Source organism: Callorhinus ursinus, unplaced genomic scaffold (assembly GCF_003265705.2).
Source record: "Callorhinus ursinus isolate GAN/ISIS: 27379988/994484 unplaced genomic scaffold, GSC_fseal_2.0 scaffold87, whole genome shotgun sequence".
Classification (NCBI taxonomy): domain Eukaryota; kingdom Metazoa; phylum Chordata; class Mammalia; order Carnivora; family Otariidae; genus Callorhinus; species Callorhinus ursinus.
This window is the reverse complement of record NW_027397149.1, coordinates 1,640,958-1,711,265: the sequence shown is the minus strand read 5'-3', so window position 1 is coordinate 1,711,265 and position 70,308 is coordinate 1,640,958. Positions and strand designations below refer to the sequence as shown.

Sequence of the window (70,308 nt, the reverse complement as noted above, 5' to 3'; positions counted from 1 at the left end):
ATGGTACATATCTGTACTCTGTCACTCCTCTATTTCCAGATTTTGGTGACCTCAGGAAGGATGCAGAAGGGAGAGACTAGCAAAGGGACTTCTCCCCACATAAAGGGAGACCTCAGCCTGGCACCTCCTCTTGGAGCAGTCAGGAACCTGCCCAGCATATCATGACACATGCCATAGAAACCGTTAGTAGACAGGTCTGGATTTTCTTCATTCAGTGAATGGAAGCCTCTGCTGGACAAAAGGGAGCCAAAAAGATGTGGTAGGTCCCAAGGTTGACAATAGTTGGTGAGCTATCCCCATCCTCCAGCTGCTTGAAGGAGCAAGATGTTCTTCTGTTGAGTACCCCTGAGCAGCATTATCTTATCCACATGACTCCCTTTGACAAATAGAGCCTGGCATGGGAACCACTGGGGACAGAACTGGTGGCTGGGCTTGGGCTGAGCAAGCTGGAGCGTCATTAGGAACTGTCATGCATCCGTGTGGCCCAGAATTCAAGAGGCCGCCACTGTTTAGGCAACATGTGTGACAATAAACAAAAACCCACTTGTGCTAATTTAAATACAGTGATTTATACATATACATTAGGAATATGTATATACATTAGGAATGCTTCAGCAACAAATAACAAAGACTTAAAAATGAGGACTTTTTTTGCATACTAGTAAATAAGTGACATGACGCTGTGTAGACTCAGCTGCTCAATGGTGTTATGGCATCTCTGTGATTCTCTTAGCCTTGCCCTCATGGTGGCAAGATGGCTGCTGCAGCTCCAGACATTGTGTTCACATTCTAAGTAAGAAGCAGAGGGAAAGAGAATGTGCCAGCCACACCTGGCCCCCCCCCTTTTCTTGGATAAAGAAAAACCTTCCTGTAAACGTTGAGCAGCCTTCTGCTCCCATCTTATTGATCAGAACTGAGAAATACAGCTTCCTTAAGCTGCAAGAGCAGCTAGGAAAGGAGGCAGTCTAGTTTACTAGACTACAGTGACAGTAGAAGGAGTGAGAAATACCAAACAGCGTCAACCACAGGAAAGTTTATTATAAATATGGCAGTATAATATTTTGGGGACATCAATCTCTGTTCTTTTCAATTTCTTGATATTTTTTTTCTTCCCTGCCATCAAGCTAAAAGCTGTGCTTGTCACCTCAAGAGAGGAATGTGAAAAAGTGAGAAACAGAAAAAGCCATGGGTCTGGCTTTTGTGTCTCAATATTTTAAGTCCTTATCAGAGAAACATAAAAGCCAAAAATAGGGTTTGCCCCCTTTAGATCAGGAATATTTCCCTGGGGTATAGGGAAAAAGAGAAAGAGGAGACATAATGCAAAAAGAGAGAGTTTGGGAAGTCTCCGAAGGCCAGGCCCTGAACCCTACTTTTCGTGGGGGAAGCAGCAAGACTCCAAAGAAAGGTGTGAGAAGCCCAAGAGCAGATGGAAAAAATGCTTCCCAGAGTACCTTGGTTCCCAGCGGGCATGAGAGCAGCAGAATGATCCCTGAGCCTTGGCAATGGACCAGGAGAGGCCAAAGTAGCTGTGCAGACAGAAACTAAGTGGGCTGGGCAAGCTGATGGTCAGGGATAGATGGCTAAGAACGGATGTTTTAGGCACACCTGCATAGACTTCAGGACCAACACTGCCCGCCATAGCTAGGCACTTCAAAGGCCACCCAGGAATTAGACACATTCCACAGCAAGGTGCAGGTGCCATCTTGGCTTGCAACAGGAATGATGGTGAATCACAAAAAACGTAGAGGAAGTTATTCGTGCACCCTTGAGTATGTGGACTGAGGTGATAGTCCATGACAGAGATGGCTAGTTGCCTCCCCCAACATCCATTCTCCCCTTGTTCCCTAGGAATAAACCCTTACTTTTAGCTGAATACATTTCCCAGACTCCCTTGCAGTAAACTGTGATGGTGTAACTATGTGGTGGCCAGAAAGATGTTAAAAAATTGCTCTGTGGGACTTACAGGAAGTTGCCCTAACAGGGAGGGACCTGGGGAGCCTGGGTGGCTCAGTCAGTTAAGCATCCGACTCTTGATTTTGGCTCAGGTCATGTTCTCAGGGTCGTGAAATCAAACCTGAGTTGGGATACACCTGGAGCCTGCTTAAGATTCTCTCTCTCTCTCTCTCTCCCCCTCTGCTCTCCCAAATAAATAAATAAATAAATAAATAAATAAATAAATAAAGGGAGGCACCTGCTCTCTGTCCCTTCTTCCTGGTTGCTACCTGGCATAGGCAGCTCCAGCAGCCATCTTGGTCCAAGAGGTGACCTTGAAAACAGAAGGTGGGAGAGAAAGTGGAGCCCGAGTCCCTGTGATGTGGCCTGCCTGCCTCCGACATGTTTGACATGAATGAGAGACACACTATTATCAAACAAAGTGCCACAGGTTGCGTGGCTTAAAGAACAGAATCGTATTTTCTCGTGATTCTGGAGGCTAGAAACCCGAGAGTAAGGTGTCGGCAGGCCTCCAGCTTGGGCGTGTAGACTGCCATCTCCTCCCTGTCTTCGCGTGGTCCTCCCTCGGTGTGTCTCTGTGTCCCAAACTCCTCTTCTTCCAAGGACACCAGTCATATTAGGTCAGGGCCCACCCAAAAGACTTCTTTTTTACCTTCGTCACCTCTTTAAAGCCCCCATCTCCAAATATGCTCACGCTTGGGGCTGCGGGGGTTAGGACTTCTGCACACGCACTGGAGGAGGGCCACGCCGCTCAGCTCTACACACACCTGCCAGGAGACTGGGACTGGCTCAGGCCCTCCACTGACCACCGACCGTCTTCCCGCGATGCACCTGAAGGAGCTGAGGACAAGGCCTGTCCCCGCGGCCAGCCTGCCCTGGGCTTCAGAGAAGAGACGAGACTTATATCTGACGAAGGTCCATTCCAGATGCCTTTCATGGTTAGCTGGAGAACCCTCATTTTACAGATGGAGAAACGGAGGCAAATCCCTACCCTTATACCAGGACCTTGAATCCCACCTTCTCCCACCTTCTTGAAAATTTCTCTCTTCTATATTTTCAACCCCTTTCAACTGGACCCATCCCATTAACTTGTTAAAGATAATTCACCAGTTTAAAAAAAAAAAAACAAAAACCCTAAAAACAGAAATGAAGTTACATTTGTCATCCCTCTTCCCCACCCTCCCCATGCCTGAACCCCTTGTGGAACCACATTTTACTGTTTTCCCCAGTGTTTTTTATGCAAATATAAGCAAATACAGAAATATTTTCATATTTCCCATTTTCCCCATGACTTACGCAAAAGATGGCACACCAAATACACACTTCCTCCCATTGCCTTTTTTCTTTTCACTTAACGGTATATCCTAGCGATCTTTCCATTACAGTACACAGAAACTTTCTTCATTTTTTTATAGCAGCAAAATATTCCATTTATGCATGTACCATGGTTTATTTAATCTGTGCCCTATTGGGCTATTTCCAGGCTCGTGAGAAAAAAGTCAAAGCCACAATGACCAAGTACACACACACACACACACGCACACACACACACACACACACACACACAATTTTTATCCATGCCAAGTAGCTCCATAGCATAAATTCCCAGAAGCGAGTCTGCTGAGTCAAGGATAAATGCACCTGTAATTTTGATAGCGACAAATCGTCAATCACAAGAATTATTCAAATTTGCAAAACCCCTCAGAAATGTACACAAGTGCCCACTTCTCCTTCAGCTCCCTCAAGTCAGAAGAAAAATGACAAACTAGGGGAAAATATTTGTAACTCAAATCACAAATGAAGGACTCTCCTGCCTCATATGTGCAACTCTTAAAATCAATAATAAAAAGACCAATGAACCAATAGAAAAATGGATTAAAAATATAAAAAAGACAGTCTCTAAAGAATAATTTCCCCAGACCTATGAAAAGATGCCAAGTTCACTCGTAATAAGGGAAATGAAGTGCACATCAAAACCATACCAAGAGGCTGTTTTTCACCTGTTAAAGAGTGACCAAAAAATCCAAAAGGTTGAGATTTCATCATTATTTATACATTTCCTTTTTTTTAAGTTTTTATTTAAGTAATCTCTACACCCAACACGGGGCTCGAACCCACAACCCCAAGATCAAGTGTTGCATGTTCTTCCGACTGAGCCAGCCAGGCACCCCATTATTTATACATTTTCAAAGTGCTCTCCTTTGTCCTCTCCAGCCACTATGCTATTTCTCATCTCTGCTCCACAAGCAAACTTCTAGAAACATCTATCTAATGTCACTGCCTCCGTTTGCACGCCTACCCAAAACACTGCCAAGGCAGGAGTTCTCAACTGGGTGTGATTTTTGTCCTCCGGGGGACATCAGGCAATGTTGGAAACAATTTTTATTGTCACGGCTGGGGGTGGGATGCTTCCAGCATCTCACTAGATTTACTCACTAGTAAAGATCAGTGATGCTTCTAATCATCCTCCAAGGCCCAGGACAGGCCCCACAATGCAGAATCATCCAGCCCAAATGTCAACAGTGCCAGTGTTGAGATTCCTGACATTGAGATTATCTCTGGCATCCAATGCAGTGGACTTCTTCTAAGTTTTCATGTACCTTGACCCCTCATAGCATTCAACGTGTTGACTGACTCTCCCTTCCTCCTTTTCGAAATGTTAACTTCTGCGATGCTGGCTTCCCCTCCTCCATTCCCTTCATAGGCTCATGCCCCATATGTGGCAATCCAATATTGGGGTTCCTCAAGGCTGGGTTTCTCTCACCCCACACTGACCCTACTTGACATCACACACACGCTCTTGGCCTTAATCGCTGCCTGTCCAGACCTCACTTTAGAGCCTCAGTTTTGTAGCGCTAACTTCTGACCCCACAGTTCCACCCAGGTGTTTCCAAGGTCCCTGGCTCCCACCAGGCCAGACTTGCCTTCTTGGTCCCCCATACCACCCTCGGTAACTGGTAAAACCATCAATCTAGAAATGCGAGCTGGATGCTGGGGCATCATCCTCGATGCCTCCCTCTTCATCATGCCTTACCAGGTCCTGAGATGTACCCTCTAAATAAATATCTCTCTAATTCATTCACTTCTCCCCAGTCTCACTATACCACCAGTCCTCTCCAGATCACGGTCACCTTTACCATGGACCACTGTGTCATCTGTGTGGGTTCTCCACCACCGCCCTGCCCACCCTCCCAGCAGCCACAGGGAGCTTTTCGAACCCCACATTGATGTCCACTTGCTCTTAGGATCAAATCAAAACCCTTTACCTGCTGGCATGGCCTGGTACCTGCTAGCCTTACCTCAGAGCAGCAGAGAGGATCCCTGCCCCAGAAGACATTACAGGGGACTTTCCACCTGAGATATCCTGTAATTCAGGCCCCTGGTCACTTATAGCCCTTCGTGTCACTTGATACAGTGACACAGACCTGAAGGAATTGAGTGGCAAGCTGTGTTGCAACCTGGGGCAAGAGTGTTCCAGATAAAAGACCAGGAAATGCAAAGACCCTTGAGGAACAAGACAAGTTGAATATATTTCCCCACATACTTGTCGGCAGTTTGTTTTTCTTTATTTTGGAACTGCCATTTCATGGTCTTTGCTTGTTTGTCCTATGGGGTTCGGGGGCCATCTCTTTCTGATTTGTAAGAGCTAATTTTGTAGTAAGAATACTAACCTTATTCTGTCATTTGGATTGTATGCTTTAAAAATAGTTGGCCGGGCGCCTGGGTGGCTCAGTTGGTTAAGCAACTGCTTTCAGCTCAGGTCATGATCTCGGAGTCCTGGGATCGAGTCCCACGTCGGGCTCCCTGCTCAGCGGGGAGTCTGCTTCTCCCTCTGACCCTACCCCCTCTTGGGCTCTCTCTCTCTCACTCTCTCTCTCTCTCTCTCTCAAATAAATAAATAAAATCTTTAAAAAAAATAAATAAATAAAAATAGTTGGCCATTTGTTGGGGCACCTGGGTGGCTCAGTCGGTTAAGCGTCTGCCTTCGGTTCGGGTCATGATCCCATCCCTGCATTGGACTCCCTGCTCAGGGTCCTGGGATGGAGCCCTGAATCGAGCTCCCTGCTCAGCAGGGAGCCTGCTTCTCCCTCTAGCCCTTCCCCCTGCTCATGCTCTCTCTGTGTCACAAATAAATAAATAAAATCTTAAAAAAAAAAGCATCTGCCTTCAGCTCAGGTCATGATCCCACGGTCCTGGGATCGATCCCTGCCATTGGACTCCCTGCTCAGCAGGAAGTCTGCTTCTCCTTCCTGCTGCTCTTGTGCACTCTGTCTCTTTCACTGTCTCTCTCCCTCTCAAATAAATAAGTAAAATCTTTAAAAATAATAATAATAAAAATAAATAAAAACAGTTGGCCATTTGTGTTTATTTTGTTTGTGGTAGTTCTTATTGTGTAGAAATTTTAACATTTTTTATAGTCAAATTTATGATTTCTGAACTTGTTTTCTAGCCAGCAGGACACTTTCCCAGCGAGATTTTTTTCAATTCATTCATATTTTCTCCTAATTCTTTTATAGTTTTAGTTTGAAGTTTGAAACCCTTGATCTATCTGGTGTTTCCTATGCTTTGAAGAGTGAAGTATCCATGAGGCGGCCTGGGTGGCTCAGTCGTTAAGCGTCTGCCTTTGGCTTAGGTCATGATCCCAGGGCCCTGGGATCAAGCCCCACATCGGGCTCCCTGCTCAGCGGGAAGCCTGCTTCTCCCTCTCCCACTCCCCCTGCTTGTGTTCCCTCTCTTGCTGTCTCTCCCTCTGTCAAATAAATAAATAAAATCTTTAAAAATATAAAAATAAAGAGTGAAGTATCCTCTGAGTAAGGATCTGGATTTATCTTTTTTCAAAGAAAACAGAAAAAGAAAGAAAATAGACTAGCCCATCTTTTCCTCACTAATTTGAAATGCTCTCATGCCAGATATTAAGCTCAAACCTACCTCTGTACACTCGCTCTGCAATGCAGAGGGCAGGGTTCTACAAACCAGCTTTCTTCTGGGTCAGCGCCCTGTGTACACTCTGCCCATAGGGGGCGCTAGAGATAGACTTTGAGGCTAAAGGATGAGAAGGACCTTCCTGCCCCTGGGGCTAGGACCCAGGGGCTATGGTGATGCTAAGGGATGGCTTGCGGGGCTTTAGCCCTCCTACCACTTCATCAGATCCCCGCGGAGTCATCCCAAATAAGCATATTCTAAATTCAGCAGTACCCCTGCTCTCCATTGTTGCCACAAAACAATCACCTCTTCCTCTTCCTCTTTGAATCAGATTGCCCTCCCAAAGATGTCTACAGAGAAGTTCTAGAACTGATCTTACTTGGTTTCAGAAGGAGAGATCAACAAGGCCGGAGGGCGCTGCCGTCCCACACCTGAGACCCGCCTCACTGAGATCTACACACGGCTCACCCAGCCCTGAAACTTGTCTTCGCAAAGCGGAGCCCACACAGGGGTACTGACTCAGAGATAGCAATCCCAGCCCCTCACTCTCCGGTTCCTCCTCCCAGCCACGTCCCACTCCGGAAGAAGGACCCAGGCCTCAAGGCAAAGTCCCCTGGTGCCAGGGGTCCACCCATCATAACACAGGATCATGAGGCAGGAGCTCTCTTGCTGGCATCTGTTGCAGGGCTGCAGTATGCAGGGGAGCGGTTCTATTTTGTGTGACTCCCCAAGGGCAGACTTAGGGCTCAAGGGCGAAAAGCACAGGGCCCTTTCCATTGCCAGCACCACCCATCTTGGGAGGGAGTGAGTGAGTTCCCCATCCCTGATCCTTTGCCTGGAGTGCATTCCCTCCGGTATTAACATGACTCACCACTCATCTCCTCCAGCTGTCACTCAAGTGTCACTGTATCAGTGAGTCCATCTGTGACCGCCTTATCTAAAATTGCAAACCTCCCACTCCATCCCTCTTCCTTGCTTCACTTCCTTAGCACTCATCATCATATAGTTTATTAATTTATCTTGCTTATTATCTGTCTCCCACCACTGGAATATAAACTCCACACAGGCAGGGATTTTTATGTTTTGTTCATTACTGAATTCTTCGTGTTTAAAACAGTGCCTGGCACATAATAGATGCTCAACAAATATTTGTTGAACAAATTCCTCCCAACCACATTAGAGACACTTAGAGGTATTGTTTTTATTCCCATTTCACAGAAAATGAGGCACATGAAGATGAAACAACTGGCCTTAGCAGCAGCCACGGGTTTCCACTCCAGACATGCTATGCCCAGCACCCCTGCCCTTATTTCTACACTATACTGCAGTTACAAAATGCTTATTGCAGCATTGCCTGGAACAGAGGAAGCCTGGAAACAACCTAATTTCCCATCAGTAGGGGGACAGTTAAATAAATTACAATACTAGGCATCCTGTAATAGCCTATAAAACCAAACTATAAACGAATTCGAAACAATCTCCAAGATATTGGTGAGTAAAAAATAGCAGGATGCAAAACAGTGCATTGCATGTGCTCTTGTCCATAAAAAATAAACAGGATAATCATACGCACATTGGTTGGATATGAGAGAAAAGTTCTGAATGGATACTATAGAAATGGTTGACAAGGCAAAAGGGAAGCTTGGGGGTCTCTAGTAGGAGGAAGCCTTTGCATTCCATTTTGTATTGTTGGGATTTTAAACCATGAGCATGATTTACTTTTTTTCCAGCACCATAAATCTTCCACATTGTTTAAAACTCAAAAAAAAAGCTACAGGGCTTATATAAAAAATTGGCAGTCCCTTATCCCATATCTTTGTGCTGCAGGTCTTTTCTTAAAGGCAACAAATTCAACTCTTTTAGCTGTTCCTTCTGTTTGCTATTCTCTAAGTCAGGGTTTCTCAAACTTTAAGGAGCACGTGAACCACCTGGGATCTTGTTAAAATCTAGGTTCTGATTCAGCACGTCTATGCTGGGTTCCAACATTTTGCATTTCTAACAAGTTCCCAGATGATGCTCATGCTGCTGGTCCATGGATCATTCTTTAAATGGCAAGATTCTAAATAACATGCTAATACCCCTAGTTCTTGATTTTTCTGCTTTTGATCTTACTTCCTAATATAGAAAATGAAAATTTGGTTCTCTTACACCCTCACCCCAACCTCTCCCATACACATGCATCCTGTTCTCCTCCTCCCAATATAGTTATATACCTGTTTGGTTAAAATAATTTTTTAGTATTTATATTATTATGCCTTGGTAGATAATATATATTCACAGCTTAGCCACATAGCACGCTATGATTACATTTCCCTTATTGTGCAACTTTTTGTTTTCCCTGGAGTTAATAATTGCTTTATTTTTCCTTTCATCTTTATTAATGCATTCTCAAACTCTCCTGACAAAACTGAAAATCTGTTCTTGGACTAAATACTTGCTGACAATATGAGTAGTTGTGAGGGGTGGCACCTCTGCATCACTCCATCTTTCCTCCCTCTTGAGGACTAAAACGTGAATAGGGTGCTCATAAGCCAGCTTCAGCCAAGAGGATCACCTACCTCTGGACTGTTACCTGAAGAGAAATAAAATGCCACCTCGTGATAAACTTGGACCAGACCTGGATTGACACAAAACTTTTCCCCTGTGATGTAATTCACCTGCTCCTCTGGGAAGACACTGGCATTCTCGACAGAATGCTTAAACAACATTCCCATAAATCTTCATTCAAGTAAGACCTCTTCTAGGAAGCGAGCTTCCTATCCACTCAGCTGTCAATCCGTCAGTGCCACCAATGATCCAGAATCAGACATTCTATTTTCTTGTGTCCAACGATGAATATCTAACCATTCTCTTCCCTATAAAAGGGAAAGGACTCTTTGAACCAAGTCGGTCATAAGCCTCTTTCCTCATGGCAAACTTGAAATAAAACTTTGGCATATACTCCTAATTAACTTATCAGAAGACTTGTTTGAGCTGCTGTAAATGTGGGGCCTCTTTGTTACAGTGGCTTAGCTGTACCCTAATTAAGAGGGAGAGAAGAGCCATCGCCTACCCACTCCCACTGGGCAGAGAATCCCCCGCAAGTGGGACCCCTTCCTCTCTGGGCCTGTCTGGGTCCCCACGTGCACTGCCCAGTGCATGGCCTGGCCTAGAGCATGCACCCAGCGACTACTGAATTTGAAATTGAAATGGGAGCTAGTGGTGCTCATATTTGCTTCTTCACCAAACTGGGAGGTTCATCCCAGTGATCATGCAGGTCTTGAGTGAGGGACTTTGAAAAACAGCCATGCTCAGTGTTTTGTCCAAGCTTCAGAGAGCCCTGGGAGAGAGGGTCAGCCCAGGAGATGGAACTTAACTGACCAGTTACTGTTGCCAGGCATTTTATATGCTCTGACACATGTAATTTCCCCTGAGAGCCCACAAGGTGGGTATTTGTTGTTGTTGTTTTTTAAAGAATTTTTATTTATTTATTTGACAGAGAGAGAGAGAGAGAGCACAAGCAGGGGGAGCGGCAGACAGAGGGAGAGGGAGAAGCAGGCTTCCTGCCAATCAAGAAGCCAGATGCAGGGCTCGATCCCAGGACCCCAGGATCACGACCTGAGCCAAAGGCAGTCACCCAACCAAATGAGCCACCCAGGTGTCCCCAAGGCGGGGATTTGGAGTAAACCTCAGCAATTTTTGCCTGCCCACCATCCATGGGCCATGAAGGGGAACAGGGAAATGAATAGAAACCAGGAGGGGCCCTGTGTGGACCAAGAACAACAATGTGTCATGAACTAAAGAGATGGATTAACTCTCTTATTAGAGTTCTGCACACCTGAGTCCTAAATGGAAAATAAGGGGCTATCGGGGAAAGTCCTCTAGGGTTTGGCTGGGGCTTGGGTGAGGCCTCGCAGTCACCATTCTCCACATCCTGATCCCTGGGTTCTGGAGGGCCATGGCGCTAAGCTGGGAACCCAGCAGACGGCCCCTGCTCATGGCCTGAGTGTTTCCAATTAGCCAGGCATGGGCCCTGAGTCCCTGGGGAAAGGCCTGGGTTCCTTTTTTGGAGGCTCATTGTGTTCTGGAAACATTAAGAAATGCCAAAATCAGCCTTATGGAGACCAAAGAGTATCTTAAATGTTTACACTTGCCTAATAAACACTTTTAACACACACACAAATACAGTGCAACACAGTTGTGTTCACAACATAATTACAGGATTCATAAACGATATTGACTCAGGGCACCCCATGGGATGCTGTGGGGAGGATGTGGTCTGAGATGGGACACAAAGACATGCCCTTAATGTCCCATGAATGTTCCCGGTCCTCCGTCTCTTCAGGGAAATTGTCATGCCTGAATATATAACTGCACGTATAAATCGTATCAGAAGCTTACATTGAAGTCTCTTCGGGAATGTGAGGCCTGGACCAGATTTCCCCCATTGCCCTGGGCAGGTCTGTGAGCCTGGCCTGAGCCCAGGACGATGACTGGGGCTGACCCTGAGTTCTAGACAGGAGAAGGCGCCCCCAGGTTGCCAACACGGGAACCAAGGACTGCAGGCCTAACTCCAGCACCCACAAGTTGGTGGGGCTGCCTCAGTTGGCATGTTTCTGGTCCATGGGTCTGGCATAGGGACCATCCATCTTGGAGCAGGGAGCAAATAAATGGCTGAGATTTAAGGACTCAGACCCGCTAAGATGCTTGGGGCAGAGTTTGGAGCTGCCTGGTGTCCCTAATCTTTCCTCCCTCGCTGGAATCAGAAGAAGTTAGGGGTAAGAGAGAGAAAGGTGGGGTCTCAGACCCCTACGGACTTGGTCTGAGCCTCCAACCCCACCCCCAAGCCCAAGAGCCGGGCCGAGTCACCCAAACAGGAGACAGACAGAGCTTCACAGCCACTGAGAATTAAAACCTATTGATTTTCCCCATTAGCTAGAGAACGCCATCAGAGTGCATTAAAACCAGGCAAAGCACCAGCATCATGAATAATTAACATCCACAAATGACAACCCATGGGGCTCAGGGGAGGGGGCACGGGGAGCCTGGAGGCTTGGGACACCCTGACCCCTTCTGACTCCCACCCGAGGGAGCCAAAGCCTGGCCTGGCCTGGCCTTCCCTCCTCCTCCTCCCCCCTGAATCTCCACGCTTCCTCCTGCCCCCCCCCTTTCCTCTCCTCTCCTCAAGGAAACACCAAGTCTCCAAGGCAAGCAGCCCAGGCAGAAAAGGAGCAGGGAAGATAGAACACTGAGACGAGAGTCCAGGTGCCCGTCTCTGCCGTATGTCACTGCGTGACCCCAGGGGAGTCTGCCCCTTTCTAAGCTCATTCCCTCCGCTGTGGAGTGTTGGGGTTGGATTAGCAGGCTTCTAGCTAAGTCTATAGGTTTGTGGTTCCTGAGAGGGACAGTGACTGATGCAAGGCATCCAGCAGGGACTGTAGCAGAGCCCGCACTAGAACCTGGGGCCCCTAGGCCAAGCCCCCTCCAGCCCAGACTAAGGGACACCTTTGCGCAAATCAGCAATAAGTCCCCCTCTCTGGACAGATTCAAAAAGGCACCCCTCTAGGTAGACTGATGTTAGGAAGGCACTCTTCAGGCTGACCAATTAGCAAAATGTGACCCCCCCACACACACTGTCACAGGGCTAAAGACGCAAAGCTTGGCAGAGCAGAGGTAGGGCCGGATATCAGCCCCCCACTCACCCTCTGCCAGGCTGCCCCATGCACTGTGCGCAACCTAAACACTCCATGTGGGGGCTGTGTCCCCAGCCCCCACCTTCTCTTAGCCAAGGAGGAGCAGATCTGTCCTTCCAGCCAGTGGAATTCAGTTCAACAAATATAGATGTTTCCTTCCAAGCTTCTCCGCCCTCGTCCGCCTCCTCAGCCCCTCAGCGGACCCAAGTTCCTGTTCCATTCTCCTCCCATCCATCCTTCGGCCTCGGAGCCCTGGGAGAGGCACCTCTGCAGTGACTACTTGCTACAGGCCTGACCGCATCACCTCCGTCTGCTGCCTTGCACCTCACCATCCATCCTGCATCTACTCTGCTCTCTCTGCTCCTGAGCCCCAGGAAAAACTCTGCTCGCTCCCTAAAACCCAGCTTAAAGACCTGCTCCTCCACTCATCCCTGTCTTCCTCAGACAAGCCAGCTAGTTCTTGACTCTGGGCCTTTGCCCCTACTGACCCCTCTTCCTGGACAGTCTCCCTCCAGATCTTCCCGCCGCCGCTCCCTCCTCCTCCTGCTGGTCGCAGCTCCAAGGTCACCTCCCCTGAAGGTCCTCCCTGAGCACCCTATCAAACCACCTGCCCATCTTCAGCCTCTCTCACATCTCCCTGCTTTATTTTTTCCTAGTCCTTTTCACACTCAGAATTTATGTGTCCTCCGTTGATTGGTGTTTCCAGGGCCACTGTGAATGGTTGTGTGCGCTCTAAGTTGCAAAGGAGGTGAGTGGGGCCGGAACCCAGCCTGTGATGGACACTCGGTGCTGCTATTCGAGGGCTGCACCTGCCTACACTGGCACTGTGTACATGAGCTGAGACCCCACCGGCCTCCCGCCGGGACATGCAAGGCCCCACCGAGGCAGGAATAGTGTCTGCCCTCTCCATTGCGGGGTGCCCAGTGCCCAGCACAGTGCCTGGCACATAGATGCTTCCAACATTTCTCAAGCAAGCGAATTCTCTCCGGGGGCCCAGGGGAGGGGGCACGGGGAACCTGGAGGCTTGGGACACCCTGATTCCCTTACTCCCACCCGATTCCCACACTCCTCAATAGGATGTATGGCTGCATGTAACCTATCTCTGGGTCCCACGGGGGGTGGGGGTGCGTCCTAAAGGAAGCCAGCCAGGGAACCGGACCCGGAGTCAGCGACAGTGACTGTTCAGGGAATGCGGTGGGAGGATCCAGTGGCTTGAGGCGTGGACGTGTGAGTGGAGGCGTCCAGCAGATGCTCCCTGGAGCTCAGAGCCCCGACCGTCGCAGGGGTGCCGGCCCGAGACCCCCAGTCCTACCTGGCTCCCTGGAGGTGCCTATGGAGGGTTGAGGTGGCCCAGGCACTCTGACCGCGATCCCGACGCGCAGTGCCGCGCGGAGCCGGCTGGGCGGGCGGTGGCATCTCAGGGTCCCGCGGAGCTGGGGCTGGACCCGAGGCGCCGCCCTTCCCTCCGCTCCCTGCGGCCGCTGCCGGCCCCACCGGCCTTCCCAGCTCTGGCAGGGAAGGAGTTAAGCTCCAGGCTTCTCAGCGTGAATGTAGAGCTATTAATACCCACAGCCAAGCGGTCTGCCAGAGCAGCCACCGAGACCAGCCACCGGAGTCCAGGGATCAGGCAGCCCGGGGAGCAGGCAGCCGGGGGAGCAAGCTCCGCGGAGCCAGAGCCAGGACTCCGAGGGCCCGAACTTTTCTTGGGGGACGGCGTGGGCACGGTGCCAGCTTCACCCACCTTTGAGCTTCAGGTCCTGACCCTCTCTCCTGGAGGCCACCCACGCCAGCCACCCCAGGAGGGCAGAACAAACTTTCTTAGGGGAAACCACCTCTGCCGCCCGCCGTGCTGGCCGGACAGGGAGGAGCAGACGTCCGGACGGACAGATGAGCAGATGGACAGCGCGCCTGCGAGCCTGCCCTCCCAGTCCCCACTCTGAAGGGCCGCTGCAGAGCGGGCAGCCAGGGGGCCTAGGTCTCCGCCAGGGGCAGCCAGGGGCCCTGCTGGACCTTGGTCTACCAGCCAGTGACCTCTGAGGGCGGGTGGCTCCCTGGAAGCCGCGTCCCAGGGCCCAGCCCCGTGGGCCAGGACAGGAGTCCCCATCAGACAGAGCCACAGGCTCTTCTCCCCACCGAGGCCACGGGGAACCTGAGTGAAAAGGCACAGGCGGCAGGTGGACAGGCGCGGGGCCCCGAGGCCAACCGGCTGCTGACCCTGGAGCGCTCTGGCTCGGGCACCCCTGCCCAGGCTGGGGACGATGCGGCCGAGGCCCCCAGCAGCCACCCCTGCCCGGTCCTGGAACTCCCTCCAGCCTGGCCTCTGGGCTGTGGAGCAGAAGATGGGCCAGCCTTCTGCTTCGTGTGCTTCCACAGGGAGGAGGAGGAGGAGATGCTGAAAGAGGTCCCACCACAGAGGTCAGTGGCCTGGGGGAGGGGGTGGGGAGGGTGAGGGGTTGGGCGGGCTGAGGGCACAGGGCTCAGACCCAGGGCCCTTCTCTGTCGGTCCTCTGCTTACCACTCACAGCCACCTCCGCGAGTCAGACTCTCAGACACCTGGCCCGCACCGCAGCTTCCTGCCTGGCTCTCCCATTCTGGTCCCACGGGGCCTTTCCCGTCCTCTCCTGTTGTGCTGCTCACGCCCACCCTGCTCAGAGCCCTCCATGGCCCTCCATTCCCCCGGGATGAAGTTGGCACTTGGCTGGGCGTTCAAGGCCTGCGTGATTGGGCTGACCCCACCCACCTCACTGTGCTCTGCTCCCCTATATTCACCCCCAGTGAAACTGCCCAGACTTCCCTTTCCCTGATTCCCATCCATCCAGGCTCAGTGGCAATGTCTCCTCCTCCAGGAAGCCCTCCAGGAAGCCCCCGCCCCACTCTGAGCTGAGAGCCACCTTTCTTCCCTGCGCAGCACTGACACCTAATCATGTTCAGTCTTTGTTGAAATACTCAGTGGAAAATGTCTGCGTGTATATATGCTTGAGTGTGTGTGTGTGTGTGTGTATGCTTGAGAGTGTGTGTGTGTGTGTGTGTGTGTGTGTGTAAAAGGGAGAGAACAGTGACAGGGTAGGAAGGAAGGTTTGTGTGGCTGTGTGATTGAGCATTGGGGGGGTGATTGTGAATGTGCATACATATTTGTGGGAGTGGGTGCAAGTCCTACGTACCTATGTAGGTGAGGGTTCATGCCCCAGGGGCCATTGTCCCTTTTGCCAGCTTGCCCCACCCCCACCTGCAGGGAAACCCAGGCTCCAGCCAAGCGCATTACCCAAGCTGTGACCACAGGCTCCGGGAATGGATGGCAAGTCTGCAGGGGACACAGGGGTCACCTCTGCTCCAGCCCAGCCCGCCCACGTCTCCATCACTGCCTGAGTCAGCACTACCCCGGGTGGGGAGAAAGGCAGGCTGAGGGCTGACCTGGGTGCCCCTTCCGGGCCCCTTTCAGGAGGGTGGGGGGGTGGGGGTTCCTGCAGCCTGGACCGAGTTCCTCCCTGAATTTCTCTGTTGGACCTCCAGTCTGTAAATTTCCCTCTGTGGGCCTCTGTCTCCTCATCTGTGGAATGGGGAGAAAGCCCCTGCCGTGGTTGTCAGTTCATCACTCAGCAGTGACTGAGCCCCCCCACCCCCACCAGAGCACTGGGGCCCTTACCTTCACAGGGTCACAGCCTGCCAGGAGAGACAGACAAGCAAACAGATGAGTTTGGCAGAGTGATGGGCACCCAGACAGGCATGGGTGCACTGCGCTCAGGGAGTCAGATGGGAAGATGGACCACTTGTGCCTGCAGGGGCCCTAGGAGGCCTGCCATGTCTGTCTTACTGTCCGGGTCCTCCCCCAGGTGATGAGTGATGTTGAAGAAGCATCACAGGGAGTGGGGATGGCAGGAGCAAAGGCCCGGTGGTATGAGAAAGAAATTGTAGGAGGATGGGGGGAGATGAGGCTGGTGGGGTCCAGAGGGGCCAGGTCACAAGGGGCCTTGACTGCCGAGCGAAGGACTTAATCCCTCAGCGGTGGAGTGAGCAATGGTGAGGGCCAAAGCAGGAGACTGAGTGCGACTATCCATGCATTCCAAAGCAATGGGCTCCTGAGAGAAGCATTATTCTCATAGTAGGGGCTTAAAATGCTTGTTGCATGAATGAAGATGGCATGGGGACATAGGATACCAGAATCATCTGAGTGGATTGTCAAAAAATACATGCTCCTGGGACACCTGGGTGGCTCAGTTGGTTAAGCATCTGCCTTCAGCTCAGGTCGTGATCCCAGGGTCCTGGGATCCAGTCCAGAGTCCAGCTCCCTGCTCAGCGGGCAGCCTACTTCTCCCTTTCCCTCTGCCCCTCTCCTCCTCCCCCTGCCATGGAGGATGCCCCTCTGCCTCCTGCCCTGGGGATACAATGGCCTGAAAGTCTCCTTTCCAGCTGGTGGGTGCTGGCCCTTTAAGGCCCAGAGAGGGGACACCACCAGGCTGGCCAACAGTGACCACAGGTGCCAGGTGGTGAAGCTAAAAATACTGAGTGATGTGGACACTCAGGCTGCAGGCTGGCGCGGGTGGGAGGGAAGGCTCTGGAATCTTTCTTTCCTACTGTAGGAGGGGCAAGTGAGCAGTGATGTCTGGTAGGGTCCCCTTAGGGGCTGAGAGAAAGTGTCCCCCACCCACACCCCTCTCAGCCCTCCTCAAGCCCCTGGAAGATTCACTCCCAGTAGCCGCTGCCATACTCAGTGAGGACAAGAAGGCACACACTGGACCGACTGCATGCAGGCGACGTGCTATAATAGAGGTGTGAGCACGGAGAGCCCGGGGCTTCTCTTGGGGATGATGCAAGACATCTGCATTGGATGAAGGCTTGTCACCCACAGTATTGCTTCCCGATCCACCTACCTCTGACACTTTGGTGTATTAATTAAGGCGACACCAGCTGTCGTAACAAATAAGCCTGGGAATCACTGTGGTTTGACACAGGAGAGCCTATGTCTTGCCTCTGCAAAGTTCTAGGGGGATTGTGGTGTCGGGGAGACGTTACCCTGCTCGGTCTTTCGGAGACCCAGGCTCCTCCCATCTTGTGATGCAGTTGTCACCCGGGGCTTCAGGATCTGCTGCTGGATTCTCTGCAACCACTGGTAGACAAAGAAGAAAGAGCACAGGAATTGCACGTGAGGTTTTACAATCCAAAGCTGGAAGTGGCCTACTTTACCTCATCCACACTTATTGGCCAGAACAGCTCATTGAAACAAGACAAAACAAAACAAAACAAAAACCCTGGGAAATGTAGTTCAACTGTGACAAGCTCCTAGGACTGTAAAAATGAAATATTTGAAATATGTGAAAACACCTGACACATGACAGGTGCCCAGTGTGTCCGTCTGTCTGTCCATTCATTCATTCATTCCACAAAGTTCACTTGAGACTGGAAGGTGAAAACACCACCTGTGTGCATGTGGGGCTTATAGCCAATGTGGGAGCCAAAGAAAACATAAGTAAACAAATAAATATGATCAAAACCCACTGTTAAGGAAATAACCAGAGGGATGGTGGGGAAGACACCACCTTTGCATAAGGTGACTAGGAGAGGTAGGGATATTTCGTCTGAGAGCTAAAGAATGAGAAGGAGCTGGACAGAGTGGGGGTAAGAGCATCCCAGGCCTGAAAAACAGACGTGCAAAGGCCCAGGGGCAGATGAGAGTTTGGCCAGCATGGCTGGCACAGAACACATAGTGGGGAGAGTGGCATGAGGTGAGGGACAGGCTAATTTACAGAGTGGACACAGGGTACCAGTGTGGAGGTCATGGTGAAGATAGAAGGGCCAGGGCGGTGGCCTGGACCGAGGCGGGCCTTGGAGATGGGGAAGCAGATGTCTCCTAGGTATATTTAGGAGATAGAATTTGCTGATGAGCTAAAGGAAGAAGGGAATGGAGGATGAATCTGAGGTTTCTGGGTGGAAGAGACACATGGATGATGGGAAGGCTCAGGGGAGGGAAGGTGCAGTGAGAAACTCAAGAATTCTGCCACGGCTGTTTTCAACTGCCACGGAGAAGCACTTGAGCTGGCCAAGAAACTATGATGTCAAGTGAGGGCTTGATCCTGAAGGTCTGGGGCTCAAAGGCGGAGACCCTTGGCTGGTGATAGACTGGCAGAGACATCAGCAGAAAGGTAGGCATTGGTTCCAGCAGCCAAGAGAAGAGTGTCTCCAGGAGAAGGGAGAGCGGACAACTGGCCTCAAAGATGCCAAACAATCAAGGGAAGAGAGAACGAATTTGGCAACACGGAGGTCAAAAGTGACTTGGAGAAGAGACGTTTCATGAAGGGTTGGAGACAGAAGCAGGTGTGAGTGGAGCCGGCTGGTTAGGATGCAGAATGAACACAACACATTTAACTTCTCTGAAACCCCATCGAAAGGAAAGAAGCGAGTGAATGCTTTAAGGTATGCATTTGAGTCCTGGGTTTGCTGCCATAACAAATTACCGCAAACTTGGTTGCTTAAGACCAGACAAATGTATTATCTTACAGACTGTATATCAGAATTCCAACTGGGACTTTGGATTTGAACTGGGTTGAAATCAAGGTGTCGACAAGGCTGCCCGAGGAAGCTCTTTCTGGAAGAACTTTCTGGAAGTTCTAGAAGAGAATCCCTTTCCTAGTCTTTTCTGAGGTGCCCTTTTCCAGAGGGCACCTGTACTCCTTGGCTTGTGGCTCCTTCTCTCCCTCCCTCCCACCAGCAGGTAGCATGGTAGCATCACTCAGATCACAGCTGGGAAAGAAACGTTTTCTGCTTTTTATGCTTCATGTGCTTAGATTGGGCTCGCCTGAATAATCCAGGATCCTCTCCCCACGTCAAGGTCCTTAACCTTAATCACATCGGCAAAGTCCCTTTGTGCCAGGTAAGGTAACATACTCACAGGTTCTGGGCATTAGGACACAGACACTCGGGGGCAGGGAGCGTTATTCTGCCCAGGACAGTATGAATCTGCAAGAACTGATACATTACACAGCAGACAACAGCAACAAAATTTTGAGTCTGGATGGCAGATGAGTGTGTGGTAAGTGATTTCCCAGCCGGATGACGATGCACCTGAAGCCAGCCCCAAACTGGGAGTGAGAAAAACAAGGAGCTCCACAGTTAACCGCACAAAACCCCCAAAGGCTCCAGCTTTAGTGGGCTAAGTACTCCTGGAAATGGGAGTAGAGCTGGGGCCCAAAACAGGAGGATTGGTGTAAGAAGGGCTTTAATCCTCAGATTTCCTTCTTCCCACAGCTGGGCGGCCGCCCCTCCCCCGCCCTGACAAAGGCTGAAGGTTTATTCTCCAGAGAGAATAAAACACAGGGTCTCCAAACATATCTTGGAGTCTGATGGGCCAAGAAAAGAATACCTATGTAGGCTGGCATCAGGGATTCCCAGTGAAACAGCCCAGCCAGAATTCTCTAGATTGAAACCCCCCGAGCTAGCCAGCCCCCAACCCAACACAAGGCTACTCATCAGCTTGCTTTTATAAATTGTATTTTTATATTCTTTAATCAAGGCATCATTAGAGTGGAATGCAAAGGTCTTAAGTGGTTGGTTTAATGAGTTTTAACAAATGTATACACCTGTAACCCACACCTCAATCAAGATCTAGAACATTGCCATGTAAGGTAACACATTTGTAAGTCTCTTCACGCCTGGATCCTATACCTGCCCCAACACACACACACACAGGCAACCACGCTTCTATCAGCTCTTTAAATCTTTTAAGCATGAGCCAGGGACTGCCAACATTGGAGAAAAACCTGTAATATAAGAAGCAGAACGAAAACAAACAGAAAGGGGTGCCTGGGTGGCTCAGTCGTTAAGCAGCTGCCTTCAGCTCAGGTCATGATCCCTAGGATAGAGCCCCACATCGGGCTCCCTGCTCCGCGGGAAGCCTGCTACTCCCTCTCCCACTCCCCCTGCTTGTGTTCCCTCTCTCACTGTTTCTCTCTCTCTCTGTCAAATAAATAATAAAAATTTAAAAAACAAACAAACAGAAAAACAAAATTTGGAGGAAACAGAATCCACAAGGGAAAGAAAACCTAAAAACAAAACGATTATGACTATATTCTGAAATTTAGAAAATACATTGCAACTATGAAACAAACGCTAGATGCTATTTTGAAAGACAAAAACACTCTGAAAATAAACAAAACAAAAAAATTCTTAGAAATTAAGAATATCGTCTGGAAATGAAAAACATATTTAAAAGAGTTAGAACAGGGGTCAGCAAACTATGGCATGCAGCCCAAACCCAACCTGTCACCTGTTTTTCTTTTAAATAAAGTTTTATTGGAAGACAGCCACACACACACACACACAGACACACACACACACACACACCCTTTTTTTTTTTTAACTATGTCCTATGTACTATGGCTGCTTTCACATAAGCAGAGACCATATGGCCCATAAGCCTCAAATATTTCCCAGTGGGCCCTGAATAAAAAAAAAATTGATTGACCCCTGGATAAGAAGATAAAGAAATTTTTCAAAAAGTAGAACAAAAAGGTAAAGATACATGTGTAGATTTGGATCCTCCAGTCAACAGATGCTATGATACGGAGTTAGGAATTCAAGAAGTCCTGGGGGCTGATGCTCATGAAAATAAAGGAAGAGGAAGCAGGACTGGACAGAGAGAGTCTTCAGACTGCGACGGAGAGCCAACACCTGTGAAATGGATGCTGGAAGGAAACCGATCTAAGCAAAGGGCACCTGACCTAGAGGCAGATCAAACAAAATCTCGACCAAACAGGAGGGGCTCCCGGAGCAAAGACTGTCCATCCAAGGAGCCCCATATTGGGCAGAAATGGCCAGGCCCTGGTGTCTCTTCTGAGCTCAGTCGCTGGTTGGGGCTTCCCAAGAAGACCTTGGCCCTGACTCAAAGGCTGTGGCAGATCTCAAAGGCCCTGTAGTTGGAGGCTGTCAGCCACCTGCACCTCTCATGGCTGAGTGACAATTTCTTCGAGAAGGTAGAACCCAGCAGGGTACCTCCAGGGCTGCCACTTTGTGGAAAGTAGGAAAGAAAGAGTAAGAAAATGAGAGGACCAGCACAAGAATCTCACACCTGAACAAAAGAGTTCCAGAAAGAAAGAGAGGAAATAATCAATGAAATATTTCAAATATTTCTCAAAATGGAAAGACCTGAGTTTCTAGATCAGAAGTGCCCACTGTGTGTCCAACCAAAGGATAAAAATAGACCCACACCAAGGCCAGTCACCAGTAAATTTTAGAACACAAGGACAAGAAGAACATTCTACAAGATTCTACAAAGGATCAAGAATTGAAATATCATCAGACGTCTCAACAGCAATCCTGAAAACCAGAAGACAATGGAGCTGTTTCCAAAAGTATGAAAGAAAATGATTGTCAACCTAGAATTCTATACCTACCCAAACCATTCACAAAGTGAGGGGAGGAAAAAGATTGTTTCGGCTTTATAAGTGCTCAAAAATTTTACCTCCTGTGCGCCTTTTTTTTTTTAATGTTTTATTTATTCATGAGAGTCGGAGAGAGAGAGAGAGAGAGGCAGAGGCAGAGGGAGAAGCAGGCTCCCTGCCTAGCAGGGAGCCTGATGCAGGACTCGATCCCAGGACCCTGGGATCATGACCTGAGCCAAAGGCAGATGCTTAACCATCTGAGCCACCCAGGCGCCCCACTTTTCTTTTTTTTAATTTTGTATTTAAATTCAATTTAATTAACATATACTGTATTATTAGTTTCAGAGGTAGAATTCAGTGATTCATCAGTTGCATATCACATCCAGTGCTCATTCCATCAAGTGCCCTCCTTAATGCCCATCACCCAGTTACCCCATCCCCCCACCCACCTCCCCTCCAGCAACTCTGTTTATTTCCTGGAGTTAAGGGTCTCTTACAATTTCCCTTGCTCTCTGTTTTCATCTTATTTTATTTTTCCTTCCCTTCCCCTAAGTTCATCTCTTTTGTTTCTTAAATTCTACATATGAGTGAATTTGTCTTTGTCTTTCTCTGACTGACTTATTTCACTTAGCATAATATCCTCCAGTTCCATCCACATCACTGCAAATGGCAAGATTTCATTCTTTTTGATGCTGAGTAATATTCCATTATATATAGAGAATATATACATATATTCCAATGTATATATAATGGAATAATGGGATGTATATATGTATATATACACACACACATATATCACATCTTCTTTATCCATTCATCTGTCAAAGGACATCTGGACTCTTTCCATATTTTGGCTATTGTGGTCCCATGCTCCTTTCTTAAGAAAGCTCCTGAAGGATGTGTTTCACTAAAACCAGGAGGTAAGCCACACAAGAGAAGGACCTGGGATCCAGGAAACAAGGGAACCAATACAAGAGAGAGAGATGAGGGGCATCTCCCAAATGATGGTGAAGGGAGATCCCTGGGGCAGTGTCTTGGGCAGCAGGCCTAGTGGGCAGGCATTTCACACTGAAATAAGTCAGAAGCGGGGTGCCTAGCTGACTCAGTCAGTAGAACATGAGACTCGATCTCAAGATGGTGAGTTCAAGCCCCACATTGGACATGGAGCCTACTTAAAAAAAATTGTGAAATAAGTCAGAAGGTTCTAGGAAAGATTTCTTTAAGGAGATGAAAGTGATAGAATATCTAAGTATTTTAACTTTTGAGAGATTTACACAAGTAGGAGAGAATGTGGGTCACATTAGACATGAACACATAGAAAAAAACTTTTGTGCAAAAAAGGGAAAGAAACTTAAAATTTAAAACTTCCACTCTGTGAAAGACACCATTTAGAGGATGAGAAGACAAGCCATAGAACAGGAGAAAAAGATTTGCAAAAGACAATTGATCTGATAGAGAACTCTTTAGCCAATAAAGGACTGTTATCCAAAGTATACAAGGAATTCTTTAAAGAAAAGAAAATCAGGGCGCCTGGGTGGCTCAGTTGGTTAAGCAACTGCCTTCAGCTCAGGTCATGATCCTGGAGTCCCGGGATCGAGTCCCACATTGGGCTCCCTGCTCAGCGGGGAGTCTGCTTCTCCCTCTGACCCTCTTCCCTCTCGTGCTCTCTATCTCTCATTCTCTCTCTCTCTCAAATAAATAAATAAAATCTTTAAAAAAAAGAAAGAAAAGAAAATCAACAGCTCAATTTTAAAATGGGCAAAAGATTTGAACAGATACCTCACCAAAGACGATATAGAGATGGTAAATAAGCATATAAGAGATGTTCAACATCATATGTCATATGTCTCACATTAAGACAATGTGAGATACCACTACACTCTTATTAGAATGGCTAAAATTCAAAACACTGACAACACCAAATGCTGGTGAGGATGTGGAGCAATGGGAACTCCCGCTCATTGTTGATGCGGATGCAAAATGGTACAGCCACTTTGGAAGACAGACTGACAGTTTCTTATAAAGCTAAACATAAGCTTACTGTAGGATCCAGCAATAGCCTTCCTTGGTATTTACCCAAATGAGTTGCAAACTTATGTCCACACAAAAATTTGCACATGAATAGCAGCTTTATTTATAATTGCCAAACTTGGAAGCAACCAAAACGTCCTTCTATAGGTGAATGGATACACAAACTGTGGTCCATTCATATAATGGAATATTATTCAGCAATAAAAAGAGATTAACTCTCAGTCCACAAAAAGAACCTTAAATGCAGATTGCTAAGAAGCAATTCTGGAAAGGGTACACACTACAGGATTCCAACTACCTGGTATTCTGAAAAAAACAAATCCGCAATGGCAGTAAAAAGATCAGTGGTTGCCAGGGGGCTTGTGGGGAGGGAGCAGGGGGATGACTAGGTGGAGCACGGGATTTTTAGAACAATGAAATTATTCTGTACGATAGTGCAATGGGTCCACGACACCATGCATTTATCAGAACCCATAGAATGTACAACACAGAGCGAGCCCTCAGCCCCAACTATGGACTTTAGTTAATAATAATGTATCTATTGGTTCAGCCATTGTAACAAATGTACCGCCCTAAGGCAAGATGTTAATAATAAGGGAAACTGGGGGCGTGGGAGAGGGGGGAGGTCTATGTCCTTTCTGCACAATTCTTTAAGCCTGAGACTGCTCTACAAAATAAAGTCTTGGGGGCACCTGGCTGTCTCATTCAGTAGAACACGCCGCTCTTGATCTCAGGGTCATGAGTCCGAGCCCAACATTGGGCAGAGAGATTACTTTAAAAAAACAAAATCTATTCTAAAAAAGGAAAAGAGGGTGTGGAGAAAGCATAGTATTCCACATGAAGCTGTCCGTAATGTTTCCACAATATGTATGTACCAGCAATGTTCCGATGAGACTGTATTAGGAGGGCGGGAATAGGAAGTGTGTGGGGGACGGATGTAAGGGAGTGTAAGGGAGCTAAATCCTCATTTTCCGAAGTGCGGAGTTGGCAGGGAAAACCTAAAACTGGAGAGAAGCAATGGGAAGGTGCTAGGTAGCAAACCCAGGAGTAAAAATTCCTGCAAGAGTTGAAAGGATTGTCCTCAAGCAGTGGGCAATGGAAGTGGGGCTGCTCGTGTTTCTTGATTCTAAGCTGTGGGCACGTTTAACTGGAATAAAAACCCAAGCCATATTTGCAAAAGGAAAGTGGAAAGAACAGTAAGAACAAAGGAGAGACGTGGAGGTGGCAGGGCAGCGACAAGAAGCCAGCTCTGTCTGGAAGCTTTGCGCACCGTGCAGGGTAAAGGAGGAGATGCCCGAGCCTGCGTGCCCGTGGTCACGATCCTGGGACAAGAACAAGGTTGGTGGAACAGGCAGGCAGGGGAGTCCTGAAGAAACAAGGTCCTAAGGGAGGCTTGGCCTCACACGGAGGAGGGCTTCCCCCAACCCAAGCAGATGGGAAGAAGCGAGAAGTGAGCAGCTGGGTGGGTTTGTGCTTTCGTGGCGGGAGGCAATCTGATCCATCTGTTTTCTCAGTGAAGTGGGAGCCACGGTTGGAGGAGAAAGGAGAAGGTGGGAAGGAGTCATCCAGGACCTTGCTGCTCAGAGTGGGGTGGACAGACCAGAAGCATTGGCACGAGCTGGGGGCTGGGGACAGGCAGGATCCTCAGTTCCACCAAGGTCCCTAGGAGACTCACAGGCAAATGGAAGTTTCCCATCCCAGAAAGGGGGGAAAGAAGCTGGCAGGCATAGCGGGTGGTGTGGGGCAGCAATGAGTGCCCTTTCAAGACTGTGAACTAGGAGGGAAGCTGCCAGCCCAGTGCGGGATGCTCGTGCAGAGCTGGCTTGCTCAGTGCAGGCAGAGAGCAGGTGATGGTTGCCATCCTGCCAGGCAGGGCCGCGACAGCAGAGGGAGGAACAGGAGTGAGGGGTCCAGGCAGCAGCTATGGTGATGGTGTGTGGAGCCTAAACAGGACGAGAGGGATGGTGGTGGCACAAGGGGCTGATGGGCAGCGGACTGGTGGCCTCGAGGAGGTCAATGAGGTCAATGTTGCATGCGGGTACCAGAGCAGGTGACCAAGAGGTTGGAAGGGGGAGACACTGAGATCTCGGAGGGGGGGTGAGGTGTGGGGTCATTATGAGATCTGAGGTGTAAGCTTGGAAGCAGAAGAGGTTGGGAAACTGAGAGGCCTGCTGTAGGCTGCCTGAAAGTTCCTCTATCCTCCCCCCCTCCCCCCGGAAGTTTGCTCCCACAAATCTAAAGATGGCGAGAGGAAATGGATTGATTTGCTCTCGGGTGTGGTCTGTGCATCATGATTTTTGAAAGCTTTCCAGGAGATTATAACGCGCAGCAGAGTTTGAGAGACCCACAGGTGTAGACAAAGAGACCCAGGCATTGACAGAGAGAAAGGGACAAGCAGGAGGACAAGAAGGTACCCTGAGTGGACATAGCCCAGGGAAGTCTGACCAGGAAAAGGGGCCTCGGGTGAACCAGCTGGGCAGCAGCACATGTCCTGCGTTGTAGGTGAGTGGAAGATGGAGATGGGGCGGTCTTCCTCTGCAGGACCAGATCGTAAGCAGGGTTGTATGAGAGTGTGCGTGTGAGACAGGCAGGCAGGCAGTCCCCCAGTCTGCCCTGCATTGTGTCAGACCAGCCACTAGAGGGAGCGCTGCGCTCACGCTTGCAGGGACCGGTCCCGCGGGTGCCCGGCGGTGAGGCTCTGGCCTCTTGATGGGACAACTTCCATGTTCGTGTTGCAGATTTTGTAGCCACACAGCCCTGGGTTTAACTGCAGTCCCCACTACTTCCAAGGCCCCATGACTTTGGCCAGGTTACCCAAGTGCTCTGTGACCCAGTTTCGTCCGCCGTAAAATGGGCACGGCCGTGGTTCCAACCTTCTGAGATTTGTTGGCAGCATGAATGAGGTCATGCCTGGGACGTACAGTGCCACACTGGGGGATGTTAACCCGACGTGATGGTGGAGGAGGTTTTGCTGTCGCCTCTGTCTCTCTCTGCTTCTCCTGCAGCCCTCAGCCCAGCCCAGGTCCAGGGACATGGAGATGGGCTTTCTGGGTTTGGGGGAGAACAGAGACTGGGGTGGGGCAGGTGGTCCCTAGGGGCAGGGACAAGGAGAAGCCCAGTCACCTTCCTTCCTGCTCAGTCATGCTGGTTCTCTTATCTTGGAGCATTTCTCATCCTATGGCTCATTCCCGGCTGTGGTCTCACCCTTCTGGCTACTGTACCTTCTTCCCTCCTCTGGGGAGCCCAAGGGATGAGCAACTACCCTAGCCTGGCAACCACATCATCCCTGGAGCAACGCCACTGCCTGGTACCCAAGGGGCTCGGAGGGGGTGCTCCTTCCCAGCCATTCTCCTAACTGCCCCCCTCCCCGGCTCCTGCCCACACCAGCCAAGAGCTGACCTATCAAGCCGCACCCTAGGGGGACCCACGTTTCCAGATCTGCAGACACCCCAGGTGCAGAGGTTGCTCTGGGAAGAAGGCCCACAGAAGCAGCCCACACAGGGGGACAGCCTGCCCTGACATTAAACACCAATTTGCCAGTATTGTTAAAAGCAGGGCATTACAACCTAAGATCTGGATTTCCAACTTCTCTTGAAAACTTGGAGGCTCTGAGAGCCTGAGCTTACATTCCCACATGGCACCAGTAGTCCCCAGGGGAGAGGAGGCCACCGTGCCGGTGAGCCAGGCCTCTCTGGTTTACCACTGTCCCCGCCCAGGCCGTGTCCCCCAGCCATGGTCCCTCCCCGGCCGCTGTGAACATCTGTCTGTGAGCCTGTGCCGGAGAGTTCGGGTGAACCCTTCCACGGTGCCGCCGCTTGCCCGAGGCAGGCTGAAATGAAGAGGTAGAGGATCGGGGTTCCCCCCAAATGACAGCAGACTCTCAAGGGCAAGGAACCCTGGGGACCAGAGAGCTGCTTAGTGTCCTCACCTGTTCATAGAAATTCATGGTCCAGGTGCCCACGGTAAACAACACACACACACACACACAAAACACACACACACACACACACACACACACACCACCCTCATCGTCCAATCCATCAGCAGAACACCCCTTCTCCCCACATTTTCCTCCTACTGCCCCAGTCCAAGTTGCTGTCTTCTCTCACCCAGCTGGGTGCAGGAGGCTCCTCATTTCTTCTCTTGCCCCCCAAAGGCTGTCTGCCCCACAGCAGCCAGAGGGAGCCTATGAAAGCTCACGACATGGCTCATTCCCTCCAATGACTCCCACCTCACTCAGAGTTAAAGCCTAAGGCTTATGGTGGCCCTGAATGAACTGTCCCCATTACCTCTCATCTCCTCTCATGCTTTACCAGCCTCCTCATTGTTCTTGACATCCCAAGCACACTCTGGCCCCAGGGCCTTTGCACTGGCTGTTGCCCTGGCTGGCCTATTGTTCCCTGCCGCCCGCCCCCGCCGTATCCACATGGCTCCCTCCCTCACCTTCATCAAGTTTCTGCTCAAGCGTAACCTTCTCTATGAGGACTTCTCTGTCCTCCCTGTCCCCTCTCCACTTTGTTTCCCCCCTCGCACGAATCCCTTAAAGCAGAACTGTTGACTGAAGCGCCCTGTTTGTTGTCTTCCCCCTCACGAGAATGGGTGAGGGCAGAGACTTTTTTTTTCTCTTTCGTTCATTGCATAGAGGAGGCACCCAACAAATATTTGGCAACTGAATGAGTGAAAGGATAAATGGGGGAAATGAGGGCCATTAGGATAGCAAGCGCGCTGAAGGGCTGTCAGGACTACCAGATGGTGTGCGTCACGCAGGGCCCCGAACCTGGGGCTCACTGCTCTATCGTTAGCATCTTGCAATCATACTAACTTCATCTTTGAATTTGTAAGTGAAGTCTGATGGGACATCCCACCCACCCGCGTCCCCTGCATGGGTTCTCAGCTACCGGCTCCTGGCCCCATGCGGTCACCCCTGCTGTCCTTCGTGTGGCAGGGGCCTGGGTGCAGGCAGGGTCCAGGCTGAGCGTGCAGTGGGGTGGCCCCGGGCACCTGTGAGGGGCTGCACTGACCCAACACGTATCCCTGTGCCCAAGGGAGCATGACACTGAACAGTAACTAAAAACCCTCCATGACGGGCTGAGAGAGAGAGCTGGGTAGAAGGGCAGGCTTCTGCTCCGCTTTCTGAACAAGGGGCCCACATTCTGTAGCTGGCCCTGGTATCAAGTGCTCACACCTCCCCAGTACTAAGTGCTCTTCTTGCCGGAGCTGGGGTGGTGATGGTGATGGTTGTTCAGGACCCCACAATTAGAGAGAAATGAGGCTCAAGCAAGAGAAGGCCCCCAGGGCTCCTGGAACAGGTAACTGGCCTGGAAGAGAACATTCCCTTGACCTCCTGAAGGCCCTGCCCTGTCTGCACAGTGAGCAGGAGGCTGAGGATGAGCCAGGGCAAGCTCCTTCCTCCCTGGCCTCAATTGCCACATCTGTGAGCTGGAACAAGAGGCCTGCATATCCTTCTGACAGTGACAGTTGGTAAGCTTTGCAGACTTACACGCGGTGGGATGTGTGCATGACAGTCGTGGTTCCCGGCCCACCACGGGGCTTATCAGGTTGCTCTGAAGGGTTCCTAGGTCAGGGCTCAATCTCTGTCCCTGTCCCCCAGAAAGTTCAAAGGGAACCTGGTTTTAACCCCCAAGGGATGGGTGACAGGGGACCAGCCCTCAATGATGACTTCAGGCCCAGGTGTCGATCGTATATACGAGCTCGGTGAGGGTGTCAGACCTTGTGTCGATCGTATATACGATCTTGGTGAGGGTGTCAGACCTTGATGGTAAGTTCAGACCAGCCCCTGGGGGTGGCCGCACCCCCTGATGATCACTGCAGGTCTTGGTAGTGGCCTCAGACCCCCATGGTGGCCGCAGACAGACCCTAGTGACAACTGGGAGGCACCAGGCATCTCATTCCCAGGCCCTCCATCCTGCCTAAGCGCCCATCCCTCCCCAGCCATTAGAATTTGAGCCATTCTCCAGGATCCACTTAATTAGCCAAGCTCATTAACTCCCACAGGCTTCTCCTCCCCACCTAATTAACTGACTTAATTAGGGCTTGCAGACCTGGCTGCACCCAGCCCCCTCCTCCCACCCTGCCCACCTCCTCCAGGCCCTTGCTCAGCCGAGCCTCCACCAGGGTGGGAATGGATTAGATGTGCCCGGGGCCCTTCTAGCACGCAGACCTCCACCCTGTGTCCCTCCCCACTCCCCCCACCCCAACCCCACCATAGTCCCAGGACACCAGGAGAGGGTTCCTCCCCGGCAGGGCAGCAGCTCATAGGCAGAAATATATAGAAATCGGAAAATCGTGATAGGGAGGGGCAGGGGGAGAGAGATGGAAATGAGGCAGAATGGCATGGGATGACCGGAGGAGGTGAGGATGGCTTTGTTGAGACGGATGGGCTGGGCAGCACGGTGGCTCGGGGCCTGGACTCTGGAGCCTGCCTGGGTTCGAGTCCCAGCTAGGGGTGTGAACTGCAGCAAACACCTCCCCTTTCTGTGTCTCAGAGACATGATGAGAGCAGCCTCCCCATGGGGTTGTCGTGAGGTTTGAATGAGTTAATATGCGTACGATACTTGGGACTTGGCCTGGCACAAATCTGTGCTTGTGAAATAAGCGGGCAGGGATGAACAGAGGTTCCCTGAGGGCTGGGGGCTGGAGGAAGGGTTGGGGCGGCCAGAGGGTCCTGTGCCTAGGGGTCAAGGACACCCCCTCCCCAGGCAGGTTCTGGGAGGGCCGGTAATGGACGGAGGCCGCCTACTGGGCAGAGCCCTTGGCCTGGGAGAGGCTAAAGGGATAAGAACACAGTGTCCATTCCCACTCCAGGGATGGAAGAGGCTGGCCTTGTTGGTTCAGGACCTCTACAGCCCATGCCTCAGTTTCCTCATCTGGGGGAAGGCCAAGCCTTGTGGAAGTACCTGGCATACCCGCGATGCCTAATAAACGGTTTGGGGGGCAGGTGCTCAGCTGTGCTTCGCCTCCCCTGGGGCCAAAGCAAAGAGGTGTGCTGTGCTGGCAGGACGCAGGTCAGACAGAAAGCAGAACTTCCTGGAGTTGAGGGGTACAAGCTCTGCAAGGTGGGAGGAAGGAAGTGTGTCCGAGTTGCTGAGCAGGCTCTAGGGGAGAGATGGGGGTTGATACCCAAGAGTGAGCAGGAAGCGGGGAGAAGGAGGCTGAATGCCCAGACGGCCCTTTCCCTGCATAGCCCCTGCTCACCCGCCCCTGCTCACCCCTTGCCAAACCAGTGCAGCCATCACTTCGTCCAGAAAGCCCTGACATTTGTCTCTCCTTTGTAGTCTGATCTTGGTCAGAATTTGACATTTATTGGCGTGATTAGAACAGTGTCTCCCCCACGAGGCTGGAAGCTCCTGAAGGCAAGGACGTCTGTGTAGCTCACCTATTTATCCTGGTGCCCCCTTCCGGTAGGCGCCCATTATCGAGAATGAATGAATGAATGAATGAATGAATGAATGAATGAATGCCTTGGCTTAGAACCCAGAGGTTCCTGAAGCTTAAAAGGAAAGGGACCCCATGTGGCAGCCCAGGAACCCACCTGCGTGCTCAGCTATGAACCCACCCAGCTCCTTAAGTGATCCCAAGAACGAGTGCCCTTGGGGAGCAGGAACTAGACTCCGAGGATCTGAAACCCCTGCTCCTGGGCAGTCTGAGCTCCCTCTGAGAATTCCCTTTCACAGCCTGGGATGCTGAGGAAGTAGTGAGTATGGGGACAGACGGCAGAATCGTTCATTTACCCCTGCATTTTTATTTTATTTTTTTTTAAAGATTTTTTTATTTATTTATTTGAGAGAGAGAGAGAATGAGAGGCAGAGAGCACGAGAGGGAAGAGGGTCAGAGGGAGAAACAGACTCCCTGCTGAGCAGGGAGCCCGATGTGGGACTCGATCCCGGGACTCCAGGATCATGACCTGAGCCGAAGGCAGTCGCTTAACCAACTGAGCCACCCAGGCACCCTACCCCTGCATTTTTAAACACTTCAGAAACCCACATTTGTACATAGTATAAAGAACTTGGGGTTGTAAGTGGCAGAGACTCAAGTCTAGCTGACAAGCACAAAAGAAACTTTAGGGGGTTACATACCCGAAAAGTCCGGAGTCTTCAGGTATGGCGGGATCCAGGGGCTCAAATGATGGCATGAGGATTTTGACTCATCATCTCTTGGTTCTGCAGTCTGCTGTTTTGGCTTCAACCTCTGAGAGGGTCCCCCTGGTAGTACTAACTCCAGAGGTATATCTCTGTATCTTTTGGTTCAGTGGAAAGAGAGTTATTTCCTATTGGCCTGGCTTGGGATACAGACCTATCTCAGAAACAATCAGGGTGGGGCGGCCTGGGTGGCTCAGTTGGTTAAGCTGCCTTCGGCTCAGGTCGTGATCCCAGGGTCCTGGGATCGAGCCCCGCATCAGGCTCCCTGCTCAGTGGGAAGCCTGCTTCTCTCTCTCCCACTCCCCCTGCTTGCTCTCTCTCTCTCTCTCTCAATTAAATAAATAAAATCTTAAAAAAAAGAAAAAAGAATAGCTTTTGCAGTATGTGATTCTGTGTTTTCTAAAGCCAGATCCAGGCATTATCTAAAATGACCTCACCTCGTACTCTCTGAGAGACACAGGACTGGGCTGTAGTTCGGCTCCCTGACCCCCCTGCACTCATACCTGCTGCTCTCCTTAGGGGCTGGATGTGGCTGTTTCTCTGCAAAGTTGTGGAGGGAGGATCTGACAGGTCCCCACCTCCCCACCCCCAAGCTTATTGCAGGGGAGCAAGAAGCATCCTCTGGAATCCTCAACAGACTCAGGGCTACCCAGAGCTGGTTCAGTCCCAGCTCTTTCCTCGGGGATGGAGCACCAAAGCTATCTCCAGGAACGTAGGCATTTGGAAGGAAACAAGTGCTGTCTAGTACACATCCCCAGGGGTCTGGATCTCCTGATGCCCTAGTTTGGGTTTCCCGGAAACAGACCCTGAGACAGGGATTGGAAAGTAAGTCGTTTATTTGGCAGGTGATCTCAGGGAGGGGAGTGGAGAAGCGGGCCAGGAAGGCAATGCCAAGCAAGTTACTGCAGGTACTGCTGTGGATGTGAGCAGAGCAGGCGGGATCAGACAAGGCCCACAGGAAAAGTGATGAGGATGCTGGCAAGTAGGAGTGGGGGAGGGGCGCAGGAAGACCGGGTGTGGGACTGACAGTGTCTGCCACCAAGACTAGCCACTTACCACGGGGCCCTGGGGTTGGCATGACGCTCACATAGTCCAAGTAGAGTACAACTGTCTTAACCAGCATCAACTCTCCCCCCATCTTTTAGCAACATTACCCCAATTTCCCCTTGGGGACCCGTATTCCTTGACATATCCTTCCCTATGCATTAGGGGATTCTCGGGGGGGGGAGGAGGGGCTCACTTGTTGGGCTCTAGGAGTCGGCTCATGACCCAGCGCCCACCGATCAGTGTCTACCAGCCCCCTGGTCACCCTGATTGTTTCTTTTTCTTTTTTTTTTTTTTTTAAGATTTTATTTATTTATTTGACGGAGAGAGACACAGCGAGAGAGAGCACGAGCAGGGGGAGTGGGAGAGGGAGTGTTCTCCTTCTCTCTCTCGATCTCTCTCGAATAGATAAAATCTTTAAAAAATAAATAAAGTTGAAAAAATAAAAAGGCTTCCACTGAATAATTGTTATTTTGAAAATTGTAAAAGAAAATACAGAAAAGTGTAAGCCTGTGCATATCTACAGCTAGAATCAATGTTAACATTTTGTCATATTTGTGTCAGATATTTTTTTAAAAGATTTATTTATTCATTGGAGAGAGAGCACATGCAAGTGGGGGGAGGGGCAGAGGGAGAGAATCTTCAAGCTGACTCCCCGCTGAGCACAGAGCCCAAAGCTGGACTCAATCCCACCACCCATGATATCATGACCTGAGCCGAAACCAGGAGTCAGATGCTCGACCGACTGGGCCACCCAGGCGCCCCCCGTATCAGATATTTTTAATAAAAAAGAAAAAGAAAAAAAAAACATGACACAGAAAAATGAATTCCCATTATCTACCCTGACCCCGGGCCCATTTCCTAGATTCCATCTCCAGGAGCAACCACTCTCATGATTTTAGAGATATTCTTCTCCTATCCGTTGGCAAGCTTTCAGCTACAAGGAGCAGAATTCCCTTCAAAGCCGCTCCAAGTACAACTCAGCAGTTCAGCAATGTCATAAAGAAGCGGGTTCTTTCCTCTCTGCACTGCCATTATACTGTACTTCCCATCATCAGTGGCATCCTGCTGGTTGCGGTCGCAGTGTTGTATTTTGACACGGGAGGTGGGGACTCATCAGGACTCTTGCTGGAACACTGTGTTTCTCACTTCAGAATATATTCTCCATAAAGGTAATGAGAGATTTAAAGATCCATCACCTCCAGCTGCTGTCCATCCTGGGCTGTCCTGCCGTCTTCCTTCTGATCCATCTTGCGTTCTGGTGGAACTGTTGGTTTTTGTTATTGGCAATAGCTTGACCTGTGTCTCCCAGGGGCACTGGATGCTCCTGTTCCTGGCTGTGAAGAGCTTCCATAACCTTTGCTCAGAATGTCGTCATGGTCTTCAACTTCCTAAACCTGATCTGCTCTCTGAACTACTCAGTCACCAATGCCACCAGGGTCTCTGGCCATGCTGATGGCCCGGGCATGATGGTGGCCATCTGGGCAGAGGGTGCTTCCTGCACTACCGTAATGCGGACCAACAAGCCAGGAATGCCTTCTCTTTGTCATGACTGGGAATGTGAGCAATAAGGAGCATCACAGAACATAGACCACACTGGGGAAATCCCCACAAATGCCATCATTTTTCCCCAGCATAGGGACTACCAATATGGCCAACACCTCAATTTCAGTACAACTAGTAGTCACCCAAACTCATATAGTTTGAAACGTGATGTATATATTCTAGAGGACAGGGACTCTGTTTTGATTCCTTCCCCAACCCCCACAACAGTAGCAGAAACTTCTGACACATTAATGAACACAAGATGCAGCCAAAGGGATGTCCTGGAATGGATTCCTGGCCCCACAAGCTTCCTTGAGCACGGAGTGGCAAACTGACTGCCTGCCAGTGTGAGTCCACACCAGCATCAGAGAGGCTGTGGGTCCCAGGCTGAGGAAACCTAAATGGACATCTGTTTTCTGATGTTTCTTCTGTGTTGTTATGGAAATCAGAGCTACGTTTTATATTTGTGTTCTGCTATCCAGATCACACCCATTAAGACCCTCTCTGGAAGGGCAGCATTGCTTTGGATACAAAAGTTTGAGCTATCAAGAGTGGATTATCCGCAGGTGTCAAGGAAAAAGGAATGCAGCGTTATGAATAGCTGTTTTAGTTCCTCTCTTCAGATATATTGTGAAGGCTCACTCCTCCAAGAAGTGGGCCAAGGATGGGGTCAGACGCTGCAAGCAGCTATCTTACTGGGGAAAACGCTTGGGCAGGAAAATCAGAAGGGAGCCAGGGGAGGCCGGGCAAACCATCAGCCTCAATAGATCCAATGCTTGGAAGAGGAAACAAAGGAAGGAAGGTGGGATAAGAATGTTAAGAAAGTGGGGCGCCTGGGTGGCTCAGTTGGTTAAGCGACTGCCTTCGGCTCAGGTCATGATCCTGGAGTCTCGGGATCGAGTCCCGCATCGGGCTCCCTGCTCGGCAGGGAGTCTGCTTCTCCCTCTGACCCTCCCCCCTCTCATGTGCTTTCTCTCTCATTCTCTCTCTCTCTCTCAAATAAATAAATAAAATCTTAAAAAAAAAAAAAAAGAATGTTAAGAAAGTTTTGATGAAGCCAATGGGAAGTCCTTGATCCCCAGCTGCCCATCAGGGAAGCTCTGTGTCTCTAAGGAACTGGGCGCTTTAGTGTCTTCGAGGCACTCAGTCACTGACTGGGATCAGCTAGAAGGAAGCAAAGTGGAGCCAGCCTTCTCCGTGAGCTCTGGAGAGCCTCCACTGCTGCTGCCCTGGGCGGTCAGAGATCTAGATGGTGCGTTTTCATGACTGCCACATCCCACCCCTCGGGCCACACAGCTCCGCAGGAGTCTCTCTTTCTAAATGGAAACTGTGAAGAGGGTGGTTGGTGAAATGAACTACAGCCCCTCCCCCTCATTGTACTTGATCTCAGGGCCAGGACTGGTACCGGTCCTTTCCCCCTTCACTACCCATTCTTAATTATCCACACTCTCAACTTGGCGGGTCTCCATGGATCACCCAGGGGTGTGACCCAACCCTTCAGTCCTGAGGGGTCTAAACTCTTGGTTATCATAACCAATGGATCACTCCAATGGATTACTGACTTCCACCTGTATTTCTTCCTGCTCCCACTTTGTAAAAGCAGCCCTGCCTTCTTCTAGTAACTAATCATAGGGTACTTCTCTAGTAACTTCTAGTAACGGATTAGGGTCAATTATTACTGCCAGGAAGTGACTCCTCTTCTTGCCTGCTGGTTCCAAACACACGGAGCCCAAAGTGCCCTGGCAGCAGCCACAGCTTAAACATTAAGGGGTCCCTGGATGTGTCCCCTGAGAAGAGTGTGCCCCCTTTGGGGACCAGGACATCTCACCCTGCAGAGGGGCAGACTTGAATACCCACAATTCATTTTGGCAAACATTTTCTAATTGCGTTGTGGGTAATCAAATCCCCAGGCCAGGAATGAGGGAAGACTTCTGCAGAAGGTGGCCTTGATAACCTTTGATCACCATGGCTGGAAGCCTTTCAAGGCCAGCTTCTGCTCCTGTCCCTCTCTAGGCCTCAGTTTTCTCGTCTGTAACAAGAGGACAACGCACTCTAAATTCGAATGTTCTGGGACTCGGTTACTAGACACAGGAAGACATTTCCTTCCCTCTTTCTCCCTCTCCAGCCTCCTGCTTCTGCCTGCCCCATAATTTAAACCCCTCCATTAGTCTGTTTGGGGCAATAAGGCCTTACTGGGAGAGGTATAGAACAAAGGGTGAAATTTGAAACTCTGGACCATCGGCAGGACATGGAGGGGGGAGAGAGGAAAGGCAGACAAAGAAGAGAACCTGGAGTGGGGAGGGGCGGGGATAACTTGTATGGAGAACAAAGAAGAGGGGAAAGGTGTTCTACCCAAAGGAAACCAAGTGTAGAAGGCACGGAGGTCTGAGAAAGCACATATTCTAGGAACGCTGGCTAAGGTCAAGGCTTAATGGAGCAGAGGGGACCTCACTAGGGAAGGGTAGAGGCCCCAAAGGCTACGGGGTCTGAACACCAGGATAGGGAAGTTAGATTTCTGGCCCTGGAGGTAACAGGGCGTCCTCGGCAATGTTATGCAGAGGAGCAACCGAATCCACTTAGTGCTTCACAGAGCTGATGGTCCCACAATACTTGGATTCTAGAACAAAACCGTCTAGACAGAAGCAGGAGGGAGAAAAGCTGGGAACTTAGGCAACATTCTCAGAAGCAGAGTTCCCAAAATAATCGCCCATGGTCTAGATTTGGCCCTAAGCACATTTCATTTGGTCCATTCACTATTTCCGAACTTGGGGATTGGTTTCAAATATGGAAAAATTGGAAGACGCTCTGTTAGAATATGGATTTCCTGCTTCTCTTGAAAGATCATCTTTCAAAGATCATCGGGACAGGCCCATGATGCTCCAGTTTGCCTCATCTCACCACTTCCTGTCACCTGAGGCCTGACCCTAGTCACTAATTTGTGTGATCTATAGATACATGAGTCTGCCATCCCTTGTTCAAAATGATCTAGACACAGTCAGAGTGGTGGGGAAGGGTATGCTAGGTGGAGAAAACAGCCTGAACAAAGAAGAAATAGGGACGGTGTCGGGTGTGTTGGGGGCTTTTTCTTTAATGAAACAGTGTGGCTGGGGCTGCATGGAGGAGTCTGAGAAAGAGGGGGAATAGGGTCTGGGAGGATGGGTGGTCTCCATCTCATCTCCACCCTCATGTCCCCCGCTTCCTTCCAGGCCGCCAAACATCAGCATCCGACAATGCTCCTTTCTAACACCCAGGTCGTGCCTTTGCACACGCTGCTCTCTCTGGTCGGAATCCCCTTTCCTCTCTTCTCTCTGGTGAGCACTGTGCAGATCAGCTGCATCCCACGACTAGTCACTGTTCACAGCGGGGGTCACGAAAAACGACCTAGTCTGGTCGCGCGCGGCCCCCAAGGCCCCAGTTCACGACCTCTTCCCTGAGTAGACTGGTAGTTCTCCGCAGTCTCGCTCTGGATGGATGGATGAGCGGACAGACAGGACAGACTGACGGATGAATGAATGCAAACGGGATTGCAGAACAGAGCTTGGCTGTTTCCCTCCTTGAAACAGACACATGCTCCACCCCACAAGAACAGACTGGGACAGTCTGGGGCAGTCTGATCCCGCAGGGGCCAGGAGGCTGGACCAGGTGACCCTCTCAGACTCCCCCGAGTCCTCTCTAACCTCGTTCTCGCCCCCTCGTGGGCTCTGACCTAGAAAAGACGGGGGTGGGAAGATGGAAGGGAGCCCACGGGCGCTAGGACCCAGCGCGGCCGGAAGGCGGGGTGGGGGCGCCGCGCGCCGCTCCTTCGGCGCGGGGAGAATCTGCGCCCCGCGGCGCGCGGCGAGAGGGCGCGGCGGGAGGGCGAGCGCGCGCCGAGGTGAGTGCGCGTGCGCGAGAGCGCGCGCCAAGCGGGGCGGACAAAGGGGCGGGCGGCGGCGCGCGAGCCGGAGGGCGGAGCCGCGGGCCAGGCGGGCAGGTGCGCGCGGGCCAGAGGGCGGAGCCGCGATGCAGCGATGGAGCGCTGCCCGGGCGGGCGCCGGGGCCGGGGCCCGAGCACCGGGCGGATCGCGAGCCGGAGCCGGAGCCGCAGCCAGAGCCCGGACCAGGCCGGGGTCCGGGACCGCAGGGCCGGGCTGCTCGTAGCGGCGGCAACGGAGCCCCCCAGCGGCTGAGGGGCTTCCTCCCAGTTCCTGCCGGTGGCCGGGACTCAGCAAGCCCCCGCAGCCTGGGAGCGCGGGGATCCCCCCACCACATCCAGGACCCAGAGACCCCCAAGAAAGCGGGAGACCCCTCCAGATCCAACAGAGAGCGACTCCCCTGCTGGGGAAAGCGGAGACTTCCTCCGTATTCAGAAGACAGTGACCTCCCTACGGTACGGCTAAGACTCCCCCTCTTCAATCTGGGCCCCCCCAAGACCTAGAACGCAGTGACCCCCCCCGTCCGGGATTGCTGGGACACCCCCCCGTCAAGAACCTGGTCATTACAACTCCACACCTCAAGACACGAAGACCCAGCTCAGAACGCCCCTAGATCAGGGGGTTCCTAGACCCCCTAATTCCGGTACACAGGAACCCCAAATCTAGGGAACTGAGGACAGCGCGAGAGCTATCCCTCACCAGCAAGAAGCCTCGGGGCCCCCCTCAAAGCTCCAGGACCCGGGCGACTGAGCCCCTCGCGGCGCCCTTCGCATCCCAGCCTATGGTTGTGGCGCCCTGAGCCCCCCCCGGGCCGGGCTGACGGAAACCGAGACGGCGCCCAGGCCCCCTGCCGCGGCGTCCCCGCGGCCCCAGCCCAGGTAAGCCGGGCCCAGGTGAGTGGCCACCGAGGTCCCTAACCCTGCAGGTGGAGAAGGAAGTATTGGGTGCACACTGCCCCCTCCCCAGCGTCGCCATGGAGCCGAGGCTGAAGGACGTCTCTTTGTGTCTCGCTCGGAGGAGCCGCCCCCTCCTCCTCTCCCTTCCCCCACCCCACACCCTAGCCCTGGGGTTTGGGCGCTGCTCCCGGGCCCCACGGGGGAGTAGTGGTAGAGCCCCTTGTGCCATAGAGAGGGGGGAAGAGGGTGGAGAGCCTCCCCCTGTCCCTCCAAAAACTGTGAGCCCGGAGCTGTTGGACTCTCAGTCCTTGGAGTATATTTACCCCTCCCCCCCAGGCCAGGCTGAGTTCTCAAGTGAAGTCCCCCCTGGGAAGGGAAGATTTGGGGATGTCCACAGGTTAGGGGGTCTGTGGCATGTGGCCCTAGGGTGATGGCTGAGGTTTTGGGTGTGTGTCTTTGTCTGTGAGAGGGCAGGGAAGGGGTGTGTTTGAGAGAATGGGTGGGAATCCTCTATTTTCTCTGCGATTCCATTGCCCCCCCCCACCCCAGGCCACAGGGAGGGGCTTCCCCCAAGTCATACTTCGTATGTTTTGCAGGAGGCGGCAAGCTCTTTTCAAAGTGAGGCAGTGATTTCTGGGGAGGAGAGGTAGTCTGGACAAAGAAGCCATTTCAGGTCAGGGCACCTTTCTGTCCCCATGTGCCCTGGGGCCAGCAATCCCAAGACCTTCCCTTCTCCTCCTGATCTCCATAATACCCAGGGCCAAACCTCAGGTTGGATCCGTGTGTCCTGGACAACCAAGGGACCATTCTAGGTCCTTGCTTTAGCTTTCCAGGCTCTACACAGCAGTGACCCAGGCCGGCCCTCAGTGAGGTCCCGAACCCCAGGCCCCGCAGCTCATGGGAAGACGAGCACCCAAGGGATGTTGTACCCTGAAGTTCTGGATCAGAGATCCCTAGAAGGGGCTGGACCGTGCTGAGGGAACACTCTGGGGTGCTGGGGTTCCCCCAGTCTCTTCTCTCTGAGCCCTCTGCAGGCAAGCAGTGATGCTGAGGAAGGCAGGACTTGGTACAGGTAGCCCCACTGGGAGTTCCTTTGTTCATTTATTTATTTAACAAACCTTTAGTTAGTGTCTGTGATGTGCCAGGCACTGGAGTCAAGGGCTTTTTTTCCCCACATCATCCAGATCCCCTTTCTTGATCTCTCCGGGTCGGAAGACGCTGGGCTGCTCTCAGTTTGCCCAGGCCACTCGCGGTTGGGCCAGTGGAGGTAGGCCTGGTCAGGTCCAGCTGACCAGTCCTGACCCCACACCTGAAGCACCTGGTCCTCCTCTTGCTCTAGACTTGGGGGCCCCGAGCGTGGGTGGCTGATCCCTCTACTCCCCCATTCCCAATACCAGGTGCCCCCACCCCACCTTCTGCTGGCATTGACCCATGGGAGAGGATGTGACCAAGGAGAAGAGGTTGGGGGTGCTTCCGGCCAGACCTCTGGCAGCCCCTCCTGCAAATTCAAGGACGGCTGAGGCAGCCACCCTCAGCCCCGCTGCTCTGAAGACTGGGTGACCTTGGACAAGCATGTGGCATCTCCCAGAGAAAATGACAGAGAGTGAGCCACTCACTCTGCAGTATGTAGATCACAGTTGGGCCACGAGGAGCACCCAGGTGTGTCCTCTCCCTCTCTGAAGGAGTTCATTTCCATTGGGTTCCCAGGAGCCCAGGGCCTTATCATATGACCCACAGGCAAGGGAGTGGAGTGAGAGGCCAAATCCAGAGATTTGAGTCACTGTGACTAGGGAAAACCATCAGAAGACCAGAGGCGGACCGGAAGTAAGATCTCCCCTCCTCATTAACCTGCAGTGGCTCCCCACTAAGTCTGGAATAAAGCACAAGTCCAAACCCTCTGTGGCGTGGCCCTAACCCGGGCCTCTCAGCCATCAGCTCGCTCCTCACTCACCATCTTCTACTTTGGGCTCCTCTCCTCGGTGCCCTCTGACTCCCTCCCTCCTTTAGGGCTGGTCCCTCAACCTGAGAAGCCCGGCCATAGGATGGCTCAGGAGCAGCCTTCTGCCTCCAACTTCCCTTTTGACCTGAACTGGCCTGACCCAGAGTGCAGAGCTGAGTTGGACTGGCTGATGGTTGGCGGCTTGGAGATAGTAGCACATGTCCTCATGTGCTGGGAGACCTTGTCTCCACATCTAGACCCTAGGCTCCAGGACACGGAACCCCAGGTCTGTCTTGTCCACGCTGCGGTGGCTTTGTCCGTCCTAGAGGCCAGCCCATTGTACAGCACCTGTGGTAAAATACAGCTTCCAGACGCATTCTGGTGATCCAAATAGCGTTTTCTTGTGTTTGCATTTGTTGCCAGTGTTGAAAACAACATACGATTTCATAGACGAGTTCTGATTTTTGGATCTTCTTGAATCAGATGACGTGGCATCCCCAGGCCAAAGCCGAAGAATCACCTCCTTTAAGGGCACTTGCCCTCCAGCCCACCTGGGGCTTCCTCTGGCCTGCTCACTCATTTACGTGACCTGCTGGCCCCTCCTGCAGGCATCTGGCTTTGCAAGCCCAGAGTGGAGGCCGGAAAATGTTTGCTCAGCAGGTGACCTTCGTCTGTATGTGTTTTGCACACGTGGGTGTTCCTTGCCTCCACCATGGCCAAGTTAGGACAGGCACAGAGCAGTATCCCTCCGGGGCTAAGTGGGGAAGTGAACCCGAATCCCTGTGGCCAGAACATCCCAGCCTGGCCCCACCTTTACTCTGGGCTCCGGCCTGTGACCCCTCATTGTGCTAGAAGGATTCAGCTACAAAAACCTTTTTAATTGTCCTGTTTGCTCAGGAGCAAAAGTCCAAGGCCCTAGGCCCAGGCACTGCTGAGGACTCTTGGGGGAGGGCTGCTGCCTGGACCTCAGTTTACCCATGTGTCCAGAGAGGAATTGGACTTGAGTTTCTCTCTGCTATAAGCTTCCTCCTTGCTCTAACTTTCTAGGACTGAGTTCAAGGCGCTCTAGGTTTTGGTCAGGCAGGAGAGGTAGGAGCCTAGATGCAGGAGTCACTCAAAACTATTGACATTCCCTAAACATTAATGAAACCAATGGGTGTTGCCAAGTGGCTGGGCCGGGGGCCAGGGGCCAGCACTGGGCCCCAGCCACTGGGCATGGCCCTGGAAGGGAATGTGCCATCCTCCTGGATGAATATCTATAGCAGCCCGAGGTCAAGGGACATAGCAGAGCACCATGCTTGAGATCCCAGGCTCTGGACTCTGCCAGGGTTTCCCACTTAGCTGCCGTGTGACCTCGAGTAAGTTACTTATCCTCGATGTGCTTCAGTTTACTCCTGTGGAAAACAAAGATAATACCTACCTCAAGGTCATCGGGGGATTCAGTGAGCTAAAGCATGAATAGGGCTTAGGAAAGAGTCTGGCACATAAAAAGTGCTCAATTAACTATTGGCTCTTATTAAAAGGGGCATTGGCAAGCAGGCCACTAAGCCTTGGTGGTAACGCCACCTCAGTTTCCCCATAGCCAGTCTGGGGAGACCATAGGGCTTCTGCTGTCCCCATGAAAGGGGAAGAGAGTGTTGGGAGAGCCCGTACTGTGTGGTGCTTAAGAGCGTGAAGTGTGACCCTGCTATGGGTGGGGTGGGGTGGGGTTAGAGCCTGAGAAGCCCCTTCCAGAACCTGGTACTGTGGGTCTCGGGGTGGGATCCAGGGCAGCTTAGCCAGAGTTCTGTAGCTGAGGCCCTCCTTCCCACCTCTGCTTTCTAGGTGAGGCACCTGCCTGTGTCTGCTGAGTGAGTTCCCCAGGCGGTTGGGCATCAGGCCAGAGCCAGGAGCAGCAACTCCAACAGATCCCGAGTCTTACCCAAACCACCCACTCCCTCCCCTGCTCCCCTCAGCCCCCTTTCTGGCCACAGAAAGCAACAGCAGTAGGCCTGAAGGGTCCAGTTAGAGCCCCTCCTCTCTCCCTGCCATAGTTCCGCTTCAGTCTGGAGAGAGAGAACAGGTCCAGATGCCCAGCTCAGCCCCCACTTGGGGAGCCACGGAATATCAGGGTTGGGAGGAAGCAGTGGAACATTTTTCAATGTCAAGTGCTCCGTGCCGGACACTGGGCACTGCTTTCTCATTTAGTGCTGAGAACAACACTACATTAACCCAGAGGGAGGATTCTGACTGCCCACCGCTCTGAGCCACCAAAGTGAAACCGGCATTGAACTCCCTGGGTTCAGATCCCACCCGTACCGGTCCCTAGCTATGTGACCTTGGACGAGGCAGTTGTCCTGTGCCTCAGTTTCTTCTGATGCAGTTATGGGGGTGATAATAGCCCCTACCATCTAGAGTTATGGCGAGGACTGTTACAAGTGAAGCACTTCAGCAGTGCCTGCTACTTTAGTGTTTGCTCTGTCACTTCTGCCACACCCTGCGGGGTATGCAAATGAGCTGGTCGGGTATGCAAATGAGCTGGTCCGGGCGGGAGGAAGCCACAGTGATTCCCCGCTGCACCAGCTCTCCTCCCCTGCGACTCTAGCCACAGAATGTTCCAACTGCCTCTGGTTGTTAGGATGGCCCTGAGGGACCGGGTGGAGGCTGGACAGGACCGAGCCTCCTCCTCCTCCTCCTGGTCAGGCCCCAGAGAGGCTGCACAAATCCCCACCCCGGCACCCCTCCACCTCAGCCCCCATCATAGCAGGAAGACTTCCCTTTCCCTAGCCAGGGCCCACTGCCCTGGAGGGTGATCTTCCCATCTGCCGGCCCTGACCCCAACTTGTCTCCAGGAGGGGCAGCGAGGCCCCCCGTTAACATATTTTAGTGGCAAAAAGCTTGACCTCTAGACCCTGCTGTGTGACTTTGGGCAAGGTGCTTAACCTCTCTGTGCCTCGGATCTCTCATCTACAAAAAAGGATGGTGCTAGTACCTGCCTTATGGAGTCATTCTGAGGATTAAATGAATGAATATTTGTGAAGTGCTGTGAATGGCACTGAGTACCCCACTAAAGGTTTGCTGTTAATGTTAGTCCCCACAAGCCCTGAGCAGAAAGGGAATGGGAGTCCCACTTTTCCAGGCTAAAAAAAAAGAGAGAGAGAGACTCAGAGGTGAAGGTCTTTACTCGAGCTTCCATATCTGGGATTCAGAGAACATTCTGCCCACTTTTCCACGATTCACACACAGTTCACAGGGCAACGCCGGCCAGAAGGACCCAGCAGAACCTAACCTGGGCTCTGGCTGCAATTCTGGACATATCACCCAGCTTTCCTGCTCCCACACCTCTGCTCACATGGGGCCGTGACAGGCGAGCCCTGCAACACAGAGGAATCTGCAGTGCAGGCCCACGGAACTTTTCCAGAAGCTTCTAAGGCTTCCCTCACCCCCTTCCTCCACAGCCACATGCCTAGGGCAGTGGTGGAATTGCTGTGGGGGGCTGCACTCCAAATCTCTTAAGGATAAGCTAGGTCAGGTTCGTGCTGTCTCTTCACCTCCCAGAGCCTGGCACACAGGTTGGCTTCAGGAAGGGTTTGCTCAGGTTGGGGGTTCGGTGTGCGTGTCACCGAGTGAAAGCCAGGTCCTTGCTGTGGCCTCCTCACTGTTCCCGGAGCCTCTGCCACGAAAGCTCTTCCACCACCATATCCACAGGCCTAGAGCCTTCTCCATGGGGCCTTTCCTGACCACCCGCCCGTCTATGATCTCACCCCTCATCCCTAACATTTCCTCGCCTTTCCCTGCTTTGTTTTCCCCTCTAGGACTTCATACCCTCTGACCCACATCTCTTAGCTGCCTTCACGATTATCGGCCTCCAAACTAGGATAGAAGCTCCTTGAGGGCAGGTCCGTTTGTTTGGTTCATGAATGTATTCCAGATACAAGAACAGTGCCAAGCACGTAGTAGAGGCTCAACAAATATTTACTGAACGTTCTGGAGCCAGACAGATAGCTCTAAGCCACTTCTTAGCTGTGTGACACCAAGCATGTCAGCTAATCTTTCGTTCTCTGAGTTTCCGTTTCCTGAGCTTTAAGGGACATAATGGGAATAATAATAGCTTCTCCCAAGAGTGTCATGAGGTTTAAACGAGTCTCTATATATACATAAAGAACTCTGTACTTTACGTGGTTCATAAATGTTAACTATTATTAATAACTTTTTAACCTGCGTATTATCCCCATTTTACTGATGGAATGGAGGCACAGAGAGAGTAAGTGACTTACCCAGAGCTTCATGGCTAGAAATTAGCCAGGAATGCCTTAACGTGGGCTCCGTCCTCCTTCCCCCCCATCTGTAGGGGCTCGGGAAGAGATGAGGGCTGTAGCTAGGGAAGGGCTCATTTCTGCAGGGAGCCTCTGTCTCTCCAGTGGTCGCCACCTGTCCACTGGTGGACACCGAGCCACCACCCATGGGCCCGTCAGCGAGTGGCAGGCCACCTCTGTGCTCTCAGCCCTTCACTCCCATTGAGCGGCCTGGGTGCCGGGCCGCCTGCCTCACCCAGGCAACAAGGCTCCTGCCTCCTCCCACACCCACAGGGGCTGCCACAGGGGGCTGGGCCCTCAGGCAGCTGGGGAGGGGTGAGGCCCGGGACTGCTACTTCCCCCACAGGGTCTGGCTGGGGAGGGCGAAAAGAGGCAGAGAGCCCGTTCCAGCTCTGGGCACCAGCTGCAGGCGAATAGCGTCACAGGCTATTAATAACCACCAAGGATGTGCCCCAGGGAAGGGGCAGACTGCGCCAGCTGGAGGGGAGGCTGAGGCAGAGCCTCGCAGCAAGGGGAACCCCAGGCTGCCCCTAGTGGGGCAGCGGCGAGAAGGTCGTTTGCAGTTTCGGCTGCTTGATCTTGGGAAAGCTTCAGCTCTTCCTCTCAGTCTTCCCACCTGGGAAATGTGGGAACTGGGTCAGATGGTCTCCAAAGTCCCTTCTGGCTCAAGCATGTTCAGGGGGTGAGACTTAGCCGAGCCCAGACAGCCGCCATTTCCAGCGTAGAAAACCAAGGTGCAGTCAGAGTGCAGCCTTACCCAAGACGGTACGGCGTCACTGCCAATCCACGACAGAACCATGGTCCCAGACCCCTCCGTCCAGCCAATGCCGGCTTAATTCTTACAGAGGTCCACGTTAGGTGGGCATTGTCAGTCCCCTTTTACTGATGGGCAAACTGAGGCTTCGGCAAGTGGCACAGCCTGCCCAAGGTCACACAGCAAGAAGGGGCGGAGCTGGAATTGGCACCAGGAGGGGAAACAAGGAAGTGATTGGAGAATATCCTTCTCTTCCTTTTGAACAGAACAGGATGTTTGCTGGAGTCTCTGTTTGTGTTGAAGGACCAAGGGGAGGGAGAGGCCTTATCTGGAACCTCGTGAGGGCTCCCTGGGGACCTGACCCCCCCCCAGTGTTGCGTGTAAAAGTGTGCATGGGGTGACTGGGAGCTTTTTCGGAGGAGAGGGTACTGAGCCTTCGGTGACCCATGAAGAGATAAGAACCACTAAATAGCTCATTTCATAGATTGGAAAACTGAAGAGAATGGAAGGCAGGGGGCTGCCCAGAGCTCCTCCCACACCCACAGGGGCTGGGACCAGCAGAAGGGGTCAGTGCTCTGCCAAGCACCTCGCAGGCCTCTTTCTGGGGCCAAAGGGCCAGGCTCTGGGTCCCCCCACTCCCTGGCAGCAGATAGGAGGACCCCCATGTGAACACATTTCTGCACTGGGGTAAACAAATGAGGGTCAAAGACCCCCTCTAGGGAAGGTGGCCAACAGTAGAGAGCCAGACTGGGGCACCTGCCTTAGGGACATAAAGAGGGCTCTGCTCAAGGTGGGGTGCCAAGGGGGCTCCCAAGGGCCCCCACCTTCCCGAGCATGGGCTTGGTCCACTGTGGGAATCCAGGGCAACCAAGCCGGGCCAGTCCTCCTCAGGACCTTCTCGGGGGATCCCAGCCCTGGGCTGTGGAGCCTGGGTAGATGGGCATGATCTGTCCTTGCATTTTCCTTTGGCTTTGTCTGGACCACCAGCCGTGCCTAGTTCCTTTTACTGCCTAGACCTAAAAGGATCATACGCAGTGAAAAGTTTCATTCCTGCCCTGCCCGTGTTCACGCAGTTCCCACTGCTCTCCCCAGAGATGCGTTCATGCATTCATGCATCCATTCATTCGCCAAATACTGATGAAGTGCCTACAATGTGCAGGCACTGCACTAACTGCTGGGGGATCCTTGTGAACGAAACCAGCCCGACAACATCCCCGCCCTCCTAGCGCTGAAGTTCCAGTGGGGAAGAGAGGGTCACGATAGATCTTGCCAGGTAGTAAATTATATAGTACGTTAGAGTGATGCCCTCTACCTAGGGACACTAGAGCAGGATAAGGGGAGTGCGGCAGAGTAGCCCTAGTTGAGACGGTGTCAGTTGAGCAGAACTTGGAGGAGAGGGGCCATGTGGCCATCTAAGGGCAGAGAGAACAGCCCCCAGACCGGGAGCTGGTGTGTTTGGGGAACAGCAGGGAGAGCAGCGTGTCTGGAACAGGAGGAGGGAGGAGACAGAGCAAAAGGGTAAACTGAGGGCCCTTGTAAGGATTTTGGAATGAAATGGGAGTTGATGGCGGGTGTTGAGCTGGGGAACAATTGGATCCGAGTGGGCTGTGCTGGGTGGGGACACCAGTTAGGAAGCTACTGCCGCACCCGAGGGACCAGGATGGCTCAGACCAGTGGGAGTGGGTGCTGAGGGAGGTCCAGTACGTTTATTAATGTCTGGTGTTGATTCCAGAGTTACTTTATGCAAATACACGCAAGTGAGAAACCTATCCGTATCTCCCCCCACCCCCAACCCCCGGTTCAAAGTAGCATACTAAACAAAGTGAGCCGGAGGTGCAGAGAGGGCGCGGGAGCTGGTGACAGCTGCTTGCTCCACCAAGAAGCAGCTCTCTCCTACATGGCTGGGGGAGGGCTGGTGGCAGTGCCCTCTGGGGGACACCGAACATTCTACAGAAATCCCAAACGCATTCACCCTTTAACCTGGGCACCCATTTCTAGAACTGAGCATACAGACTCATCTGCACATTGCAAAATGACTTACGTACAAGGCAACTCGCAGTTTACAGTAGGAAAAAGTTGGACACGACCCAGTAGGGATTTGGTTAAATAAATGGCAGTATATCCACTCATACCTTTCCAGCCCCCTGGGAGGGGGGCCTGGGTTCCAGTTCTGCAGCAGCCCCTCCATCCCCCTCGGGGCTGCCTCCCCTCCGCCCGCTTCCTCTAACCTTGCACGGTGCACGGTGTCGTGCGAGGCCTGCCGGGGTGCTGTCCTCGCCTGTGGTGCTGAAGACAGTGGGGCCAGAGACCAAGAGCGGAGAAGAGATGAGCAGGGAAGTTCAGGGTTCAGTCCTTGTCTCTGCCCTTTACCGGCTGAGTGGCCTGGGGCAGGCTGCTTAACCCCTCTAGGCCTCAGGTTCCTTATCTGTAACACGAGGGTGCCATGAAGATGACACCCCCAATGTGAAGCATTGGCATATTGAGAAAATGAGTGATAGTTTGTACAATGTCAATTTAGGAACAATGAAACAGAGTGGTTAGGCTTTTGGACACTGGAGTGATAATGCCTGGGTTTGAATCCCAGCTCTGACATTTATTGGATGATCTTGATCAAGTGACATGACTGCTCTGGGCCTCAGTTTTCTCATCTGTAAGTTGGGGTAAATAACAGTCCCCGTGTCATAGGGTGTTGTGAGGCTTAGATAAGTTAATTTCTCCAAGGCTCTTGGCACACCTCTGGGATCCTTAGTGTTAGCAGTTATGTCACTTTCCTCTCTCACAGTACCTCTAGCTTCTCTGTCCCCCCCCCCAGTGTCACTCCCAGCCATGCCCCCCAGCCGCTGTGTTGGAGCTGGGCTGTGAGAGGGAGAGCACACCCCACCGTGCAGAGGCCCTGGCCTCTAGCCCAACCCTGCCACTGACTTTCTGTGATTTTGAGCAAATCACTGTTTTCTTCTGGCCATCGGTCTCTGCATCATTAAAATGGGGCTAATGATACCTCACACAAGCCCCTGGGAAAATAACTATATGCCTACAGGGTCATGTTCAAGAAAGCCAAGACGTGAAAAGTTACAACTTGCTGAACACAAAGAATTATTCACCTAGCATTTGTCACACCCTGGCTAAGTGCTAGGGATACCGAGGTGATTAAGGCATGGAGCTTGCTGTCAAGGAGCTCTTGGGTTTCTTGCTGGATTGTCAATCCCCTTCAGAGCCCATTTGTGTGTCACCTCCTCCAGGAAGCCACCCTGATCCCCACTGCCATGCCCTCCTTGAAAATGCTGGAGCACTGACATTGCCTTTCTGGCCTTCTATTTATCTGAGTCCTTATTTTGTCTGCCTTCCTAATTCGTAGGTTCATATCTTCTACCTGATGCATTGCTCTAGCCTACTCACCCCATGCCAGTGCCCAAGCCCAAGTAGATATACTTGTCTGGAATCTTTAGGTTGCAAGTAACATAAACTCAACTCAAAGTGGCTTAAGCTAAAAAAAGAAATGTATCGATGCATGAAACAAATGGTCAGGAGTATAATTGGCTTTAGTCATGCATGGATCCAGGTGCCCAGAGTCATCAGAAATCCCTCCACCTTACAGCTCTGCTTTTCTTCTCTGATGCTTCATTCTCGGGCAGGCTCTCCCCGCACGGTGGCAAAGCCGGCCCCCCGCAGCTCCAGACCTTGTCCTCCGGCTTTGCATCCCAAGAGTCAGGAGGCATCTCTTTCTCAATAGCTGCAGCCCAAGTCCTAGGTCTAGATCCCAGTGGGTCACCTTTGGTCACAGGTTCATCTCTGAACCAGTCATAGTGATCTGGCAGACGGGATGGACCTGCTGGCCAGCCAGGCCTGGGTCCAGCCTGCCCCTAAAGCCTGGGTGGAGACATTCTACTGAACCATGTGGCCTGAGAGAAGGGCCATTCCCTGAGGAAAGCAAAATTCATGCTGAGCAGGAAAAAGCACCACAGGCTGACTCAAGAAGCCACTGAAAATGCCTGAGCAAGGCAAGGTGTGGGTCAGATGTGGTCTTAAGATGTGGATAAGAAGGCCTCGGAGGGAGAAGCCTGGAGGTGGGAAAAGGGGGTTGGGCGGTACCTGATGCCGGCTCAGCCATGTGGACTAGGGGCATGAGGCTCCAGCCCCTCCCTCTACAAAGAATCAAAGTGGAGCAGGCCCCTCGTCCCCACTCAGTACCTGAAATAATGCATTTGTCTTATGGCTGCTTTTGTGACACGGCTTTTCATAATAAGACGGACCCAGAGCGGTGACCCACTGAGGCAGCAACGATCATGTGTTCGATGGAATCCTTCCAGGCCAGGGCTTGGTTAAGGATACCCTTGGGGTTTGCCTGGGCTAAGAGCACAGCATGGGTGCAGTGACCTGAGTGAGGGGACCTGGGCATGGGGACAGAGAATCTTAGACTCCCAGAGTGAGAGTAAGAAAGGCCTGGCTGATGTCTCTTGGTCCAACCTCAACCCCCGCTGCCGATTCCCCAACAGATGGGCATCCAGTTCTCCGCTTCTCTACCCCCAGCGATTGAGAACCCATTTCCTCCCTGTTGTGACATGAGAACTGTCTCATTTTGAGTTGTTCTCTGCTTGGGTTTACCTTCAGGAGCCTCAGAGGACACTGTGCACAAGAGCATGGGACCTGAAGCCTGACAGCCTGAGTTCAAATCCAAATTAGTTAGCCCATCCATATCCCTTTCTGTAAGATGCGGTGATCATAGTAGCACCCACCGCCCAGACTTGTGATTGCTAAATAATTTAATCCACCATGGTTATTAGCCCAGCTCCTGGCATATAGAAACACTCAATAAATATTTGCCAGCATTCTTATTCTCCCATGAGACAGGATAAGAGCAGGCCCCCCTCTCTTTACAGACTGGTCACCCTCCAGGCAGTTGGACATACAGAGGTTCAAATCCTAGCTCTTTGGCCTCCTTGCTACATGATCCTTGGATTAGACTAATAGTGCTAAAGCTGCTATAACAAATAAGCCCCGATATCTCAGCAGCCTAACACAACGGACATTTACTTTGGCTTCCATAAAATGTCAAGTGGGCAACCTTCAACAGCAGGAGACTGCCCACAGCCAGGCACTCAGGCTGCTCCTAGCTCCACTGTCTTTTCTTTTTTTTTTTTAGGATTTATTTAACTTCTTTATTTGAGAGAGAGAGAGAGCCCGAGCAGGGGGAGTGGCAGACAGAGGGAGAGGGAGAAGCAGGGAACCCGATGTGGGGCTCGATCCCAGGATCCTGGGATCATGACCTGAGCTGAAGGCACAGCCTTAACCGACTGAGCCACCCAGGTGCCCCTCCACTGTCTTTTAGGACCCAGGAGGCCTCTGTATCAGGCCCGCTTAAAGGAGAGAAAATAGAGAAACCCCGCCCACTCGTAAGAGGACCCGCCCAGCAGTGACTTCCATCATTTCTGCTCACATTCCATTGGAGAAACTGGTCACACCTGGCCACACGTGGCTGCCAGGCGGGCAGGAAATGTATTCCCCTGCTGACAGCCGCCCTCCAGCGACAGCTCTGTAATATAAAAGAGGAAACCAGGGGCACCTGGTGGCTCTTCGGTTAAGTGTCTGCCTTCAGCTCAGGTCATGATCCCAGGGTCCTGGGAGCCCTACATTCGGCTCCCTGCTTGGCGTGGAGCCTGCTTCTCCCTCTCCCACTCCCCCTGCTTGTGTTCCCTCTCTTGCTGTGTCTGTCAAATAAATAAATAAAATCTAAAGTAAAAAAAAAAAATAAAATAAAAGAGGAAACCCAAAGTTTTGATGGACAGTTGGCTATCTTTACCAAAACCCTGGTAAGTCACCAACCTCCTGGGCCTCTGCTTCATCTATAAAATAGAAAGTATCACTTGATCGTGGCAATGGACATTGACTAAAATCCTTGAATTGTATGCCCTACTGTGGGTAAATTTTGTGGTGTGTACTAAGTTAAGCTGTTTGTTTAAAAAGCAGGAGACCTCTTGCCCTTCTTCTCAGGTACTTATGAGGACTCAGTGAAATTTTGCCAGGCTGGTACTCTGTGTGTGTGTGTGTGTGTGTGTGTGTGTGTGTGTGTGTGTGTGTGTGTATGGTAGGGAAGGGCAGTTCCAAAGCAGGCCTGAGTTGGGTTATGCATTGGGTGTAGTTCTCATAAGAGAGGTGCCCAGCTCAAGCCATCTGCCAACAGGAAGTGGTAAGCAGTTCAGTCTTGCTTCTTGCTTGGGAAGCCCCCCCCCCCCCAGCGTGTGGCGGAAGACCCAGCCCACAGGGCCAGAGCTACAAGTGCTGCCAGGAAGGCCGGGTGACACCCCTCTGCCTTCAGCAACAGAGGGGAAACCAGGGGCCTCCCCCGGGGCCAGTGAGGACACACACTTGAGGTGCGAGGCATGTGGGGTGCCTCGGAACAGCACGGTCAGCTTGAGTGTGGATGGTAGTATCAACCACACAGGTTGGAGAGGGGAGGGGAGCAGCCAGGGGCCTCCACTACCCGCTGCTGAAAAGTTCACAGCCACCCAAGTGCACGGCTGCTCCTTCAAGGGGAGGCAGGGGTGATGAAGGTAAAATAGTTTTAGATCAAGTTCCCACTGATGCCAGGCGTATATGCCCTCAAGCACCTGGGTAGGCAGGTGTACCTTACTTTACTCTCTGGCCTTGAGTCCCCGCCTGAAAGAAGTTGCTCTGTCCTCACTGCTGTGGGGATTAAGTGAATTAATACACGGGAAGCACCTGGACAGCGCCTGACACCCAGTCGGCTCTCCGCAGGAGCCGAGTGAATGAATGGGCAGCTTTGGCTCAGGCTTTGCGCTCTCCTGGGCCTCAGTTTCCCCACTTGGATACCCAGGGATCCGGATGGGACACTCCCAACATTCTGACTCAGGAAAACAGTGGTTAAGAGCGCCAACTTTGGAACCAATCCCAATGTGAGCCGTCTGACCTTGGGCAAGCTGTCTGGGCTCTCTGCCTCATTCTCCTCCTCCTGAAAATGGGGGTCATGAGAACACCTACCCACTGAATCGTGAAGATGAGCTCATCCTTAGAGCAGGGCCCTGCTTCCGTGTTAGCTGCTGCTCTTGTCATTGTGATTCTCCCCGTCGTGAAGGTGTGGTCACCAAGGCCCAGACAAGGGACTCACTCAAGGTCACCCAGCTAAAAAGTGGCGCACGGCAGGATCAAGGGCAAGCCTGCTGAGCCCCGAGGTCCGTGCTGTTTCTGTCGCTCCCCACTGTGCCTCTTAAGTCACATGCATGGTAACTGGGTCAGAGGCACTGTGTACCTGGGCCATGACACAGCAACAGGGGATGGCTGTGTGGATTAATTCCTTGTCACCTGCTGACACCTTACAGAGAACAGGCCGGAAGGGAGAGAGAGGTTGTGAAGGAGGGAGGGGTCAATAGTGAAGACCCCCAAAACTGGCCCTAGGAACGAAAGGAAGGGATGAGGGCAAGTTGGATCAGATGTAGCCCCTACCCCCCCGGAGGCCTCTTGGCCTGTTGATGGGGACAGACAGGTGACAGAGTTGAGATCACCCCAAGACATTTCAACAGGAACCCTCAGAGAGAGACACACAGACCCTGTGTGAATCCTGGGGTTCAGCAGAGGCAGGAATCGGCACCCAGGGCAGCAGGGAAGGCTTCCTAGAGGAATGGGACCTGAGGAGTGTGGCTGGGGCAGGGGGAGGTCAAGGCGGGCAGCAGGACCGGCAGAGGAGACGCGAGAGAGGCAGTGCAGGGTGGTGATCACAGCGCGGGCTGAACCTGGAGTGCAGGGGGCAAATGTGGGACCCAAACCCACCCCGCTGTGGCTGGGCCCCTGACCCAGACTGGTGCCTACACAGTGCAACCCTGAGGCCAAAGCAGCAGGGATGAGCCACACACCCAACAGCCCCTGCATGAGGGAGGAGGGAAGAGGGGGAAGAAGAGCTTCTAGCAACTTGCAGCCACCAGTCAGTCTCCCAGAGGACGCAGAGACAGCCCAAAATGACTGGCAGGGCCACAGCCCGAAGTGGGAGCATCACACACGTGTGTGCGCATGGACGGGCACACCCATGGCCTGCCCCGCGTAGCAGCCCTCGGGGAGGCCGCACACGTCAGGAGAAGTAGGTCAGCCGAGCAGCCCAGCAGTCTCTCACTGGCAGGCCGGTGGGGGGAGAGCTCAAGGCAAAGAGGGTGTGTACTCCTCGGAACCCCTGGGGGAGAGGCCAGCACTCTCCCCAGAACTCGCTGTCCATCTCCCTGCTGCATCAGAGCAGATGGCCTGCGGTTCCTCGCTCCGAATTCTCAGCCTCCCCCCGCCCCCCGCCCCCAGCCAGGGTAGTGTGTGGGCATTTGACAGAGGTTGGGATGGGTGACCCCTTCCAGCGCTGAAAGCAAGGAAGGACCATCGTGGGGAGGGGCCGCTCACTTTAGCCTAGTTGGTGGCTGCAGTAAGAGCGACCCAGTGCTGTCCGGCCAGAGCTGGGACTGCATAGAGTCTTGGTGACAGGTGCCACGGCCCAGCTGGGTGGCTGAGGTAGGGGAGCAGGGCCCCGTCTCTGTGGGCCTGGCACCATCCCTCCCCTTGGTGGGGGTCTAGGCAATGAGCTAGTCCAGGCTACAGACGGGCCCCTCTGAGGGCATTCGTGTGGCGTTTCCGACAGACTGAAGGAATTAGGAAAAGCAAGGCAGTGGCTGTGGCGGGGGAAGGTTCTATAGAACAGGACTTGCTCATGAATGGAGGGGAAGGGGGCTGAGAGGGGGAGCAGGATCCTGAGGCAGCAGAAGGGGCAGGAGCCAAATCGGAGGAGGGGAGGAGGGGAGGAGGGCCCCCTGCTCCCCCAGCCAGCCGGAGGGACGTGCAGATGGAGCTCCGTTTGGGGCTGGGTGGGAGGCCAGGAAGTTCCCTCCTGATGTTCCTCCTCTTTGTGTGAAGTGGGAGGCTGGGTCGTGCCAAGAGGGAAGGGGAAGGCAGAGGAGGAGAAGAGGGTTTGGGCCTGGAAGGGTTGCTGCTGGGCCAGGGTGAGCATGCAGGGCTCCCGGAGAGCCCACCCCTGCTCATAGCCTCCGCGGGGCCCGGCTAGAGGGAACACAGATCCCACTACTGAGAGAGCACAGGCACCTGGCCCTTACAGAGCACTTACTGTGTACTGAGCACCAAGCACTCCACGGCCAAGGCCTTTAATAAGTCACAAGCCCGTAGGGAGAAGGCACTATTCTATCCTTTTTATAGATGGAAAACTAAGGCAAGGGAAGATGAAGGTACTTGCCCAAGGCCATCCAGCTAGCAGGTGACAGAGCTGGACCCAAAGCCAGGCCAGCCGGCTCCAAGTCTGCTTTCTCTCCCAGAGCCCTGGGCTGTCTTGCAGGGGTGGGGGCTGGGGGAGCATGGGCTGAGTCACCTGGGATTGGAGGTAGGAGGGAGTGAGGTGAGGGCAGAAGAGGTGCGCCAGGAGGCAGGCTCCTGGGGCTCGGCTTCCAGAGGATTCAGTACCGGCCTCTCCTGCCGATACACGCACAAACAGGAGCACACCTGCGCTGGAAGCCCGGCTCCCCGGCCCAACCCCCCTCCCGCTTGACAGACAAGAAATGCGGGCCCCAGATGGGCATTCGCTGTCACCCTGCCCCGGGCTCTCCCCGCCGCAGCTCTCTGCCCCCCAACACCATCTGGGGACAGACTCGGTACCTCTGACGGGTGCGTGCAGTTTGTGTGGACTCCAAAGGGGTCAGTCAGGCTGTGAATGGGGAGGGTTGGGGCTTTGTGGGACGGGCGCCCTGCCTTGTGTCCGGGGTGGGGGGAGGCTGGGCAGGGCCCTGGGCCTGCACCTGTAGCTGTGTGGGCCTGAGTTGGGGGGGTGTTGTCTGTGGAGGGGCAGGGATGGAAGGCCACGGTGGGTGTGTGGCCATATCTGCACCATCCTGCCAGAGTTTTGTCTGACGCTACTTGGCTGACGAATTTGATACTGTGATCCCTGCCCTCAGACCTCACGTTCCTCACCCCCTGCCTTCCATTCTCAAAAGCCTAGATCACCTTTTATGAGCATATATAATTCACGTATTCACTATTTATTGTCCATCGCCCCCCCCGGAACATAAGTCCCATGGGGGTGGGATTCTTTTCTTTTTATATGTAAAAGATTTTATTTATTCATTTGAGAGAGAGAGAGAGAGAGCACAGGGAAGGGAGGGGCAGAGGGAGAAGGAAAAGCAGACCCCCGCTGAGCAGGGAGCCCAATGAGGGGCTCGATCCCAGCACCCAGAGATCAACCTGAGCCAAAGGCAGACGCTTAACCGACTGAGCCACCCAGGCGCCCTGAGGGTGAGATTCTTATCTGTTTAGTGTCGCGTCCCCACAGCTGTGAACAGCAAGCCCCTGGTAAACAGCAGCTGTGGATCAATATCTATGAATAGGAGCCCCCATGTGAACTTGGTATATGGAGTGTCTTTGTGTGACATAAACACGTGTGCCTTGTCTGATGCTGCATCTGAATGACAGCCTGAGACAGACAGGCCAGTGGCACCCAAGTGGGGACTGCGGGTGTCTGCTGAGAGTGCTGGCTCAGGCCTGGCCCTGAAGCTTTGGGGAACTGGGATGCAGCAAAGATGCTTGTCGCCCCCTTGTGGTCATCTTGAGCCCGGCATCCTGGGACCCTAGGTACTGGGGAAGGAGGAGGTGGGTGGACAAGGGGGCCCTGGCTTCACGTCACATTTCATGCCACATCCCCCGTAACAGGGAGAAGATGAGCGTGGGCTGTCCAGAGCCTGAGCCACCCCGCTCCCTGCCTTGCTGTGGGCCGGGGACTGCCCCTGGGCTGGGTGCAGGGGTGCCCCTCCTCACTGAAGACATGCAGGCACTGACGCTCCGCACCCTGGCTGCCAGTGATGTCACCAAGCACTACGAACTCGTCCGGGAGCTAGGCAAGGGCACCTATGGGAAGGTCGACCTCGTGGCCTACAAGGGCACAGGTGAGCCTCTGCAGGGCGGCCGGTTTTGAAGGCAGGGGTGGGGACTTGTCTGGGGCTCTCAGGTGCTCACTTCGGGAGCCAAGAGGTCAGCAGGGAGACAGAGTTCGTGGCCCAGGTGGAGAGATGCAGCCTGAGCGGCCCAGGGAGACCTGAGAGGGGATATAGGGCCCAGGCTGGAGGGTGGGCTGCTTGGGGACAGCTGAGGGGCTGACCCTGGGACATCTGGAGCTCAGGAGAGAAGTCAGGGCTGACCCCACAGAAGTGGACAGGGCTGAGGGTGGGTCCTTGGAAACAGGGCACTATGCTTAAGGAGAGGTGGGAGATGCCCCTGGGAGGGCAGTATGGCCATCTCCGTTGCTCAGATGAAGACAGTGAGACCCAGAGATCCAGTCATTCAGCTAAGGTCGTGCAGCTAGAGAGGGTTCGAGCCAGGACGAGCTGATTACTGAATCAGCTCCAGAATCTTCTCGCTTAACCAGGAGCACAATGCCTTCCCCACACCATAGGCTCACAGCGGCGCCCACTCGGCCAGTCAGGGACAGGGACTGCATGAGCTCCCACAGCTGCACTCACCTGGGGCAGGGGGCTCTGTGCCAACTGACAGCTGCAGGAGGAACCCTGGACAAGGGATTGCCTGAGCTTTGCCATTTGCTCTGTGTGTGACCTTGGGCAAGTGGCTTAACCTCTCTGTGCCTAGGTGCCTCCTCTGTAAAATAGGGTAGCAATTCAGGCTGGCCCACCTCCTAGGGTCATTAGGAGGAGCAGGTTGTGAATGGGGAGTGCTGAGGGGAGGGCCTGTGACGTGTAAACGCTCTGTGGACACGTGTGCTTCCCCCAGGGGGGTACAGACGGCCACCCAAGCACAAAGTTGGGGACATAGGCCTTGCAGCCCCTCACCTCTCAGTGTCTAATTCCTTCTTACCCACCCATTCAGCACACCTTCGTTGAGCAGCTACGAGGCACCGCCCTGTTGTAGGCACTGGGGATACAGCAGTGAGCGAGACAAAGATTCCTGTGCTCAGGGGGCTACGTCCAAGTGGGGGCCGGGGGCCGGGGGGGGGCGGAGAGCCACCAGATGAAATCAGCATGTTGTATGTCAGGCAGAAAAGAAGAGTGTGGAGGAAGGAGCAGGCCGTCCTCACCGAGGGCTGCAGGTGGGTGCAGGAGACCCAGGCTGACCCCTGAGTCGCTGCATGGCCTCTGGCAAGTCCTTTCCCCCGCGCCGGGCCTCAGTTTCCTACCAGTAGGATGAGGACAGACCCCTGCGGCCTCGCAGCCTGGACAGGCAGGCCTGGGGATGGCGGGTGCAGGAGCGCTGGGTCAGGGGCCTTCACCACTGCCGCTGCTGCCCCATCAGGCACGAAAATGGCGCTGAAGTTTGTGAACAAGAGCAAGACCAAGCTGAAGAACTTCCTGCGGGAGGTGAGCATCACCAACAGCCTCTCCTCCAGCCCCTTCATCATCAAGGTCTTTGACGTGGTTTTTGAGACGGAGGACTGCTACGTGTTCGCCCAAGAGTATGCGCCTGCAGGGGACCTGTTCGACATCATTCCCCCTCAGGTACTTGGTGTGGTGGCACAGGGACGGGGAGGGTCCTCCGGCCCCAGGACAGACGCAGCCAGCAGCTACATAAGAATAGTGGGGACCCAAGAGGGGAGACGAGGCAGCGGGGCCACCAGGGGCTTCCCGGAGGAGGTGCTCTGGAGTGGGGGGAGAATGCCAGGAGGACTCTAGGCTCCCGGCTCTGTGTTTGGCGGCGCCGGGGGGGGGGGGGGGGGAGTCTGCGCCGGCGCCCAGTGGGCAAGTGGCAAGGCCTCTCAGAGCCTTGCGTCCCTATAAGGGAAGTGGCGCAACGGCGGCCGCCAGCGCTCAGGGCAGTGACCGGGGAGGAGGGTGCGGGGTGAAAACTAGCGGGCCAGGGAGGAAGCAGGCATACCCCCCCACCCCGTGGGATGGGGGGAGGCAGCAGGGAGGGCCACGGCCAGAGGGGACTGGCAGCAGTGGGGACTGAGAGGCGGGGGGCAGGGGGGACCGCCGTGGGGGAGGATGGCGGCCGTCCCTGAGCGCGACTCCCCCCTCTACCCCCCGCCCCCCCCCCCCCGGCCGGCAGGTGGGGCTCCCCGAGGACACGGTGAAGCGCTGCGTGCAGCAGCTGGGGCTGGCGCTGGACTTCATGCACGGGAGGCAGCTGGTGCACCGCGACATCAAGCCCGAGAACGTGCTGCTGTTCGACCGCGAGTGCCGCCGCGTGAAGCTGGCCGACTTCGGCATGACGCGCCGCGTGGGCTGCCGCGTGAAGCGGGTCAGCGGCACCATCCCGTACACGGCGCCCGAGGTGTGCCAGGCGGGCCGCGCCGACGGCTTCGCGGTGGACACGGGCGTGGACGTGTGGGCCTTCGGCGTGCTCATCTTCTGCGTGCTCACCGGCAACTTCCCGTGGGAGGCGGCGTCGGGCGCCGACGCCTTCTTCGAGGAGTTCGTGCGCTGGCAGCGGGGCCGCCTGCCGGGGCTGCCGTCGCAGTGGCGCCGCTTCACCGAGCCCGCGCTGCGCATGTTCCAGCGCCTGCTGGCCCTGGAGCCCGAGCGCCGCGGGCCGGCCAAGGAGGTCTTCCGCTTCCTCAAGCACGAGCTCACGTCCGAGCTGCGGCGCCGGCCCTCGCACCGCACGCGCAAGCCCGCCGGGGACCGCCCGCCCGCCGCCGGGCCGCTGCGCCTCGAGGCGCCCGGGCCGCTCAAGCGGACGGTGCTGACCGAGAGCGGCAGCGGCTCCCGGCCCGCGCCCCCTGCCGTTGGGCCCGCGCCCGCGCCCGCGCCCGCGCCCATGCCCGTGCCCGAGGCCGGCCTGGCGCCCCCGGGGCCCCCCGGCAGGACCGACGGCCGCCCGGACAAGAGCAAAGGGCAGGTGGTGCTGGCCACGGCCATCGAGATCTGCGTCTGAGCCGCCCCCGCCGTGCTCGCACCAGGCCGGGCCCGCGCTGAGCCGGGACGGATGGGGGGGATGCGAATCCGACCGCCCCCCGCCCCCCACCCCCGCGGCGGCGGGGGGAGTAGGGCTAGGCTGGGCGGGGTTGCGGGCCCGGGCGCCCGGTTCGCGGCGGGCTGCGGAGATAGCCACCAAAAGACCTCTTGCCCCGCCTGTGGGGCGGGGGCTTGGGTCACAGGAGCCGAGCCCCGCAGACCAGAGGATTCAGATGCACCCCTGACACCCGGAGCGAGGGAGCTTGCGGGCAGACTCCCCTCCCCAAAACACACACACACACCTCCCCTAACCCTGGAACCCTGACTAGTTGCTCCTAGCCCTTTGCACCCCCTGGCCGATCATCCCGCAGCCCCACCCCTGGTCCTCCCTCCTGGCCGCCCCCCCGCCCCCCACACACCCGGGCACAGAAGGGGACGGAAGTGTTGGGGCAGAGAAGGGGCTACTTAGGGCCCTCGGATGCTGGCTAGGGGGAGGGCGACGAGCTGAGGGCAGGGGTGTTGCTCAGCTGCGCCCTGTCCCTTTCCTGGGAGGCTATAGGGGAGAGGCCAAGCCCTCTGCAAAATGTAGCAAATGTCTGGATGTGGCAAAATGTGTGTTTGTGTGTGTGTGTGTGTGTGCCCGCGCAGGTACAAGCCCGAAGAATCTAGTAACCCCCACAACCCATTCCCCCAAGATGAGGACACTGAGCCCCGAAAGAGCACAACTTGCCCTGAGCTGCAGGGACCCTGAGAGGTGGAGCTCTAGAAACCCTCCCCTGCCTCCCCATGAATTGTCCCGAAAACTCGCCAAGGGAAGGGCTGCCAGGGTCGCGCCCCGGCATCCCCAGGGCGACTGGTGTGAGTGCAAAGCCCAGGGCCGGCCCAGCTCCCCAGCTGGCTGCACCTTCCCCAACCGGGGAACCTCAGATCCCCTCGATCCTGGCTCCCCGAGCCCAGACACAGAGGTGATCTGTGCCAGGAATTTCCCTGGGTTTCTGCTGGGGACCGGCATGTCAGCTCTGGGCTGCCCCCAACCCCACGTCTCCCAGCTTCCTGGTACTGGAGTGGGCCGCTCTGGGTGTGAGGATGCTGTGGGAATGAGGGTGGGGGTCCATGGAAACGCGAGGGGGGTGAGTGTGTGAATAGGTGTGTGTGTGCGGCGTGAGTGTGAGTCGAGTGCCCACGTTTGCGTGTAGTCTCCTGTGTTCAGCGATGGCATCCAGACGCCTCCGAACTCCGCCCGGCCCCAGGGTCCTCCTCAGGCAGTTGCCAGCGGGTGTCCAGGCCCGTGCTTCACCACGCGCCCCTCAGGGAATCTGGCCGGGAGGCACCCGCATGTGGGTTCAGGCCCCGAGGCAGCAAAACAGGAACCCAACCTCACCCAGTGTTCCCTCATGACCCCTGCGCTCGCTGTGGAGGCCCGGGACCCCGCAATAACCTCGACATGGGTGAGGCCGCTCCTTCTGCCTGGCAGGGGCCCCTCGGCCATCCCGGGCCACACCTGCCAGGGTCCTACCGGGGCTCCAGGCCATTGGAGGGGGCTCTCCGAGGAGCCCGGCTGACCATAGAGGGCCCAACCACCCTCTGGCCTGGAGCCCCCACCTCTCTCCGCTCATCCCTCATTCCCACCGCGCAAAAGGGCTATAGGTCCCCCTGCCCTGCCTGGGTCCAGTTTACAAACAGCGTGCGGTTTGCCCCAGGGCCTCGCCCCGCCCTCCTCGGTGTGCCGGTCCCTCCGGAGGCCCTCCTCTGCCCTGGGCCCTGGGGCCCTCCACGCGCCAGGTAAGTAGCAATCCCTCCTCCCACCAAGGGCCACATTTCAGAGAAGGGCCCCCCCATCACTGCCCCCGGCCCACCTGGAGCCCATCCGGGCCACCTCTCTCTCCCAGCCGCGACTTCTCCTTTTGCCTTAGGCCTCTCGACATCCTGTCTCTCCTGCAATAACACGGACGCAAGATTCCAAGTAGATGTCCCTCGCCGCGCGCCCTCTCTCTCTCTTTCTCTGTTAAGATCCTATTTGGGAGTTTCTCCCTCGTCGTAGTATCTAGAATGTTAGAGCTGGAAAGGGGACTGTAGTTCTGTAGCCCAGCCCCGGTGTTCAGAGGCACAGGGAGGGGCAGCGACCGCTTGACACCGGAGCGGAACCTGGCCAGGCCCGCTCCCTCGCCGTCGGGGACCTGCTGCGCTGTCACCGCCACCTCTGCTTCTTGGGTTGGGACCCTTTGCCCCTTAGGAGAGGTGTTGGTCACTGATGTTTACCTCAGTTTATGTCACTGTCGAAGAAACAAATAGCAAAAAATAACACCGTAGACACGAAGACTTAGCAGACAACACTCAAAAAAATCTTCCTCTTTCAATTCTTCTGTGAAGCTGTGTGTATGTGTGTGCGTGTGTGTGTGTGTCTCTCTCTCTCTTTCTCTCTCTCTGTCCCACCCTGGGCAGGCTGGGTCGTCCCCGATCTCTGTCCCAGCCCCTGTGCCCCCCACACTGCCCCTGTCCTTCGGTGCTTCCCAGAGGCCCCTCTGAGCTGGCCTGCGGGGTGTGGGGAGCCCCCTGGGCGGGAGGCAGGGCCACAGGTTATCTAGAGGGCCTCCCATCAGGCCCACTGAGAGAGGCCCAAGGCTGCCAACACTCCCTGAGCCTGTGCCGTGGCCGGTGGGACAGTCGTGGTGACTAGCATCAGCGTCCAAGCCTGGCTCAGGGCCTGGGCAGAACCCCAGCTCCCGAGCCCCAGCCCCTCATGTCTTGCCACTGCCCCCCCCACCATGTGTTTGTAAATACTCTGGCATCCTTTGGCCCTGAGAAGGTTTTTAAATGTGTTATTTACTTCTCTAATCATGACAATTGCTATAAAATAAAGTCTAGAAAAATTACCATTGAGTGGCTGTCTTGTCTCAGAATACAGACAGAGTAGGGAGTGGGGCACACAATTATTCTTGAGCTGAAAGCTTGACAGATGTTCTAAAGTGGGGTCTGCGGAGTCTAAGAGCACTTACTTCAGACCTAGAGGAGGCTTGAAGGTCACAGGAACAAGGACCAGGTTCTGGGAGGGAAGGGGCAGCGACTTGTCCCTGGCCCGATGTCCAGCTTCAGCTTGGAGCCCTCAGACTGGGCAGAAAATAGAAGCCAACGCCCAGAGGAACAGAGTAGGCTGATTTAACCAGTCGTCACCCAGCAAATATTTACCGAGCACATTCTGCGTCCCACCCGGGATACAGCAGTGAGCAGGCCAGATGGTGTCCCTGTCCTCAGGCAGCCAGCAATGGAATGATGGAGACAGACATAACCCACATTTAAGGCTGGGTGCTGGGAAAGTACATAACTGGGAAGCTCATCAAGTTTGGGGGTGTCAGGAGCTCACCAAAGACAGAAAACCAGAGGATTCGGAGTTCTCTGGGCAGTGGGGCATGGCTGGGTGGGAAGAAGCTGAATGGGCAGAGTTAAAGGCAAAATGGAGTGCTGAAGGTGGGGGAGCTGGGGTGGGCTGTAAGGAGTTTCACGATTCCACATTCATTCAGCAAGAATTTATTACCGTCTCATAGATAAGATCTTTCCCTCTGTTTCAGACCCTTCGATAGCTCCTTATACCACCCAGTCAAGGCTGAAGTCCTTAGGGTGGCCTCCAAGGTCCCACTCCCATCCCCACCTCCTCTCCCCTGGCCCCTAGGACCACCCAACATGCTCTCCCCTCAGGGCCTGTACCTTTCCCTGGAACTCTCCCAAATCTCCCACCTCCCTCCTGCCTTCCTCCCGTCCTTCAGGTCCCTGCTCAAATATCAAGTGATCAGAGAAAACTTCCTGGAGCAGAAGCCCCTTACCCTGAGCGCTCATCACCACTCCCATCCCATGTTCTTGTTTGTCCTCCATCTCTGTACGCTAGCACGGCAGTTCCGTAAGACCAGTCAGTGTTCGGCAAACTGCTATCCCCTCAACACCCCCAGGGCCTAGGAGAGGGCCTGGCACAGAACAGACACTCCCTAACGGTTTGTCAGCTTAATGAATGAATGCCCAGGGTGCCTGGGTGGCTCAGTTGGTTAAGGGACTGCCTTCGGCTCAGGTCATGATCCTGGAGTCCCGGGATCGAATCCCGCATCAGGCTCCCTGCTCAGAGGCGAGTCTGCTTCTCCCTCTGACCCTCTTCCCTCTCATGCTCTCTATCTCTCATTCTCTCTCTCTCAAATAAATAAATAACAAATCTTAAAAAAAAATGAATGAATGCCCAATACTATTTTAGGCGGCAAGGATACAGCAACAAACAAGACAAACAATCCCTAGCCCCTGAAGCTTACTTGCTGAAGAGGAAAATAGACATTAATTAGATTACATAATTATCTATGAAATGCGGGTGGGGGTAAAAAAAAAATAGGAAAAATAAAGAGAAAAACAAATCCACCCAAACTAGATCAGAGGGGAAAGTACTCGTCCCCAAGAATTTTATCTAGGATACGTTAAAGAAAAACTGTCATTTCAAACCATCTGCCACTTCTCTTCAATAATAAAACTGGACACCCAGGGGCTTCACAGAACACTTTAATGGATTATTAAGGGGTGGAGGGGAAATCCACAAATGCAAACAGTATCTCTGGTTCCCCCCCTTGGTGTACAAATATCACCTTGGAACTGCCAATGTGTCAGATAATACCATGACTTGCCACTAGGGGGCCTTGGTTTTCCGCCGCTGTTGCTTTTGTCTGGGGCTTAGCATCACTGCGTAACTCCCCTGTCGCCTCGCTCGGTCAGGCCCCAGGGACTTGACCAGAAGGGTTTCCAGCCCCTCCCACACACTATATCGGAGCCAGAGCAACCCCTGCAACCCTTAGGTCCTTCCATTTAGCCTGGGTCACCTGCCCTTGCTTGTGGCAAGTGCCTTCTCAAAGGCACTTGGTGTCTTCTCCTGCCCATAGTCCTTAGGCTTTGATAGATAGACTTAGTCTATCAAAGAAGTTCCAGTAACAGTGAACTTCAGAAGGGAAGGGATTGTATTCTTTGTATTCTCCCTTTTTTCCCAACATGCTCCTTGAGTCTTCCACAAGCCTTCCCAGCTACTCGCCAGTGACGGCTAAGCACGCCAAGACAAGGCGTATTGAAATGGAAGCGACTACCTTCGGCTCATGATTCCAGTGTCCTGAGATCGAACCCCAGTCAGGCTCTGTGCTCAGCGGGGAGCCGGCTTCTACCTCTGCCTCTAAACCCCCTCACCTAGGCTCTCTCTCACATGCACGCTCTCTCTCAAATAAATAAAATACTTTTTAAAAGGGGGGGGCAGCCTCAGGGTCCCATTCTACCCTTCACGCAGGGCAGGAGATGCCAACTCAACTTACTTACATCACTGAGGGAGAGAGTCCCCAAACAGCATTTCTCTCTAAAAAATGTAGAGCCTTACCCCCCGCCCCCATCTAGTGCCTGGTTCAGGGTGGAAATGTGGGTGTAAGAAAAGTAATTTCAAGTTATTTACTGGCAGTTGAGGGGAGGAGAATGTTCATCAACCCAGCCTTGCTTTAAGGTCAATGGAGAAGGGCGCCTGGGTGGCTCAGTTGGTTAAGCGACTGCCTTCAGCTCAGGTCATGATCCTGGAGTCACGGGATGAAGTCCTGCATCGGGCTCCCTGCTCAGCAGGGAGTCTGCTTCTCCCTCTGACCCTCCCTCCTCTCATGAGCTCTCTCTCTCTCTCTCATTCTCTCTCTCAAATAAATAAATAAATAAAATCTTAAAAAAAAAAAGGCCAATGGAGAAATTCAGGGGCTTTCATATGGAGTCAAAGAAGGGCAGAAGAGTATGGCGGCTCCAGAGGCCAAGAGTGCACAGGGACAGCCAAAGAAGTAGGCTGTGTAATCCACAATCGTGTATTGTACACTTGAAATTTGCTAAGAGAGCATTATCTTAGGTGTTCTCGCCACACACACACACACACACACACACACACACACACACACTCTCTCTCTCTCAAACCCTAACTATGTGAGGTGATACATATATTAGCTTGTGGTGACCATTTCACAGAGTACACATATTTCAAAACATCAAGTTGTACACCTTAAGCATATACAGTTTTTACTTGTCAATTATACCTCAGTAAAACAAGAAGAAGAAAAAGAGGTTGGTCATGGCCTGACCCAGGAGACCGTGATCCCCAGTTTGGAAATCCTCGGAGAGATCCTGGAGGGGCCTGTTTGTCCTTAATATGTGGCAAGGGGGCTCAAGTCATTCTATTTTGATGTTAGAGGAAAACAGAGGGGGCCTGCAGAAGGCGGAGGATTTGGGGTTATATTTAATTACAGATGTGATAAGGATCATGGGATGCTAAAAACAGTGTAAGAGGTAGTAGACATCCGCTATTTCTGCCTGTTTTGCACCTATTCACCCCCCCTTTTAGTTGATAACACCCCAAGTTTCCCTTCCATTTCTTGATCCATGTGGTTCAGGTGGTGCTGACACCCCGCCGTTGGTTCCATGGCGTGGCCACATGACCAGGTCTGGTCAACCAGCACGTTCCATCCCCTGAGCCACAGCAATTGGCTCAGACATGGACATATGACCCAAGTGAGGCAGCTCCTGGCCTTTCTCTGCACTTATTAGGGGTAAAGTGTTCTCTTTTCATTAGATTTGCTAAGTTTGTGTGATGTAAGCCTGGACCTGCTGGTGGCCATCTTGGCCACCACACAGGTAGATTCCGTCCAAGCATGAAAACCACACAGAGTGACTGAGCAGGGCCAAGAGATTAAGGGAAAAGGAATCTGATGACATTATTTGAACACTAGGATCCAAGACTGAAATTAGATATAAATAGGTTTTCCAGTCACATGAGCCAATATGTGCTCATAAATCCATTTGAGTCTGGTAGCCTGCAAATAAAGAAGTTCTGACTAATGTCCAGAGAAACCGAATCCCTAAGACCCCTGAAGCCACCCGTATCTCTGGGGCCCTGACTTACAGCATCTCCTGACCAACAAGTGACCTTGGTCAAGAGAAGCCACTGAGCCTTTCTGAGGCTGGAGGCTCACTTCTGAAGCTGAGACTACCAGGGTATTCGCCAGGGCTCATTTGGTCCCAAGCGTCAGGTAACCCAACTCAAAGTGGCTGATTGTGCAGAAAAAAAAAAAAAAAAAAGAGTTCCTAAATAGAACGAACTTCAGGTGTAGCTTAATGCAAAGGCTTCAACTTTAACACCAGGATAGGTTTCTCTCTCCAACTGCTCTATTTCTTCAGGGAAGACTTATTCCTGGACTTCTCCTTCTCTCCTCATGGCGTAGGACGGCTGCCAGCCACCACACCTTCCATCCTGTCAAGAGCGACGCCCAACAGGAAAGAGCTGAGGCTGGCTCCCAGGCGGCCTATCCCGGTTGGTGGGTTCCCTCTGCTTGCTTGGTTCTGATTGGGTCCCGTCCCCATCGCTGATCCAATCACATAGCCTGGGCAATGCGGTTCTCTGATTGGCCAAGCCTTGTCACATGCGACCCCCCCCCCCAGCAGGGACTGAAGCCCCACCCAAAGTAATTGACTAGGAACGGGGTATTCTCCCAGGGATAATGGGGTGGGGGGTGAGGTGGGTGGTGAGGGATGGGGGTAGAGGGGCAGGGATTGGGAGTGGAGGTGGAAGTGGAGGTGGGAGGGGGTGGGGTGCTGGGAGTGCAAGTGGGAGGGGGTGGGGGAGTAGACGTATCATTTGGCCCCAACTCTGCCCGCCTCCGTGTACCCATGTCCTCTGCCATGTTATTTTGCCGTGTGATATTAGTATATCTCCTTCAGGCATCAGTTGGGTGGACATTCACTTTGTTTCTGCTGGAAATCAGCCACATAATCATCCCTTTAAAAAACTTATGGGGACAGGAGAAAAATTATGAAGAGTAATGGCTGAAAACTTCCTAAATTTTTTAAGGATTTTATTTATTTGAGATGGAGAGAGAATGAGCAGTGGAAGGTGCAGAGGGGGAGGGAGAAAGGCTCCCGCTGAGCAGGGAGCCCCATGTGGAGCTCAGTCCCAGGACCCCAAGATCATGACTTGAGCCAAAATCAAGAGTTGGCTGCTTAACAGTCTGAGCTACCCAGGCGCCCCTGAAAACTTCCTAAATTTGATGGAAAACATGAATCCGTCCATCCAAGAATCTTACTGAACATTATTATTCGCTATTTATTATTCTATTAGCCGAGCCATGTAGTAAATTATGATCACTTTTCCTTTCTGCACGACCTTTTATCTTCTAGGTGTTGGTAATTTCTTTTTTTATTTGTGTAGAATAATCTATATATTTATTGTTAATTCACCCCCAATCTCTCCATCAGTTGTTTACATAGTTTCTCTAGAGGTTCGGTTTGATTAAGTGGTTTCGAAGTTTAACCTTCTAGAAAGCGGCTAGAGCCCCCTGCCCTGCTCCAGGATGCACTGGCCGCTCTCTGGACCTGTTGCAGGATCGTACTGGGGTCTGTCTCCTCTCATCATTTCCCCAAGGAGTCCCTCTCCCTCTTTTCTATGTTGGAGCTTCTATTCCTGTATTGAATTACGTTTCTCATACTTGATTTACTCTCTCATTTTGGTGGAGCACATTTTCCTATAGTTTAAGGAATAAGTATAGTTAAGGAATAAGAAGTAAATTTTTTAAGATCTTCCAAACAAATATGGGATATTGCCGGATTTCTTTCTAAAAGAGCTCTTAAGGGACACCTGGGTGGCTCAGTTGGTTAAACATCTGCCTTCGGCTCAGGTCATGATCCCAGGGTCCTGGGATCGAGGCCCACATCGGGCTCCTTGCTCAGCAGGGAAACTGCTTCTCCCTCTCTCTCCCTCTGCTTGTGCTCTCTCTGTCAAATACATAAAATCTTTAAATAAATAAATAAAAATAAAAAATAAAAAAAATAAAAGAGCTCTTAAGAGTTTGCCTCTCCGTCAGCAAAAACGACAGTGTGCTTCCCTTAAAACCCCAGCAGCCATTCGTTGTTGCCTGCATCTCAGTATAAAGTGCTAACTCATCAGTGCTTTAATTTGCCATTTGGATTTGCTCCTCTTCGAACAGTCGTTCCATACCCTTTGCCATTTTACTTTGCGGCTGTTGGGTCTTTTGCCGTCCATCTATATGGACTGTTTCGTTCATCTGCCAGATTTGCAAATGGAAATCATCCTTTGATTTAGCTTGGGCATCTCCCCATAATCTTCCCTCCTAAGTTTAACATAGATTCATCTGAAAGATTTTTGGTGTCCTCTGGGCTTCTTTTCTGGGTTTGAAAATTGTCCGCAGTCCCTAGATTTTAAGTGTAGTTCCCTAAGTGTTCTCCTAAGACTTTTACGAAGCATTAATTCATCTTTAATATACTTTTGCCGCTGTTTATCCAATTTTATTTGCTTATTTCTTCCAGTGGACAGCCAGTTGTGCCGGCTGTTTGTAAGTAAACTGGCCTCTTCTGACTGAATTGGATTTCCACTTTTGTCATGATTTCAACTCCCATAAGGTAATGGGTTCCATTTCTGGGTTGTTTGTTTAGTTGCCATGGTGCAGATTTGGGGCATTTTCCGTGTGCAACATAATGTAGGTGTTATCTGATTTTTTAAAGGCCCCACTGGTATTTTGATTGGAATTACATGTGGGGAAATTCATGTTTTTCTGATGTTTTTAACTTGTCCCGTGTTCTGATGTTTGTTCTTTATCCTTCAACACATTTTTCTTCATGGAGCTCCTACCCCTTCTCTGTTAGATGTATTCCCCAGTAATATAAATGTGGATGAAGTCTTTTCCTTTTTCTATTTCTAGCCAACGATTTCTTACAGTATCGAGTTGCCTTATCTCTTCTTTCTCAGTAGTGAGCATTTCATTGTTTTTTATCCTGGTGTCTTTGATTGAACCTCCGAAAACAGTTTTGTTTTGATTCTAAGAGAAATGGCTTTAGTATCTAGAATGATGTTTGCTGTTAGTTTGGGCAAAGAACCTTTATCATAC

The 70,308-nt window shown here is 52.9% G+C and overlaps 1 protein-coding gene across 4 annotated transcripts; it reads left to right on the top strand.

Moving 5' to 3' along the window:
• The first annotated feature begins 14,171 nt into the window (after positions 1-14,171).
• Positions 14,172-63,255, top strand: SBK1 (SH3 domain binding kinase 1). Of its 4 annotated transcripts, XM_073888080.1 has the most exons (5): positions 14,172-14,963; positions 37,905-38,009; positions 57,192-57,424; positions 58,782-58,984; positions 59,535-63,255. In XM_073888080.1, the coding sequence occupies exons 1-5, from the start codon at positions 14,938-14,940 to the stop codon at positions 60,360-60,362; spliced, it is 1,395 nt and encodes a 464-aa protein (XP_073744181.1). In that variant the 5' UTR covers positions 14,172-14,937; the 3' UTR covers positions 60,363-63,255. The 4 variants fall into 4 exon arrangements, with proteins under 4 accessions (XP_073744181.1, XP_073744182.1, XP_025709646.1 ...); XM_073888081.1 differs by lacking the exon at positions 37,905-38,009; XM_025853861.2 differs by lacking the exons at positions 14,172-14,963; positions 37,905-38,009 and adding an exon at positions 38,695-39,490.
• Positions 63,256-70,308: the final 7,053 nt, after the last annotated feature.

What these genes read in the sequence shown, in the direction of transcription:
- SBK1 (XM_073888080.1), top strand. Translation starts at nt 14,938, where the DNA reads ATGCTGAAAGAGGTCCCACCACAGAG. An exon ending in CCTTTCCTCTCTTCTCTCTG is followed by an intron (nt 38,010 to 57,191) that starts GTGAGCACTGTG and finishes CCCCCGTAACAG; the next exon opens with GGAGAAGATGAGCGTGGGCT. An exon ending in TCGACATCATTCCCCCTCAG is followed by an intron (nt 58,985 to 59,534) that starts GTACTTGGTGTG and finishes CCCGGCCGGCAG; the next exon opens with GTGGGGCTCCCCGAGGACAC.